Here is a 72,089-nt window from a genome sequence, read left to right on the forward strand (position 1 = left end):
GACACCTAAAGCACCCGATGTCACAGGAAGGCCAAAAAGATCATCAAGGACAACAACCACCCGAGCCACTGCTTGTTCATCCCGCTATCATCCAGAAGGCGAGGTCAGTACTGGTGCATCAAAGCTGGGACCGAGAGACTGAAAATCAGCTTCCATATCAAGGCTACCAAGGCTTTTTGTGTATTGTTGTGAATTGTTAGATACTACTGCACTGTTGGAGCTCGGGACACAAGCATTTCATTACACCCACAATAACATCTGCTAAATATGTGTACATGAACAATACAATTTCTATTAATTTGATTTGATATAGGCTCTTCATCTTGACCTTATCTTGGCCTACTCTCACCAAAAGAAGGGACATAGTGCTCTCCTGTGGCAAGATTTTAAATGTTTTTTAGATTTTTTAAAGGGAACTAGAAAAGAGTAGTCTTTTCAAGAACACCATAACTCTTGAAGAGCTTAATAAACTGATAATTAGCAGTTACATGTAATGACTCAATTTGTTTTGAAATATTTCAAATAGATAAATAGTGGGGGGGGACATTTTGATGTAGTAAGTGTATAGTAAACATAACAAAGGGAACTCAGTGCCTTGTCGAGGAAAAACAAACATAGCCTTCAGTATTATGATGATGGAGCCATACAGTCGGATTCACTACAATTAGCTTGGCCCGAAGCCAAGCGCAGGGTTCCTTGTAAAGTTACCAGGTCAACGACCGGATGTGTTACTAGTTAATAGCAATGGTGGAAAAAGTACCCAATTGTCATACTTCAGTAAAAGTAAAGATACCTTAATAGAAATAGTAAACGTGAAAGTCACCCAGTAAGATACTACTTGAGTAAAAGCCTGAAAGTATTTGGTTTTAAATATACTTATGTGTCAAAAGTAAATGTAATTGATAAAATATACCAAAGTATCAAAAGTAAAAAGTATAAATAATTTCAAATTCCTTATATAAAGCAAAGCAGACAGCATCATTTTCTTGTTTTTTTAAATATTTACGAATAGCCAGGTGCATGCTCCAACACTCAGACATCATTTACAAATGAAGCATGTGCTTAGTGAGTCCACCAGATCAGAGGCACTAGGGATGATCAAGAGCGTGAATTGGACAATTTTCCTGCCATGCTAAGCATTCAAAACGCAACAAGTACTTTTGGGTAACAGGGAAGTAAAAAGTAATATTTTTTTTAAGATTGTCAAAAATATAAATAGTAAAGTACAGATACCCAGAAAATCTACTTAAGTAGTATTTTCAAGTATTGTTACTTAAGTACTTTACGCCACTGGGTAATAGAAAGCCTCTCCCTTCCTCACACACACAAATAAGCAGCCAACAGACCTTTTCAGTTGTCTGAGCTGCATTGTAGCCTGCATTCTCAGAACCAAAAGAAACACGCACACACATGCTTTAACACCCAAGCTATGGCCTTTTAAGACAGTGTTTGGATATTCAGAGAGTAAGAACTATAGTATGCTCTATCAAGATGTAGTGGTGCAGAGATAATTTCACCACCATGTGTTTTGTGTTACTATTATGCATCGCTTTGAATTTCAGAGTTGCGATATTTAGGGCCGGACACAGATTAAGCCCAGTCATGGACTAACAAACATGCTCAATGGAAAATCACCAGAACTAGCTTAAAAACTTGTTCTAGAGGATTGAAAATGACCTTGTTATTTGTTAAACCTCCCATTTTGGACTCTGTCTCAATATATGGCTCATACATGCATAATAAACCATCTGCAGTCCTCTCTTCCTACGGAGAAAGGCACAGAATTCTTCCATTCTTACTTGGCATCATTTAGTGCATGAGATATGCACTCTTTCCTGACGTGTAGTGAGCATGCGCTCTGAATCGAGTGGGATTGCCTGGCTACATGCGCTTACCGTTAGTTTTTCAATAACATTAAAAATACATTCAAATCCATAAGTTAGAAAACATTTGGCATTAGAAGTTAGATCTATTAGACCTCGGTATTAGTTTCATTTCTCTTTCAACAGCCTACATTTCTCGAGTAACTAAGTGTCATGGTTCCACCTGTCACCAGAGGGTGGCAGAGACCGTCCTAGAGACATTAATGACACTCAGGTTTGTCCTTAGCAGATGCGTAAATTGTTAACCGTGTGTGTTTGTTTTCTGAGTGAGTTTTCGAGACTTAGTGTTTGTTGTTTTTTCAAGTGTACTGTGATCCAGAGGCTGCCGTTTCTCAGTAAAGTATTATGTTTATCCTTAACCTCTCTGGGGTCAGCGGGACGAAATCGTCCCACCTACTCAACAGCCAGTTGAATCCCGTGGCGCGTTATTCAAATACCTTAGAAATGCTATTACTTCAATTTCTCAAACATATGACTATTTTACACCATTTTAAAGACAAGACTCTCGTTAATCTAACCACACTGTCCGATTTCAAAAAGGCTTTACAACGAAAGCAAAACATTAGATTATGTCAGCAGAGTACCAAGCCAGAAATAATCAGACACCCATTTTTCAAGCTAGCATATAATGTCACATAAACCCAAACCACAGCTAAATGCAGCACTAACCTTTGATGATCTTCATCAGATGACACTCCTAGGACATTATGTTATACAATACATGCATGTTTTGTTCAATCAAGTTCATATTTATATCAAAAACCAGCTTTTTACATTAGCATGTGACGTTCAGAACTAGCATACCCCCCGCAAACCTCCGGTGAATTTACTAAATTACTCACGATAAACGTTCACAAAAAACATAACAATTATTTAAAGAATTATAGATACAGAACTCCTTTGTGCAATCGAGGTGTCCGATTTTAAAATAGCTTTTCGGTGAAAGCACATTTTGCAATATTCTGAGTAGATAGCCCAGCCATCACGGCTAGCTATTTAGGCACCCACCAAGTTTAGCCCTGACCAAACTCCGATTTACTATTAGAAAAGTTTGATTACCTTTGGTGTTCTTCGTCAGAATGCACTCCCAGGACTGCTACTTCAATACCAAATGTTGGTTTGGTTCAAAATAATCCATTGTTATATCCAAATAGCGGCGTTTTGTTCGTGTGTTCAAGACACTATCCGAAGTGTAAATAAGGGGCACGAGCATGGCGCATTTCGTGACAAAAGATTTCTAAATATTCCATTACCGTAATTCGAAGCATGTCAACCGCTGTTTAAAATCAATTTTTATGCCATTTTTCTCGTAAAAAAGCGATAATATTTCGACCGGGAGCGGTGGTTTTCGTTCAAAGATTAAACATGGAGTCCACTCGTGCACGCGCCTGAGTCTCACAGTACTGTGACCAGCCACTATCCAAACGCGCTACTTTTTTTCAGCCAGAGCCTGCAAAGCCACGATTCAGCTTTTTGCCGCCTTCTGAGAGCCCATGGGAGCTGTAGGAAGTGTCACGTAACAGCAGAGATCCCCTGTAATGGATAGAGATAATCAAGAAGGCCAAGAAATTATCAGACAGGGCACTTCCTGCATGGAATCTTCTCAGGTTTTGGCCTGCTAAATGAGTTCTGTTATACTCACAGACACCATTCAAACAGTTTTAGAAACTGTGGAGTGTTTTCTATCCAAAGCTAATAATTATATGCATATTCTAGTTTGTGGGCAGGAGTAATAATCAGATTAAATCGGGTACGTTTTTTATCCGGCCGTGAAAATACTGCCCCCTAGCCATAACAGGTTAATGGCCTCGCTCATGCTCCTAGACCTTAGTGCTGCTTTTGATACCATTGATCACCACATTCTTTTGGAGAGATAGGAAACCCAAATTGGACTACATGGACAAGTTTTGGCCTGGTTTAGATCTTATCTGTCGGAAAGATATCAGTCTGTCTCTGTGGATGGTTTGTCCTCTGACAAATCAACTATACATTTCGGTGTTCCTCAAGGTTACATTTTAGGACCACTATTGTTTTCACTATATATCTTACCTCTTGGTGATGTCATTTGAAAACATAATGTTAACTTTCACTGCTATGCGGATGACACACAGCTGTACATTTCGATGAAACATGGTGAAGCCCCAAAATTGCCCTCCCTGGAAGCGTGTGTTTCAGACATAAGGAAGTGGATGGCTGCAAATGTTCTATTTTTAAACTCGGACAAAACAGAGATGCTTGTTCCAGGACCCAAGAAACAAAGAGATCTTCAGTTGAATCTGACAATTAATGTTGATGGTTGTTCAACTACAATCATCTCAAATAAAACTGTGAAGGACCTCGGCGTTACTCTGGACCCTGATCTCTCTTTTGACGAACATATCAAGACTGTTTCAAGGACAGCTTTTTTCCATCTACGTAACATTGCAGAAATTAGAAACTTTCTGGCCAAAAATGATGCTGAAAAATTAATCCATGCTTTTGTCACTTCTAGGTTAGACTACTGCAATGTTCTACTTTCCGGCTACCCGGATAAAGCACTAAATACACTTCAGTTAGTGCTAAACACAGCTGCTAGAATCTTGACTAGAACCAAAAAATGTGGTCATGTTACTCCAGTGCTTGCCTCTTGTAACGGCCATCGTTAAAATGACACCAAGGTGCAACGGAGTTAGTGTTCATCTTTGAATTTTAATAAACGCAAGAGAACACTTTACAAAAATGACAGCCAAACAGTCCTGTCAGGAAAAACTCTAAACAGAAACAATCCCCCACAAAACCCAAAGGAAAAACAGGCTCCTTATGTGTGACTCCCAATCAGCAACAACGAACTACAGCTGTGCCTGATTGGGAGCCACACACGGCCCAAAACAAAGAAATACAAAAACATAGAAAAATGAACATAGAACGCCCACCCAATGTAACACCCTGGCCTAACCAAAATAAAGAACAAAAACCCCTCTCTATGGCCAGGGCGTTACACCTCTCTACACTGGCTTCCTGTTAAGGTACGAGCTGATTTCAGGGTTTTACTGCTAACCTACAAAGCATTACATGGGCTTGCTCCTACCTATCTTTTCGATTTGGTCCTGCCGTACATACCTACACGTACGCTACGGTCACAAGACGTAGGCCTCCTTACTGTCCCTAGAATTTCTAAGCAAACAGCTGGAGACAGGGCTTTCTCCTATAGAGCTCCATTTTTATGGAATGGTCTGCCTACCCATGTGAGAGACGCAGACTCGGTTTCAACCTTTAAGTCTTTATTGAAGACTCATCTCTTCAGTAGGTCCTATGATTGAGTGTAGTCTGGCCCAGGAGTGTGAAGGTGAACGGAAAGGCACTGGAGCGACGAACCGCCCTTGCTTTCTCTGCCTGACCGGTTCCCCTCTCTCCACTGGGATTCTCTGCCCTATTCTCTAACCCTATTACAGGGGCTGAGTCACTGGCTTACTGATGCTCTTCCATGCCGTCCCTAGGAGGGGTGCGTCACTTGAGTGGGTTGAGTCACTGACATGATCTTCCTTTCCGGGTTGGCGCCCCCCCCCCTTGGGTTGTGCCGTGGTGGAGATCTTTGTGGGCTATACTCGGCCTTGTCTCAGGATGGTAAGTTGGTGGTTGAAGGTATCCCTCTAGTGGTGTGGGGGCTGTGCTTTGGCAAAGTGGGTGGGGTTATATCCTGCCTGTTTGGCCATGTCCGGGGGTATCGTCGGATGGGGCCAGTGTCTCCCAACCCCTCCTGTCTCAGCCTCCAGTATTTATTCTGCAGTACTTTATGTGTCGGGGGGCTAGGGTCAGTCTGTTATATCTGGAGTATTTCTCTTGTCTTATCCAGTGTCCTATGTGAATTTAAGTATGCCGCTCCAGTTTCAACTGTTCTGCCTGCGGCTATGGAACCCTGACCTGTTCACCGGACGTACTACCTGTCCCAGACCTTCTGTTTTCAACTCTCTAGAGACAGCAGGAGCGGTAGAGATACTCTGAATGATCGGCAACAGAGCCCGGGATCAAACCCGAATCTGTAGTGACGCCTTTCGCACTGCGAGTCAGTGCCTTAGACCGCTGAGCCACTCGGGAGGCCACTATAAATAATTATTTTTAACACTCTTGAATCATTATACTCATGTAGGCTAACATGAAAGTGAGATTTTCACGTGGAGATTTCTTACATGTGAATCTGCAAAAAAGGTGTTCACATATGAATGTTTTTCACATGGGAACTTTCAATTCCAAATGTGAAAGGGAGATTTTCACATGTGAACATTTTGAACATGTCAAACCACAAATTTCACATGTAACTGCATTTCAGATATGAGGTGAAAACACGTTTTTCTAAAAATGCAGTAGGTGGAAATTGCTACACCCTTTCCTGGTTGCTAATATTATAATAGTTTGCCTAATATCACTTTAAGTGACAAAACAAGCAAGTATAGTGAAAAGAATCATTGTACCATCTAAACCGCTGTGAAATATATTTTCCAAAACTAAAAATATTGTATTTTCAGCTGTTTGAAACTGTTGTACAAAACCGAAAGTAAAAGACGCAAAAACTAAAAAACGCACAGAAACAACGTACATAGAACAGATCCACTGCTTCTTAGACTTGTTTTCAATAAGAATGACATATCTATAACACACATTTCTATGTGAATTTGGTCAGGTCGCCCAAAAAGTTACACATTGCAGCTTTAATACATGTGAAATTTAAGCTCAACATGTGAAAACAGCATGTTTTTTTGTAAGGGAGAGGATGATGTCATTGAAATACTCTTGCCAATTATACCGGACTCTCTCTCTATCCTCCTCTTTCTCTTCCTCTCTCTCCCTCTCTCTTCTCTTTCTTACCCACATCTCACTTTCTCTAATTTCAGTTCAATTGTCTTTATTCGCATGACAACTTATAAATGCCACATGGGCTTACTAAAACTGCATTACCCTATCATAACTCACAATATAACTTTGTAATGATGCATTGTTCATATTTTGTGGTCATGGATAACTTTTTGGAGTGCCCCTTTTCTTTAGCTGTTTATTTTAAGCTATTATTTTTCCATTTTCACTGTATAATGAATAAATAAAGTGATATTCTATTCTATTCTATTCTATTCTAATTGTATTATTTTTTATTCTATTCTAATACATTATATTATTTTATATTTAAAACTAAGTAGGCTATTTTATAGTTCAAATTCGAAACTTGACACACATCATCCTAATGATAGTTCCCAAATCTAAGTAACCGTATTGTTCCTCCAATAGATGAAAATTGGCTGAAATACATTACAGATCTAGGCCGTATATAAACATAAGGTTTATCGTTCCATGAAAACAAGATATGGCTTTAAGAAATAGGCAGTCACCCCTCCCTCTACAGAAAAAAACGACATCATTCGGTGGAGAAGCCAATGAAAAAGCCGGATCCATAACCGAGAGAATTAGTATGTCTGTTCTTGTAAACTAGCGTGCCATGTAGCCTACATTCGGCTGTGTGCGTGTCTAAATGTGAGCAAGTTCAGTAAAAGTAACCTACATAGTTTGCGCGCTGTTCTTACAATTATTTTTTGCAAAGCAGAGGAGAAAGTCGAAACTACTATCATGTATTAATTTGGGACCTGGGAAACCAGCTACCAGGACTGGCTACGTCGCTACCAAGCTAAATGAACGCACAAGAAGTCGGTTTTAGTTCAAATTCGTCCTAATCCAGCCTGTCACAAATAACGGATTTGGTCGCTATCATGTCAAGATTTTGACCTACACAGAGTTTATCTTCAACCTGATATCGGAGCTGATTCTTAGCTTCAACAGAAGTTGAGCGTGCCACCTTTGTGTATGGTGTGTGCGTTCATGTGTAAATGTGTGCGACTGATGTGCAAACTGCTGTACATTCGCAATGAATGCACTATAGTTGGCGCATGGCTTCACACCAGTGTACATTTAGCAACAAAAATAGTTTGTTGAAACCATAGTTGTAAAATTTCAGGATGTTGAAGACTCTAACCAAGAAGCTAAGAAGACACTCACTCAACGAGATACATCCCTTTCAGTTCAAGGTAAGCATAATAGGTTCACAGTATTGTCGAATTTACCCCTCCCTCCCCCTGCAGTAACATCGTCCCCATGTCGAATTTACTCCCCCCCTCCCCCCACAGTAACATCCCTCCCCACATCCAAAAATATACATTGTAACAGTGTTAAGTGCTATTATAATAGTATCATCTAACTAAAATAAAGAACACAACAACCACCAGTTGTGGGTTGATAGCCAATTGATTGCAGCTACATTTTGACCCTTCTATATTAATTAGTATGCATTATGCAGAGTGTTTTTGTTAGGGCCTGTGGTTTTAGGTGAATGACCTGGTTACTGCGAAAAACTACTGCAACTGCACACACCTGAAACAGCAAATCAGTTATGTGGGCTGTACAGTATTTTTGCGCCTACTTCAAATCGGGCATTTAACGTTCAAAGAATTTTGCTAGACACATACTATGCACACACAGGTGTGTGTGTGTGTGTGTGTGTGTGTGTGTGTGTGTGTGTGTGTGTGTGTGTGTGTGTGTGTGTGTACACAGTTGAAGTCGGAAGTTTACATACACTTTGTTTGGAGTCATTAAAACTCGTTTTTCAACCACTCCACAAATGTCTTGTTAACAAACTATAGTTTTGGAAAGTCTGTTAGGACATCTACTTTGTGCATGACACAAGTCATTTTTCCAACAATTGTTTACAAACATATTATTTCACTGTCTCAAAATTCCAGTGGGTCTGAAGTTTACATACACTAAGTTGACTGTGCCTTTAAACAGCTTGGAAAATTCCAGAAAATGATGTCATTGCTTTAGAAGCTTCTGATAGGCTAATTTACATTATTTGAGTCAATTGGAGGTGTACCTGTGGATGTATTTCAAGGCCTACCTTCAAACTCAGTGCTTCTTTGCTTGACATCATGGGAAAATCAAAACAAATCAGTGAAGACCTCAAAAGAAATTGCAGACCTCCACAAGTCTGGTTCATCCTTGGGAGCAATTTACAAAAGCCTGAAGGTACCACGTTCATCTATACAAACAATAGTACGCAACTATAAACACCATGGGACCACGCAGCTGTCATACCGCTCAGGAAGGAGACGCATTCTGTCTCCTGGAGATGAACGTACATTGGTGTGAAAAGTGCAAATCAATCCCAGAACAACAGCAAAGGACCTTGTGAAGATGCTGGAGGAAACGGCTACAAAAATATCTATATCCACAGTAAAACGAGTCCTATATCAACATAACCTGAACGGCCGCTCAGCAAGGAAGAAGCCACTGCTCCAAAACGGCCATTTAAAAAAAGCCAGACTACGGTTTGCAACTGCACATGGGGACAAAGATTATAGTTTTTGGAGAAATGTCCTCTGGTCTGATGAAACAAAAACAGAACTGTTTGGCCATAATGACCATTGTTATGTTTGGAGGAAAAAGGGGGACGCTTGCAAGCCGAAGAACACCATCCCAACCGTAAAGCACGGGGGTGGCAGCATCATGTTGTGGGGGTGCTTTGCTGCAGGAGGGACTGGTGCACTTCACAAAATAGATGGCTTCATGAGAAGGAAAATGATGTGGATATATTGAAGCAACATCTCAAGACATCAGTCAGGAAGTTAAATGTTGGTCGCAAATGGGTCTTCCAAATGGACAATGACCCCAAGCATACTTCCAAAGTTGTGGCAAAACGGCATAAGGACAACAAAGTCAAGGTATTGGAGTGGCCATCACAGAGCCTTGACCTCAATCCTATAGAACATTTGTGGGCAGATCTGAAAAAGTGTGTGCGAGCAAGGAGGCCTACAAACTTGATTCAGTTACACCAGCTCTGTCAGGAGGAATAGGATAAAATTCACCCAACTTATTGTGGGAAACTTTTGTAAGGCTACCAAAACGTTTGACCCAAGTTAAACAATTTAAAGGCAATGCTACCAAATACTAATTGAGTGTATGTAAACGTCTGACCCACTGGGAATGTGATGAAAGAAATAAAAGCTGAAATAAATCATTCTCTACTATTATTCTGACATTTCACATTCTTAAAATAAAGTGGTGATCCTAACTGACCTAAGAAAGGGACCTTTTACTAGGATTAAATGTCAGGAATTGTGAAACTGAGTTTTTAAATGTATTTGGCTAAGGTGTATGTAAACGTCTGACTTCGAATGTACACACACACACACACACACACACACACACTACCTCAACTGTTGCACACTGTCTCAACTGTTGCACACAAAATAGCTTACATATGTATAAACAATAACACACATTTGACATTTCAGTATAACATCAGTATTACACACACCATCGCCCTACTTCAATGTATTGCACATCTGGTTCTCCTCTGAAAGGGGAATCTGTCTTAGTAACGTGTGTGTGTGTGTATGCCCAGCAGTGTTTCCAACATAAACTGCCCAGAATGCTTTAACACACACATGCACCTGGCCTGCTTAAACTACACGTATGATTTGCCCATCCAAAAGCTGTTCAACTCTGCAGACAGTCTCCTCAGAGTCCAAGAGCTCTAGCAGTGTTTCCCTAGACTAGAGGTTATCTTAGGTGGAGCACTAAGGACTTTGCAGCAATATACAAAGCTGGTGTCACCACAGTCTTCAATAAAAACACTAACCGTTTGTTGGCAGGGGGCTGCATCATCACTTTTAATAAATGTAATATAATGATGGTGATTGAAGTCACCCTCTTTTACACTTGCTTTTCTTCAACCTTCAGTGGCAACCAATTCAAAGTTACACGGCAGTCATTTTTTGGACCATGATAATTTCTTATGTGCTCAGTCCTAGTAGGATTTTAAGTTGAATACGTCTCTATGCTACCTGCAGCATGATCTATTTTATAGCGGGCACAGTTGTTGGTCTGAGTACGCTGAGCCAGAGGCTCGTAAATCAATCATTATTTGTGATTCATTGCGGCCAGCAGTAAAAACAAAAAATAATGATGATTCTCGAGTCAGTAAAAAGTCTTTCAAAAATAACGAATCGTTCGCGAACTGCACTTCACTACCACAGATTTCCCTGCTGTTGCTTTGGTCACGGTGATCTGCCGCTGCTGTGGTGGCTGTTCGGACATTCTTTTCACATGCTTTGCTGGTTCGAAGTAACCTGGTGTTCCAGCACAACGTTGCATGGAGTGCATTACAATTTGCCCCCACTTTCATGTAAAATATTTGGAAATAGTTTTGCACTGTCTTTTTAGCTGTGATTTTTGTTGGTAATTGAGATTCCTGTTCATTGTTCCATCTGTAATAAACTGATGGTTGATGACTGACATTAACACGCTGACGGGGGAAGAAAGTTTGACGTGTGGTTTGATTGGGAAGTTTGAGGTAAGTGGTCGAAATTGCGAAACCTCATTTGTTTGGACCCATTTAATGCAGTAAATTGCAGTGATTGGTCAAAATTGTGAGCTCTCGCATAATATGCATGGATTGGTTGATTTTTTTTGCATTGAACTATGTATGCTATCGTGGAATCCTGGAGAGACTGTTTAATGTAGGGTGTAGAGGGACTTTATATTGTGAAAGGATCACTCGCCTCAACCATTGTATAGCAACCAGGTTTCAGATCAATTCAGAATTGAATTGAGATTCCTGAATTTGAATTTGAGGCAATTTGAATTGAAGTAGTTAACAGGATACAGACTTGCAATTTGAATGAAAGGAAATATAATTTAATTCAGTGAAATTGAATGAAAATAAATGCCTCTTGTATTCTATGTTAGATGTTGTACATAAAACAACAAACATGTTATAAACATGCATATAAAATATTGTTGAAACAATGGATTTTCAGGACAAACACTTAAATTATCAAGGAAAACAAAACATGTATGCAAATATTCTAAGTTATTATATTTTATCAATCACTTACATTTTGTTCAATATGGGGAAATACTACAATTTTCAGAATGTATTAATTTAACCTCTCTGGGCTAGGCGGGACGAATTCTTCCCACCTACGCAACAGCCAGTGTAATCCAGTGGCGCGATTTTCAAATACCTTAAAAATCCTATTACTTCAATTTCTGAAACATATGACTATTTTACAGCTATTTAAAGACAAGACTCTCGTTAATCTAACCACACTGTCCGATTTTCAAAAAGGCTTTACAACGAAAGCAAAACATTAGATTGTCAGCAGAGTACCCAGCCAGAAATAATCAGACACCCATTTTTCAAGCTAGCATATAATGTCACAAAAACCCAGAAGACAGCTAAATGCAGCACTAACCTTTGATCTTCATCAGATGACAACCCTAGGACATTATGTTATACAATACATGCATGTTTTGTTCAATCAAGTACATATTTATATCAAAAACCAGCTTTTTACATTAGCATGTGACGTTCAGAACTAGCATACCCCCCCGCAAACTTCCGGGGAATTTACTAACAATTTACTAAATTACTCACGATAAACGTTCACAAAAAGCAGAACAATTATTTTAAGAATTATAGATACAGAACTCCTCTATGCACTCGATATGTCCGATTTTAAAATAGCTTTTTGGTGAAAGCACATTTTGCAATATTCTAAGTACATAGCCCAGCCATCACGGGCTAGCTATTTAGACACCCGGCAAGTTTAGCCTTCACCAAAATCAGATTTACTATAACAAAAATGTTATTACCTTTGTCTTTGTCAGAATGCACTCCCAGAACTTCTACTTCAATAACAAATGTTGGTTTGGTCCCAAATAATCCATTGTTATATCAAAATAGCGGCGTTTTGTTTGTGCGTTCCAGACACTATCCGAAATGGTAAATCAGGGTTACGAGCATGGCACAACTCGTGACAAAAAAATTCTAAATATTCCATTACCGTACTTCGAGGCATGTCAACCGCTGTTTAAAATCAATTTTTATGCCATTTTTCTCATAAAAAAGAGATAATATTCCGACCGGGAATCTGCTTTTCGGTAAACAGAGGAAAAAACAGAAAGACGGGGGCGGCCAGTGCACGCGCCTAAGCCCACTGTCCCTTGATCGGCCACTTGAGAAAGGTGATAATGTGTTTCAGCCTGGGGCTGGAATGACGACATTCAGGTTTTTCCCGTGCTCTGAGAGCCTATTGGAGCCGTGGGAAGTGTCACGTTACCGCAGAGATCCTAAGTTTTGGAAAGAGATGTCAAAGAAAGCCAATAAATGGTCAGACAGGCCACTTCCTGTAAAGGAATCTCTCAGGTTTTTACCTGCCATTTGAGTTCTGTTATACTCACAGACACCATTCAAACAGTTTTAGAAACTTTGGAGTGTTTTCTATCCAAAGCCAATAATTATATGCATATTCTAGTTACTGGGCAGGAGTAGTAACCAGATTAAATCGGGTACGTTTTTTTATCCAGCCGTGTCAATACTGCTAGTTCTGAACGTCACATGCTAATGTAAAAAGCTGTTTTTTGATATAAATATGAACTTGATTGAACAAAACATGCATTTATTGTATAACATAATGTCCTAGGTGTGTCATCTGATGAAGATCATCAAAGGTTAGTGCTGCATTTAGCTGTCTTCTGGGTTTTTGTGACATATGCTAGCTTGAAAAATGGGTGTCTGATTATTTCTGGCTTGGTACTCTGCTGACATAATCTAATGTTTTGCTTTCGCTGTAAAGCCTTTTTGAAATCGGACAGTGTGGTTAGATAAAGGAGAGTCTTGTCTTTAAAATGCTGTGAAATAGTCATATGTTTGAAAAATTGAAGTTTTTGTATTTTTGAGGAATTTGTAATTCGCGCCACGCCTATCATTGGATATTGGAGCAGGTGTTCCGCTAGCGGAACGTCTAGATGTAAGAGGTTAACCCTCACAAGGCAGACGGCATCCCTAGCCGTATCCTCAGAGTATGCGCAGACCAGCTGGCTGGTGTGTTTACGGACATATTCAATCAATCCCTATCCTAGTCTGCTGTTCCCACATGCTTCAAGAGGGCCACCATTGTTCCTGTTCTCAAGAAAGCTAAGGTAACTGAGCTAAACGACTATCGCCCGTAGCACTCACTTCCGTCATCATGAAATGCTTTGAGAGACTAGTCAAGCATCATATCACCTCCACCCTACCTGACACCCTAGACCCACTCCAATTTGCTTACCGCCCCAATAGGTCCACAGATGACGCAATCACACTGCCCTAACCCATCTGGACAAGTGGAATACCTATGTAAGAATGCTGTTCATAGACTACAGCTCAGCATTTAACACCATAGTACCCTCCAAACTCATCATAAAGCTTGAGACCCTGGGTCTCGACCCCACCCTGTGCAACTGGATCCTGGACTTTCTGACGGGCCGCCCCCAGGTGGTGAAGGTAGGAAACAACATCTCCACCCCGCTGATCCTCAACACTGGGGCCCAACAAAGGTGCGTTCTCAGCCCTCTCCTGTACTCCCTGTTCACCCATGACTGGGTGGCCATGCACGCCTCCAACTCAATCATCAAGTTTGCAGACACTACAGTGGTAGGCTTGATTACCAACAACGACGAGACAGCCTACAGGGAGGAGGTGAGGGCCCTCGGAGTGTGGTGTCAGGAAAATAACCTCACACTCAACGTCAACAAAACAAAGGAGATGATTGTGGACTTCAGGAAACAGCAGAGGGAGCACCACCCTATCCACATCGATGGGACAGTAGTGGAGAAGGTGGGAAGCGTCAAGTTCCTCGGCGTACACATCACTGACAATCTGAAATGGTCCACCCACACAGACAGTGTGGTGAAGGCACAACAGCGCCTCTTCAACCTCAGGAGGCTGAAGAAATTTTGTCTTGTCACCAAAAACAATCACACATTTTTACAGATGCACAATCAAGAGCATCCTGTCGGGCTGTATCACCACCTGGTACGGCAACTGCTCCGCCCACAACCGTAAGGCTCACCAGAGGGTAGTGAGTTCTGCATAACGCATCACCGGGTGCAAACTACCTGCCCTCCAGGACACCTACACCACCCGATGTTACAGGACGGCCAAAATGATCATCAAGGACAACAACCACCCGAGCCACTGCCTGTTCACCCCGCTATCATCCAGAAGGCGAGGTCAGTACAGGTGCATCAAAGCGGGGACCGAGAGACTGAAAAACAGCTTCTATCTCAAGGCCATCAGACTGTTAAACAGCCATCACTAACATTGAGTGGCTGCTGCCAACATACTGACTCAAATCTCTAGCAACTTTAATTATAAAAAATTTGATGTAATAAATGTGTCACTTTAAACAATGCCACTTTATATAATGTTTACATACCCTACATTACTCATCTTATTTGTATATACTGTACTCTATACCATCTACTATATCTTGCCTATGCTGTTCGGCCATCGCTCATCCATATATTTAATGTACATATTCTTATTCATTCTTTTATCCTGTTAGTGCTAGGGGGCAGTATTGGCACGGCAGGATAAAAAACGTACCCGGTTTAAATCTGGTTACTACTCCTGCCCAGTAACTAGAATATGCATATAATTATTGGCTTTGGATAGAAAACACTCCAAAGTTTCTAAAACTGTTTGAATGGTGTCTGTGAGTATAACAGAAATCAAATGGCAGGTCAAAACCTGAGAAGATTCTGTACAGGAAGTGGCCTGTCTGACAATTTCTTCCCCTTCTTGATTATCTCTATCCATTACAAAGGATCTCTGCTGTTACGTGACACTTCCTACGGCTCACATGGGCTCTCAGAAGGCGGCAAAAAGCTGAATTGTGGCTTTGCAGGCTCTGGCTGAAACAAAGTAGCACGTTTGGGTAGTGGCTGGTTACAGTACTGTGAGACTCAGGCTCGTGCCCGCGTCGACCGAAAGCTTTGTTTTCTTTCCTCTGTTTACCTAAAAGGAGATTCCGGGTCGGAATATTATCGCTTTTTTACGAGAAAAATGGCATAAAAATGGATTTTAAACAGCGGTTGACATGCTTCGAAGTACGGTAATGGAATATTTAGAATTTTTTTTGTCACGAATTGCGCCATGCTCGCGACCCTGATTTACCATTTCGGATAGTGTCTGGAACGCACGAACAAAACGCCGCTATTCGGATATAACGATGGATTATTTTGGACCAAACCAACATTTTGTTATTGAGGTAGCAGTCCTGGGAGTGCATTCTGGCGAAGACAACAAAGGTAATCAAACTTTTGTAATAGTAAATCGGAGTTTGGTCAGGGCTAAACTTGGTCGGTGTCTAAATGGCTAGCCGTGATGGCTGGGCTATCTACTGAGAATATTGCAAAATGTGCTTTCACCGAAAAGCTATTTTAAAATCGGACACCTCGATTGCACAAAGGAGTTCTGTATCTATAATTCTTAAAATAATTATGTTTTTTGTGAACGTTTATCGTGAGTAATTTAGTAAATTCACCGGAGGTTTGCGGGGGGTATGCTAGTTCTGAACGTCACATGCTAATGTGAAAAGCTGGTTTTTGATATAAATATGAACTTGATTGAACAAAACATGCATGTATTGTATAACATAATGTCCTAGGGTTGTCATCTGATGAAGATCATCAAAGGTTAGTGCTACATTTAGCTGTGGTTTGGGTTTATGTGACATTATATGCTAGCTTGAAAAATGGGTGTCTGATTATTTCTGGCTGGGTACTCTGCTGACATAATCTAATGTTTTGCTTTCGTTGTAAAGCCTTTTTGAAATCGGACAGTGTGGTTAGATTAACGAGAGTCTTGTCTTTAAAATGGTGTAAAATAGTCATATTGTTTGAGAAATTGAAGTAATAGCATTTCTAAGGTATTTGAATAACGCGCCACAGGATTCCACTGGCTGTTACGTAGGTGGGACGATTTGGTGCCACCTACCCTAGAGAGGTTAATATTTCCGTTAATTTGCATATTTCCATTAATTCCCACGGAAAGTTTCCACCTCTAAATATTCCCCAAAATGTGCAGCACTAGATTTGAAGGCAAGTGTGCTGTGTGCCACATAAGGCAAGGTGTTGCTGTATCTAATATCCTAATGGTCCCCTGCTCACACAGTAAGCAAATCAGTTCAGCTCCATTGCACAGCATATGCACATCTCAAGAGTTAGTTTCTCTCTTGTGCAGAATCTCATCAGAAATACAGACACACAGTTCCCTCAACTGTTGAATACATACATGCATGAACTATATCATATTTTATGTTTAACATGCATTTGCAAAATTAATCTTTCACACGCATACACACTTCACTGTGCATAACATTGATGTCCTTTACAAGAGTACCCTCTGATACTAGGCTACAGGCTCAACACAAGAGTATCATGGCTCCCAAGTACATTAGTCATGAAAACCCCATAGACGTTTGCATTTTTCATGGTCCAATTATTTGAACCCTGTTTGAGTTCCTCAGATAAAACAAATGTCCCCTGTTTTTCGAATGTGGGGTGGATGTATGTAACATAGATAAGGAGACTAACTGGGACTGCGAAGAAGAAATGTAGCAGAAAATGTAAGGATATTTGGTGTGATAAATAGCCTAGTTCTTGTACCCGTACCCAAGTCGTACACACACTGAAGAACTTTGGCTTTACTGTGCGTGCATGTATGTCCTTCTAAGTGCAAGGTTAATGTATGTGTGTTTTGACTGTTGTGTGTGTATGTTTATTTTTTTTATTTAACCTTTGTGTGTATGAATGTGTGTTTGTGTTCCCTCTTAGTCACCTGGTGTCCTTCATAAACAGTTAATACCAGGTTCCCTGAAATACCGGCAAATAGTTAAGTTTACATGCAACGTCACTGTTATGTTGGCTCATCCTGTTGCCACAGACAATAGTGTCTGACTTGCTCCAAGATGGGGCACACCCTTGACATTTAACCTGGACTTGAGCCCTTAACCCCTTGCTTGAGGTAGAAGTTGCCCTTAAAAAGTGATCTTGGATCAGATTACCTGATCCTGTATCAGTGGTTAGGGGGAAAGTTTCATATCACTGTCAGGAAATGCAAGCTCCCTCCAGCCCTAGCGCAGACCAGTATCCTGACCCACAGAGGTTACAGAAAGCCCATATAAAGACGAGCAGGATGAGAACTATGGTAAGCATCCACGATTTGGAATTCAGTCTGAACTGATAATATCCCATCTCTCGTGAAGCTTTGGTGTTTGTGAATGTGATGTTGGGCCCCACAGCGAAACCCCCCCCAGTCCCATGCGGTGCTAGTGGGTGATGTCATGGAGATGGCAGTAAAGCTCTCAATGCACACCTGTTGTATGTAGAAGAAGTAAAGTTCAAGTTTTACAGATATACACATGGCAGTCAATATCACTGAAATGCATGGATATTACACTACATACAAAAAACAATTCATGACTATGTATACTGAACAAAAATATAAATGCAAAATGCAACTTTATATCATATAAGGAACTCAGTAAATTGAGATGAATTCATTAGGACCTAATCTGTGGATTTCACATGACTGGACAGGGGGACAGGCCGACCCACTTGGAAGCCATGCTCAGACAATTCATTTAGACAGAAGTACTCAGTTTCATCAGCTGTCCGGGTGGCTGGTCTCAGACGATCACTCAGGTGAAGAAACCAGATTTGGAGGTCCTGGGCTGGTGTGGTTACACGTGGTCTGCGGTTGTGAGGCCAGTAGGATGTACTGCCAAATTCTCTAAAACGACATTGGCTTATTGTAGAGAAATGAACATTAAATTATCTGTGAACACCTCTGGCGGACATTCCTCCAGTCAGCATGCTAATTGCACGCTCCCTTAACTTGAGACATCTGTGGCATTGGGTTATGTGCCAAAACTGCACATTTTAGAGTGGCCTTTTATTGTCCCCAGCAGAAGGTTCACCTGTGTAATGATCATGCTGTTTAATCAGCTTCTTGCTATGCACACCTGTCAAGTGGGTGGATTATCTTGGCAAAGGAGAAATGCTCACTAACAGGGATGTAAACAAATTTGTGATTTCTGTGATCTTTTATTTCAGCTCATGAAACATGAGACCAACTTTACATGTTCCGTTTATAGTTTTGTTCAGTTTACATTTAGGAGACTGAGTTGTTGATTTAGTTTGCATAGGTAGCTTATGGACAACTTTTTATATATCTGTCTTGGCCTGTTGGATAGAGAAGAGGGCACTTTGGGTGGATCTTCCTGACACGTGTCCTTAACAGGCAGTGGGTAACCAGTCCCTGAAATGGGACTAAAACAGGGATATAGCAAAGTCTAGGCACTGTTTCTCTCTTCTCTCATGAAGTGAGGGTAGTGATAATGAAGTCAGAGCATCCGTCTATTCAGGATATGCTGTGCTGAGGATGATTCTGCAAGCATACTTCTGGATACTCTCCAGTTGATCGGAGAGGGCTTGAGTTAAGGAGCAATGCGAAGCTGGTGCTGCGTATTCCAGGCAGGTGTGAATGTAGCCTGTGTATATAGATACCAGGTCAGCCTTTGGCACATTGTTATTCCTAAGCAAACTAAAAAGGTTCAATGTCTTGTTTCTCTTTCTAACCATGAATGTTACTTATTCGTCCCACTGCAGATTCTTTTGTACAATGACTAAGAAGTTTGACTGATTCACAGACTTGCAGGTCTTTACCGTTGATTGTAAAGGTACTTGGAGGGTGCGGGTTTATCACAAGTAGTGTATGTGGCTTGCTCGAGGAGCACTGCTTCCTTTCTCTTTCTCTCCTTGTCACTTTTTGAAGTGCTTCAGTAGGAAGGGGAGGTGTTGAGTCTGTGTGTGCATGTGAGCACAGATGGCAGCTGCTCGGCCTGGCCTCACTCAGTGTGGTGCGTTACTTAACTCTTAGCGCTGCCGTCTGCTGGTTCTCTCTCCTTTTGTTGTCGTAGACTACTCAAAAGTAGAATGCTCTTAAAGCACAACTGAAGGCAAAATACCTATCTGATAAAATATATAATGTGGCATCAACATTAGTCAAACATTTATTCTAGTGTCAGAATTTACTATAGGCCTCCCGGGTGGCGCAGTGGTCTAAGGCACTGCATCGCAGTGCTAGCTGTGCCACCAGAGATTCTGGGTTCGAGCCCAGGCTCTGTCGCAGTCGGCCGCGACCGGGAGGTCCATGGGGCGACGCACAATTGGCGAAGGGTTAGAGAGGGTTTGGCTCTCAACCTTCGCCTCAACCGAGTCCCTGCGGGAGTTGCAGTGATGAGACAAGACTAACTACTACCAATTGGATACCATGAAATTGGGGAGGGATAAAGGGGGTACATTGTTTTTTTGTTTTTTTTTTAAATGTACTACAAAATGTAAATAGGATAATTTTGTTCATAAAGTCAGTCTCGTCCAAAACGTAGTTTTGTGAGTTCATGACTTACTTGAGGGTTGTTTTTGATTTTTGACAATGCTCACTTGCCCACTAATATGGGATACACAGCTGCTGGGATTGTGTTCTTTCCAATCTTACCGCAGGACACAGAGTGAGACAGACCTGCCCATCAGATCTAACTTTGTTAACATAAGATGACACGTGCAGTATTTCTCAAGTAAAAAAAATACAAACACCTTAGCTAGATGTAAAATTGCTCTACTAAAACGTCAATTACAGATTTCTTGAATTATCTTAGATTCAATCTGACAGTTTGAGGAAGAGATACTGATTTTGTTCTCATGGGGGACTAACATCACTAACTGCCACATCGAACCACAAGACTGAAATCTCATTTTTTTCTTAAAGAGCAACACTGATGCAGAATTGGTGTGTTCAGTTGCTCTTTAAAGGGACAGTCGGGGACATGGAAATGGCAGCATCAAGCGCTGCCAAGGGTTTACATTGAACTGAAGAGACTGTCTTGTAGAGAGCAGACGTGGCCTAGATTGAAGCTTTTTGTAACTTCATCCATCTTCCAAATTCCAACTTCAATAAGGCATTTTTCAGGAAGAATTGGCCATTTGACCAAGTTTAGGTGTTAGCGTGACATGCACGCTACATGTGAAACAGAGTTGTGCTAATTTTGACCTTTTTTACAATGCACAATTCCTTTAGATAAATCATGTTGATTGAGCTTTGGGTCAGTGGGCCACCATGTTGCTTAAAACCCCAAAGAGTGGCTTGTACTGATGCTAACTCATTTAACTAGTTGAGAGCCATATTGTTGCCTGATGTCATAGTTAACCTTTAACCCTTTCCTTCTAGATTTCCTACCATTGCAGTGGGGGGGGAGTGGAGAGCGACGATTCCGAGGGGGAGAACCAGGAGCTTGCACAGATTGACAGAGGTATGTGGCCCGCTCGCTCAAACCAACCCAAGTTGTCTATGGTCTTCATTGTTACGTGGATGTGTACAAGATGGTCATTTAACAGATAAAGCAACTTCTAGGTAACACAGTATAGAAGAAGACAATAAGCTTATCGCTATCTCTGCCTCTTTAACTTTGACCTATACTCTTGGTCGCCCCCCTCAGAGAGGTGGCGGAACTGCGGCCTCAGCCCTCTGGCCACCAGCCAACAGCACAACCAGGGTCCCCTCTCCCCGGCATGCCTCTGTCGCCTACGCCTCCTTCTAGACCCAACTCTGGACTACCACTCGTCCGAAGAAGAGCTGGAGCGAATCAGCCGCGGCGTTGGAGATGGCAAGAAGTGGATGCTGCACCATCACCACGTCGAGCACCACAGCAGTGCCTCCAGCGACGAGGAGGTGCGGGACCTGTTCGGCTGTGGTCCGGTGGCGGCGGCCTTGGAGCCTGGGACTTGCCTGGAGGCCTCCCCCAGCCCAGTGCTTTTAAGCTCCAGCCCGCCTCGCAGCCTCAAGCCCCCGCCCCCCATTCGGCATCAGTTCCAGGTGGTGCAGCCTGCTGCCAGGCCCATTATCTTGACCCACTTTGACCAGTCAGCGGTTCCCTATACGAAGCACAGGCACAGCTACGGGGGAGAGGTTGGGAGGCCGAGTCTGGACCTGGAGAAAATGCAACAGGTTAGTGTTACTACGCAGTGTCTACAATTCTAAAATAGCAACCGTTAGTATAGCATTGTTCATTCTCCAATCAGCCTAGTATTCTGTGGTTTGGATAGAATCTCACATAAGGATTTGGCAATCATAGAATCACATAGCTGGGTCATGCTATGAATAGAGTGCCTTTTTGGTAGTGTAATTTAAATTAAGAATTGTTTTTATATAAAAGTGAAAGGGTTGATGATTTCAACTTTAATCGGCTTGTTGTGTGGAAAACGGGGAAGGGAGATTGAATGCAGTCCTCACAACAATGTTTGAACTTTTAAGAACATTTGTAGCCTATACATTTATGGGTAACAGGGTTCATGTGTTATGTTCAGTTTTCCACCACAAAACACCAGATAATTACTAAAAAGAGTAGAACCAGGGCCTCCCGGGTGGCACAGCGATCTGCATTGCAGGGCTTGCGCCATCACTACAGATCAATAGCGGGCTGTATCGCAGCTGCCCCCGCGACTGGGAGACCCATGAAGGGCGGCAGGTAGCCTAGTGATAAGAGCATTGGCTAGTAACCGAAAGGTCAGCTCGGGGATTCGATCTAGCAACAAGGTAAAATTCTGTCGTTCTGCCCCTGAACAAGGCAGTTAACCCACTATTCTTAGGCCATCATTGTAAATAAGAGTTTGTTTTTAACTGACTTGCCTAGTTAACCTCTCTAGGGTATGTGGGACGAAATCGTCCCACCTATGTAACAGCCAGTGTAATCCCGTGGCGCGTTATTCAAAAACCTCAAATGCAAAAACTTCAATTTTTCAAACATATGACTATTTTACACCATTTTAAAGACAAGACTCTCGTTAATCTAACCACACTGTCCGATTTCAAAAAGGCTTTACAACGAAAGCAAAACATTAGATTATGTCAGCAGAGTACCCAGCCAGAAATAATCAGACACCCATTTTTTCAAGCTAGCATATAATGTCACATAAACCCAAACCACAGCTAAATGCAGCACTAACCTTTGATGATCTTCATCAGATGACGGTTGTCATTATGTTATACAATACATGCATGTTTTGTTCAATCAAGTTCATATTTATATCAAAAACCAGCTTTTTACATTAGCATGTGACTAGCATGTGACTAGCATTCCCACCGAACACTGCCGGTGAATTTACTAAATTACTCACGATAAACGTTCACAAAAAGCATAACAATTATTTTAAGAATTATAGATACAGAACTCCTCTATGCACTCGATATGTCCGATTTTAAAATAGCTTTTCGGTGAAAGCACATTTTGCAATATTCTCAGTAGATAGCCCGGCATCACAGGGCTAGCTATTTAGACACCCAGCAAGTTTAGCACTCACCAAAGTCAGATTTACTATAAGAAAAATGTTATTACCTTTGCTGTCTTCGTCAGAATGCACTCCCAGGACTTCTACTTCAATAACAAATGTTGGTTTGGTTCAAAATAATCCATAGTTATATCCAAATAGCGGCGTTTTGTTCGTGCGTTCAAGACACTATCCGAACGGGTAAATAAGGGTGACGAGCATGGCGCAATTCGTGACAAAAAAATTCTAAATATTCCATTATCGTACTTCGAAGCATGTCAACCGCTGTTTAAAATCAATTTTTATGCAATTTATCTCATAAAAAAAACGATAATATTCCGACCGGGAATCTCCTTTTCGGCAAACAGAGTAAAAATCACAAAGACGGGGGCGGCCAGGGCACGCGCCTAAGCCCACAGTCCCTTGATCGGCCACCTGAGAAAGGCGATAATGTGTTTCAGCCTGGGGCTGGGATGACGACATTCAGGTTTTTCCCGGGCTCTGAGCGCCCATGGAAGATGTAGGAAGTGTCAGGTTAGAGCAGAGATCCTTTGTAAAAGATAGAGATGGCAAAGAAGGTCAAGAAATGGTCAGACAGGCCACTTCCTGTAAAGGAATCTCTCAGGTTTTGACCTGCCATTTGAGTTCTGTTATACACAGACGCCATTCAAACAGTTTTAGAGACTTTGGAGTGTTTTCTATCCAAAGCCAATAATTATATGCATATTCTAGTTACTGGGCAGGAGTAGTAAGCAGATTAAATCGGGTACGTTTTTTTATCCAGCCGTGAAAATACTGCCCCCTAGCCATAACAGGTTAAGTGCTTTATCAAAACTTACACACAATGTTTGAGAGACATAAAAGGCACTCGTGGAACAACCAATTTCCCTTTGGGATTTTTATATATTTATTATTTTTGGTATGCTAGTTTTCAATGCGAATTGAGGCCTCGCGCAATTAGCCATGCTAACTACAGCTCCCTTTTTACTCCCAAAAAGTTAGGTATAAAACCTATTGTGGATTGCCATCTGATCCCTGTAGACTACATCCAATCTTATAAAGCAAACAGGAAAGTATCATATTTGGATGGACTAACCATTTAAGGTTCATCGAAGTGGCATTCTTTATCTATGTTGGCCGATGATGCCATGTTTACAGTTCTTGTTTGGGTATGGAGTCTGTGGACCATACCTCAGATCTTCCAAGATCACTCAAGTGTATCTTTTTATATTTTTCTCAACCACATCTGTTATGGGTTCAAGTAAAGCATTACCTAAATTTAACTGATGAAGGTTTTCACGAAGGACAAATTGCCATGAAAGTTGTGTATGTTATATCACTCAAACTGTATTAAGTACACTGAAGAACTAGGCTTTACTTTAGGGTAGCCTTGTACCACCAGCCAGAATGTAGACTATGCTTCATTACATTGAGTTTGGGATTAGGTAAAGGGACACAATAGCGTTGCTCTCGTGCACACACACACACACATAATCCATGGCCGGGCGCTTGCCACCTCGGTGGTCCGGAGAGATGAGGGAGGCACGGACGGCAGATGTCTGCCCTCGTTTCTCACAAAAGCCAGCAAGGCAGAAGGAGAGGATTAAATAAAGAACAGAAAACGACAATGACTAATGAGTCACAGAGAAGCTGGTCCAGTGATCGTTAAAATCCAATAGCCACATTGGCACAGACTATGATATTGGAAGTGTGTGTATGTGTCTGTGTGTAGGGGAGGATTTGAGGGGTACATATGTCCATGGGTGTTTTTGGAAAAAGGGAACAGATGAGATAGCGGGCAGCAGTGACAGGGGCTAGGGGAAATAAAAGGAAAGGATGAGGTTGTGTGTGTTTCTGTCTGATCGGCATCTGAGTGTGTGTCCGTGTGTGTTTCTACATCTTTATGTGTGTATGTGAGCTCAGTCAAGTGGAATGGGAGGTGCTGGAGGAAAAACAATAGGGGGGTCTTCAGAGGTAGCTGCCAGACAATACTCTCCCATTAACCCTTTTTCTGGACGCTCCAAGTGTGCGTCCCTATGGATCCTGGTCAGAAGTAACGTACTGTAAGGAATGGGGTGCCATTTGGGATGCATTCTTGGAGTCCAAATTATCAATCTAAACACATGTCTAGACTTCTCCATCCTTCATATCAAATGTTCTCTACCTCTGTATTGCCTTTCATGTCTGAACTGTCTAAAAAGTAATTTCCTGCATCTCAACCCTTCTCTGTTCTTTCTCACAAACTATTTTAGTGGACAGCACTTTCTCTCCATTAAAAGAACCTAGAGTACATTTTTATTTTGCTAAAATAAAAGGAGAAGCAATTTAGAGGGTTTGGGATTAGAGGGTTTGTCAAGGATACAGTTCAGTAGTTGTGCAAGAAGGAAACGTGATAGTCTAAAATCAACATACAACCTAAGTGTGACAATGTACAGTCATTTACCTGACAAGGTAAAAATCTGTTGTTCTGCCCCTGACCAAGGCAGTTAATCCACTGTTCCTAGGCCGTCATTGTAAATAATATTTTGTTCTTAACTGACTTGCCTAGTTAAAGGTTAAATTTAAAAAATCTTGTAATATTCTCAAAAGGGTCACACGGCTGTTTTTGTCTCTACTACTAATCCACCGTGCTCACGGTAATCCGAACCCAATTGCTCAGATGTGACACGGCCCATTGTCTGTAGGAAACGATTGACAAAGCAAACAGTTTATGTGGCAGATGTCTTTTTTGCCTGGCTAGCCACAAATTATTGGTCTGTCAGATATGCATTAAATTCATAACTGTGCGCCTCGAAAAAAATCGGAGTATCCTTTATGGTCCTCAAATGACAGAAATGCATATACGGTTTCAGGGATGATACAGAGCACATTTAAGAGCTATTAAATGATCGCCAAATTTGAACTACTAAACGGACTGTACAAACGTTGTTGGGAAGGTTAGGGGGGGTTGGGCATGTGAGGTCCATACAGTACCTTGCAAAAGTATTCATCCCCCTTGGTGTTTTTTTTGTTCTTTTTTTTTTGCGTTACAACCTGTAATTTAAATGGATTTTTATTTGGATTTCATGTAATGGACATACACAAAATAGTCCAAATTGGTGAAGTGAAATGAAAAAAATTACTTGTTTAAAAACAAAAAGTGCTGCACATGTATTCACCCACTTTGCTATGAGGCCCCTAAATAAGATCTGGTGCAACCAGTTACCTTCAGAAGTCACATAATTAGTTAGATTGCACACAGGTGGACTTTATTGAAGTGTCACATGATCTCAGTGTATATATACACCTGTTCCGAAAGGCAACACCACTAAGCAAAGGGCACCACCAAGCAAGTGGCACCATGAAGACCAAGGAGCTCTCCAAACAGGTCAGGGACAAAGTTGTGGAGAAGTAAAGATCAGGGTTGGGTTATAAAAAAATATCCCAAACTTTGAACATCCCACGAAGCACTTTTAAATCCATTATTAAAAAATGGAAAGAATATGGCACCACAACAAACCTGCCAAGAGAGGGCCACCCACCAAAACTCACGGACCAGGCAAGGAGGACATTAATCAGAGAGGCAACAAAGAGATCAAAGATAACCCTGAAGGAGCTGCAAAGCTCCACAGCGGAGATTGGAGTATCTGTCCATAGGACCACTTTAAGCTGTACACTCCACAGAGCTGGGCTTTACAGAAGAGTGGCCAGGCAAAAGTAATTGCTTAAAACCTGTTGGGGCTAGGGGGCAGTATTGAGAATTTTGAAAAAAATATGTGCCCATTTTTAACTGCCTCCTACACCAACTCAGAAGCTAGGATATGCATATTATTAACAGATTTGGATAGAAAACACTCTGAATTTTCTAAAACTGTTTGAATAGTGTCTGTAAGTATAACAAAACTCATATGGCAGGCAAAAACCTGAGAAAAATACAAGCAGGAAATGAGAATTTTGTGGCTGTACTATTTGAGTCATTCCTAATAGATCACACAGTGACAAAGGATTCATTTCGCACTTCCTACGGCTTCCACTAGATGTCAACGATCTTTATAAAGTTGTTTGACGTCTATGATGAACAGAGAACGAATGACAGGGAAGGGAAGTTGACGTCCCTGGGATGTCGTCACTTCATTATTGCGCGCACCTGCGCGTTCATGTGAGGCGAGACATTTTTCAAAACGTTTTTCAAGACACAGGAGAGGTCGGGTTGAAATATTACTGATGGTTTCACGTTAAAAATGGCCCTAAAGATTGATGCTAAACAATGTTTGACATGTTTGAACGAACGTAAATAGATTTTTTTTAAACTTTTCGTTGTGACTTTTCCACCCCCGCCCTACATTTTGAGGAGCCTACTGAACGCGCTAACAACATGGAACAACTTGGAGTTATTTGGACATAAATTATGAACTTTGTCGAAAGAAACCACATTTGTTGTGGACCTGGGATCCCTGGAAGTGCCTTCTGATGAAGATAATCAAAGGTAAGGGATTATTTACAATAGAATTATTGATATTAGATGGTTCCAAGATGGTGCTAACCTGTATATCCTAGCCTATTGTTCTTAGCATAGCACTCCGTTTATTGTTAGTGTCATCTGATGAAGATTGTCAAAGGTTAGTGCATAATTTTAGCTGGTTTTCTGCTTTTGGTGACGCCTGTCTTTGAATTGACAAAACATTACACACAGCTATTTTCAATGCACTCTCCTAACATAACCTAACTTTATGCTTTCGCCGTAAATCCTCTTTGAAATCGGACAATGTGGTTGGATTTAGGAAATGCTTATCTTTCAAATGGTAAAAAATTGTTGATTGTTTGAGAAATTGAAATTATTAGATTCTTGCAGTTTTGAATTTCCCGCCATGGTATCTTGTCAATAAATCCCGGTACCGGGATCAGAGCGGGAAGGGGTCCTCTAGAGGTTAAAAAAAATAAGCAAACACGTTTGGAGTTCGCCAAAAGGCATGTGGGAGACTCCCCAAACATATGGAAGAAGGTACTCTGGTCAGATGAGACAAAAATTGAGCTTTTTGGCCATCAAGGAAAATGTCTGGCACAAACCCAACACCGCTCATCACCCCGAGAATACCATCTCCACAGTGAAGCATGGTGGTAGCGGCATCATGCTGTGGGGATGTTTTTCATCGGCAGGGACTGGGAAACTGGTCAGAATTGAAGAAATGATGGATGGCGCTAAATACAGGGAAATTCTTCCAGAGATTTGAGACTGTAACAGAGGTTTATCTTCCAGCAGGACAATGACCCTAAGCATACTGCTAAAGCAACACTTGAGTGGTTTAAGGGGAAACATTTCATTTAAATGTCTTGGAATGGCCTAGTCAGAGCCCAGACCTTCATATAATTGAGAATCTGTGGTATGACTTAAAGATTGCTGTACACCAGTGGAACCCATCCAACTTGAAGGAGCTGGAGCAGTTTTGCCTTGAAGAATGGGCAAAAGTCCCAGTGGCTAGATGTGCCAAGCTTATAGAGACATACCCCAAGAGACTTGCAGCTGTAATTGCTGCAAATGGTGGCTCTACAAAGTATTGACTTTGGGTGTGTTGAATAGTTATGCACGCTCAAGTTCTGTTTTTTTGTCTTTGTTTCACAAAAATATTTTGCAGTGGTAGGCATGTTTAAATCAAATGATATACAAACCCCCCAAAATCAAATTTAATTCCAGTTGTAAGGCAACAAAATAGGAAAAATGCCAAGGGGGTGAATACTTTCGCAAGCCACTGTAGCAAATCTCCCTCCCTCCACAACAGCAGGAGTCTTGCGTTTACATTCTAATTTGGACTGGGAAGTAGTCTTTGACAGGATATTATAAGCTTTGTTGACTGCCTTATTTGGTTTAGCAACTGCTGCACTTTTGTCACTTTCTTGATTTATAATTCTTAATTGACACTGGTCAGTTGCTGTCACATCATCGAATATATGAATTTACTTCTAATTGTCAATGAAACCCATTGGCTGCTCTCGGAGGAATACAGTGGCTTGCGAAAGTATTCATCCCCCTTGGCTTTTTTCCTATTTGGAAAAACGCCAGTGGGGGTGAATACTTTTGCAAGGCACTGTAAACTGCACTGTAAGTGTGCAGTTTAAGGTGCATTCTTTGTATGAAATGGGGTATACAAATCAATTCATTATTTATTATAGTTATTATTATTCAGGTGTGTTTTGAAATGTTTCAGTAAGACATGGGACAGTATGCTGAGGGATAAAGTTGGTTTAAAGAGGGATGTTTGCTGATCATTTTTTCTCATTTCTTCCCCTCAGAAAATGCTCCTTAAAAAGAACTGTGGTGGGAAAACACGGACCATAAAGATTCGGGTGAGTTTAGATTAGATTAATCTTCTGGTCCCCACAACGATAGTAAAATTTGGGCTCCAGAGTGGTGCAGTGGTCTAAGGCAATACATCTCAGTGCTAGAGGCGTCACTACAGACCCTGGTTCGATTCCAGGCTGTATAACAATCGGCCATGATTCGGAGTCCCATAAGTGGCGGTGCACAATTGGTCATTGTAAATAAGAATTTGTTCTTATTTTTAGTTAAATAAAGGATGTAAAATAAAAAAATTCAAACACAAACACAGAGTCCTTATCCTTTCAAACCGAGCGACAATACCCAGTCAAGATGGCCGTGTCCATTAAAGTCGCGATAAGACTGTTCACGGGGCTGCATGACCTCTGTCTCGCTACCAACACCTGGATGCCCCTCCAAATGCATGCTGGGATAGAATCTGATACTAGTGTCATGTAAAAATACTCAGTGTGAAATAGCTTATTATTGTGAGCATTTTTACACTTATGATTGCCTGTGATTTGTGACATGAAAGCGTGAAAAAGCTCACGGCTTGAGAATTCTCGCTGGTCAATTGCTTCTACTTCAATTTTGCTTCTGTTTTATCTTGTTGCTTAGGTGGATAACATCAGTGCCTGATTTGAAATTGACACTTAACTTGAATAAACAAGTAATCATTTTTTAAATATATTATTGATTATTTTGCGCTTCTGTCGGGGCTGGCTAGCTAGCTAGCTAGCGTCGGGTAACTTTAGCAACTGGTTGGAATGGTGAGAGTTTATGCGTTAGCATAGCGATTTAGCCACAAACCTGTTAGCTTGTTGTGAAAACTGTGTTGATTGCTGAGCTCGTGGCTGTGCCACTGCGCTTGGGCGGATCGCTCTCCTCTCACCCACATCTCCACTACAGTCACTTTGATATGACATTGTTCAAATATGTTATTTTGATAACCAAATGTATTGATCTAGCTAGTTGCCATTCTGTCCATAATATTATACACCAGCTCGCTATTTGCATGACCACAACTAGCCCTGACGTTCCTTATGCAGTCAAGAGTATGTGACCGCAACCCACCGTCTTTCAGACTTAACAACTGTGGTTGCCTCTGCTGGAGCAATCCTTGAATGGAAAGTAAATACATTTGTGGTAAAGCCAAGTAATCATCTGTCAACCACTGAGGTATATAGCTTGCTATGGATCAACACTACTATGATTGCCATGGTAGTACAATTTCACCAAAATCATCTGTTAAATTAGAGGAATTTATGTTACGAATGACCTCTACTGGCGTAATGTGGAACTGAAGACTCAACTTTGTTGTTTCTTCCAGGTTAGTCTCGATAATGCCATGGAGAAAACAAGACCTTCCTTGGTGTCCTTTGTTTGTCCATGGCCATATGCTTAATTAGTAGGTTGATTTTATTTCAGGTTATGAGGAACACATTACAGGCTATCTGGAAGAAAGCTATTCATCCTGGCAGGTATCAGACCAAAAGCAAAAATGTACATGAACAATTCCCATGTCTCATAATGATCTGCTGTCTTATAGCTGTTATTGATGACACTAGATAGGACAAAGTGTATTCTTGCTACCTAGGCAAACTGTCTAGCTACAACAGCCCACCCCAATACAATGTGTCATGCTCTTACTGTTACACTTACCCACTGGACCAGCTTAATGTTAGGTTAATGATAGCAAACAACACTGAAATATGTGACCGGTTTTTATTTCAAGGGTGGTGGGGGGAGGAAGAGAATACATTCCCCAAGTCAAGACAAAACAATAACAACAAAGCCAAAAGACATGAATAATACAATTCAAAAGTTTTTATTTACATCTGCTTTCCTTATGTCTTCAGACAAATTATTAAATCCCTCTGCTCATACTAAGACATATTAGTCAGGCTTGAAGCTGTGACTTCCAAGAAATGTGTAAAATTTCAACTTAGTATTGCTTGTGAAGAATATCAGGAAAAATTAACAATCCGATTTTAAACCTAGATATTACTAATAAAGCAAGAGGTAGAATGTGGTGAGACCATATGGTGAACAGAAAGTATATAAAAATGCGATTGCGAAGGAGGCAAAAGTATGATGAAAGTAATGACACAGTGAGGATGAATGAAGTAAATGACCAGGGATGCAGCAAGGACACTTAACACCCAGGGGAGGCAGAGCCGTTGGGCACAGGATCAGGCTGCTCCTCCGAATGGACTGTGGGGTGGTCTGAGAAGAGGACAAGACCTAACGCTGCCAGGGCTTGTGCACGCTAGGACAAACAACGATGCAAACAGTGAGTGGGATTCTAAAACAATTGCATTTAAACACAACTAATCTGCCACACCTGATTGAGAAGAGCAGGGCAAATGCCAGCTTGCCACACGTTTGCCAGCGTCCCTGGCTTCTACACTATTTTGCTATCTACAGTGGTGCTGCCGTGTCAACAACCCCTCTAAAAATTGTCTCCAGTTTACATTTTACCATTTGTGAAGCACACCCATGCATATCCAATATGATGCACCCTATGTGTGGCTTACCTTGACTTCCTCCTTGAAGTCATGGTGATGAGGGGATCCACAAGAGACAAACCTAGAAATAGGTAGTTATTTTTATTTATTTATATATTTATTTATATATTTATTTATATATATATATATATATATATATTTATATTAATATATATTTTTATTTATTAATATACACTGCTCAAAAAAATAAAGGGAACACTTAAACAACACAATGTAACTCCAAGTCAATCACACTTCTGTGAAATCAAACTGTCCACTTAGGAAGCAACACTGATTGACAATAAATTTCACATGCTGTTGTGCAAATGGAATAGACAACAGGTGGAAATTATAGGCAATTAGCAAGACACCCCCAATAAAGGAGTGGTTCTGCAGGTGGGGACCACAGACCACTTCTCAGTTCCTATGCTTCCTGGCTGATGTTTTGGTCACTTTTGAATGCTGGCGGTGCTTTCACTCTAGTGGTAGCATGAGACGGAGTCTACAACCCACACAAGTGGCTCAGGTAGTGCAGCTCATCCAGGATGGCACATCAATGCGAGCTGTGGATAGAAGGTTTGCTGTGTCTGTCAGCGTAGTGTCCAGAGCATGGAGGCGCTACCAAGAGACAGGCCAGTACATCAGGAGACGTGGAGGAGGCCGTAGGAGGGCAACAACCCAGCAGCAGGACCGCTACCTCCGCCTTTGTGCAAGGAGGAGCAGGAGAAGCACTGCCAGAGCCCTGCAAAATGACCTCCAGCAGGCCACAAATGTGCATGTGTCTGCTCAAACTGCTACAAGACCATGGTGATTGCCTACGGAGCTGTGAAGGGAACGGCACCTCCATACCTTCAGGCTCTGATCAGGCCCTACACCCAAACAAGGGCACTGCGTTCATCCACCTCTGGCCTGCTGGCCCCCCTACCTCTGAGGAAGCACAGTTCCCGCTCAGCCCAGTCAAAACTGTTCGCTGCTCTGGCACCCCAATGGTGGAACAAGCTCCCTCACGACGCCAGGACAGCGGAGTCAATCACCACCTTCCGGAGACACCTGAAACCCCACCTCTTTAAGGAATACCTAGGATAGGATAAAGTAATCCTTCTAACCCCCCCCCCCCCCCCCCCCCTTGAAAGATTTAGATGCACTATTGTAAAGTGGTTGTTCCACTGGATATCATAAGGTGAATGCACCAATTTGTAAGTCGCTCTGGATAAGAGCGTCTGCTAAATGACTTAAATGTAATGTAATGTAAACGGTCAGAAACAGACTCCATGAGGGTGGTATGAGGGCCCGACGTCCACAGGTGGGGGTTGTGCTTATAGCCCAACACCGTGCAGGACGTTTGGCATTTGCCAGAGAACACCAACATTGGCAAATTCGCCACTGGCGCCCTGTGCTCTTCACAGATGAAAGCAGGTTCACACTGAGCACGTGACAGAGTCTGGAGACGCCGTGGAGAATGTTCTACTGCCTGCAACATCCTCCAGCATGACCGGTTTGGCGGTGGGTCAGTCATGGTGTGGGGTGGTATTTCTTTGGGGGGCCGCACAGCCCTCCATGTGCTCGCCAGAGGTAGCCTGACTGCCATTAGGTACCGAGATGAGATCCTCAGACCCCTTGTGAGACCATATGCTGGTGTGGTTCGCCCTGGGTTCCTCCTAATGCAAGACAATGCTAGACCTCATGTGGCTGGAGTGTGTCAGCAGTTCCTGCAAGAGGAAGGCATTGATACTATGGACTGGCCCGCCCGTTCCCCAGACCTGAATCCAATTGAGCACATCTGGGACATCATGTCTCGCTCCATCCACCAACGCCACGTTGCACCACAGACTGTCCAGGAGTTGATGGATGCTTTAGTCCAGGTCTGGGAGGAGATCCCTCAGGAGACCATCCGCCACCTCATCAGGAGCATGCCCAGGCGTTGTAGGGAGGTCATACAGGCACGTGGAGGCCACACACACTACTGAGCCTCATTTTGACTTGTTTTAAGGACATTACATCAAAGTTGGATCAGCCTGTAGTGTGGTTTTCCACTTTAATTTTGAGTGTGACTCCAAATCCAGACCTCCATGGGTTGATACATTGGATTTCCATTGATTTATTTTTGTGTGATTTTGTTGTCAGCACATTGAACTATGTAAAGAAAAAAGTATTTAATAAGATTATTTCTTTCATTCAGATCTAGGATGTGTTGTTTAAGTGTTCCCTTTATTTTTTTTTGCAGTATATATTTATTTATATTAATATTTATTTATATTAATATTTATTTATATTCATATTTATATTTATTTATATTTATTTCTATATTTATTTATTTATATTAATATATATATATATTTGTAAGTACCATTTTGCTGTACTGTTTAAACTCGATGAAAGGAACATTGACACTTTTCAGTCATATTTATATTAATATATATACATTTTAATATAAATATATTTATTTTAATATAAATATATTTATTTTAATATAAATATATTTATATTAATATATATAAAATAAATATATTTAAATTAAAATAAATATTTTTATATTAATATAAATGTATATATTAATATATATTAATATATATACATACATTTATATTAATATATATAAATATATATATTATAAAGATATATATATATTTATATAAGATATATATATATATATATCTTAATATATATATTATATTAAGATATATATTATATTAAGATATATATTAATATAAATTTATGTAAATATATTTATATTAATATATATATTTATATTAATATAAAAACATTTATTTTAATATAAATATTTATTTTAAATATTAATAATAATTTTTAAACTAGCACTGGGGACATTTTAGTTTTTGACCTGGCACTACACAGCTGACACAAATTATCAATTTATTATGGTTAGAACGTTGGGCCAGTAACCGAAAGGTTGCTGGATCAAGTCCCAGAGCTGACAAGGTAAAAAAATCGGTCGTTCTGCCCCCGAGCAAGGCCGTCAACCCACTGTTCCCCTGGCACCGAAGACGTGGATGTCGATTATGGCAGCCCCCCGCACCTCTCGGATTCAGAGGGGTTGTGTTAAATGCAGAAGACACATTTCAGTTGTACAACTGACTTTCCCATTATCAAGCTTTGATGATTTCGAACAGGTGTGCAACGCTAAATTAAAAACAAATGTGCACCCCTTTGGATCCCCAGGAACAGAGTTAAGAAATACTGATGTAAATATTCTTGACAAGTTCTACAGATGGGTGTTTACCTTCTGGGTATCTCTGCCTGTCGCACCTCCAACAGTGCTCTTATGTCAGCTACAGGATAAACAAAAACATGGGTAGAGTTTAAGACATGCAACTTTCATGAGACATGCTACATGTATAATGGCAACATGAAGAACAATAAGTTTGGCAGTGATGACAAAGATTGGGGCGGAGCGATTCCCCTTGCTTTCCTATAAGGAAGGAACAGGGATTTGAATTTCATGCACACTGCTGATTTGAGCCAGTGAAGGGAGTTTTACACAGTTTGGTAGGGGTTGTTGTTATCTGTGACAGAGCCTTGGAGCAGGCAGGCCTTTCCAGGCAGGAAGAGCAACTTCTCTTGTCAATGTTGAGCTTGACGTGGTAGGCTAACATCCAATCTGCTAGACATGCAAAGTTGGGTGTCTTCGTCTGGAGGGAGAGGACAGAGAGACACAATAAGGGTAACTTAGTGTGATTGGTAAAGTCTCAACACTTACGTCCGGTCCCAAATCGCTCCCTCCCCTTGGCCCTAACCATTTTGTTTCTGTAGCTCTGTAAGGTGTTTGATCCATAATTGCACTGCTTATAGCCTACCTGCCAAGATCCTACAGATCTGCAAACATCGAGGGGATAGGACCAAGGGGGAGGGAGCAATTTAGGCCTGGCTTTACATTTACACAGTACCTAGCTGCCAGTTGGTAGATGCAAAGATGATATTTAGCTGACCAGCAATCCTGCCTTGTGTAGGGTTTCTGGAGGTATAGCTATTAGCTGGCTATAAGCCTAAAAAGTGTCTCCATTTTAGGAAATCTCCCACTGACAACTATGGCTAGCTAGGATCATTATATTAGCTTAGCTGACATTGCATTAATGAAATAAGCATTACTAGCTAGCAAGCTAGGTGAAAGTTGTTTATACTTTTGTCTGAAAACCAGCTTTACATTTGTTCATTTAGCTATGCAAGCAAGATACAACTGCACACCTGAAAACAAGTCACCTCGACCAGCTGACAGCTTATTAAGCTAGATAGCCAACACTAGCTTGTCGGGTAACTTTGTTATAAGTGTGAAAAAGATCACAGTCAATCATAAACATTGATTGTGAGCTTTTTTACGTGTTAACCGGCACTGGTTTCTATGACCCTCTGCTACAGCCACTATATCTACTCTAACAAGAAAGCAGAAACTCTATATTAAACAGCAAGCAATTATCCTTTCATCACAGCTTAGAACTTACAATTTACTTTCCTTTAGGTCCAAAATTACTATATACTGTCATTGCTGGGCATTGTTTATTTCTGAACCAAGGGTTTATTTAAGGCAAGTGACACTAGTTAAAGGATATGTTATTGCAATGGCTCAGCGAAGATGCAAGCTATATATACACTAGCTCTAAAAAAAAGTATCTCAGTGCTGAGACCACTCTAGGATGTTTTTGGAGCTCCATCTGTCACCAGCAGGGTAAGTGTGTGTAGGCCATGGGTTGTGTAAGTTGTGGGGGGAGGCAGGCTAGGCAGCTCGAGTTGAGTCAATGGCACCTGGGCATTTTGGCACAAACCAGCACAGTCCAGAAGGATGTATAGAGTGTGGCGGGAAAATGACCGGATTCTCTGTGTGGGTTGCAAACACACGTTTATGACACACCATTGGTGTCAGCACAGACACACTTGGGTTACAATTTTGCACTCATAGGCTAACCCGTTCTATGTGGTTGAATGCAACTTTTGCTGTGTCTAAGCGCTGACTGAAATAAATAATTGAGGCTCATCTTTCAAAGTGGTAGAAGAAGAGGAGAGATGGAGGAGTGTGTATGTGGTTACCCTGTGGTGTATCACCAGGGATGAAGTCACTTTCCATTTTTAGCCTTGACGGGCTGCTCTGTGTTGGGTTCCTCTGCTACAGAGATGATGTTCATGATCTCCTCCTCTCATTGTTGTTTTTGTTGTTAATGGTGACTCTTGGTAATGGTTATTTTCCAGACACAGCATTTTCTAGTACAGTAGATCTTTGGAGCGATTTTGGCGCTGCACGATGCTTTCTTTCTCTCTCCATCTCTTGTTACTTATGTTCTTCCTCTTCACCACTCTCACCATCCTTCCTCCCCCCGCTTGCTCTCCTTGTTACTCTCCTCTTTAACTCCCCCTACACGTCTCTTTTCCCTTTCTCTCTTGCTCTTTCGCCCTCTCCCTTTTTCTCCATTAACCTAATTCTCTCTCTTTCTCCTGGCATGGGACCAGGAGAGACACTAGATTTCAGGATGCTGTGTATCCCTGGAAATAATGAAAATGAATGTCAACATAATAGTTTTGAAAACAGCTTGTCCCAAAAAAGTGCTCTCTTGGCAAAACGAATAGGGACAGGGTAAGTTGAGCAGCCTTGAGATAACTGGGTGATTGTGACTGTGGGTGATGGTAGATAAAAGTTTTTGTTCGTCGCAGAGGAGGCTGGTGGGAGGAGCCATTACAATGAGCCCGTCCTATAGGTCCTCCCACCAGCCTCCTCTGATTCATGGAATGGGGGTGTGGTATATTGTATATCTTAAATGTATTCCTTCATGCAGATATAGATCTCTGTTGAATATCACTTACCCTTCATTTCTTGACCAGTTGTCTGGGACAGGGATGATGTGCCAATTCATAGGCAACTTCTCTGCATTTGAGGCTGCTAAGTCCATGAAACTGGTTCGTGTGATTCTTAATATGTTTAGCAAGCTCAGACTCCATGTCATCAGAGCCTCTCTTTCGCACAGGTACAGTGCATTCGGAAAGTATTCAGACCCCTTGACTTTTTCCACATTTTGTTACGTTACAGCCTTATTCTAAAATGAGGAAAAAACTATTTCATCCAATCTACACACAATACCCCATAAAGTGAAAATGGATAAGACTTTTTGCAAATTTATTAAAAAAAATAAACATACCTTATTTACATAAGTATTCCGACTCTTTGCTATGAGACTCAAAATTAATCTCAGGTGCATCCTGTTTCGATTGATTGTCCTTGATGTTTCTTCAACTTGATTGGAGTCCACCTGTGGTAAATTCAGGTGATTGCCATGATTTGAAAGGCACACACCTGTCTATATAAGGTCCTACAGTTGATCGTTCAAGTCAGAGCAAAAACCAAGACATGAGGTCAAAGGAATTGTCTGTAGAACTCCGTGACAGGATTGTGTTGAGGCACAGATCTGGGGAAGGGTACCAAAACAATTCTGCAGCATTGAAGGTCCCCAAAAACACAGTGGCCTCCAAAGAAGTTTAGAACCACCAAGACTCTTCCTAGAGCTGGCAGCCTGGCCAAACTGAGCAATTGGGGGAGAAGGCCCTTGGCCAGTGAGGTGACCAAGAACCTGATGGTCACTCTGACCGAGCCAGAGTTCCTCTGTGGAGATGGGAGAACCTTCCAGAAGGACAACCATCTCAGCAGCACCCCACCAATCAAGCCTTTATGGTAGTGGCCAGACGGAAGCAACTCCTCAGTAAAAGGCACATGACAGCCCGCTTGGAGTTTGCCAAAAGGCAACTAAAGGACTCAGTCCATGTGAAACAAGATTATCTGGTCTTTGATGAAACCAAGATTGATCTCTTTGGCCTGAATGCCAAACGTCACGTCGAGAGGAAACCTGGCACCATCCCTACGGTGAAGCATGGTGTTGGCAGCATCATGCTGTGGGGATGTTTTTCAGCTGCAGGGACTGGGAGACTAGTCAGGATCGAGGGAAAGATGAACGAGAGATTCTTGATGAAAATCTGCTCAGGACCTCAGACTGGGGCCATGGTTTACCTTTTGGAGAAACCTGAAAATAGCTGTGCAGCGACATTGCCATTCCAACCTGAGAGAGCTTGAGAGGATCTGCAGAGAAGAATGGAAGAAACTCCCCAAATACAGGTGTGCCAAGCTTGTAGCGTCATACCCAAAAAGACTCGGCTGTAGTCGCTGCCAAAGGTACTTAAACAAAGTATTGAATAAAGGGACTAAAAACCTGTTTTTGCTTTGTCATTATGGGGTATTGTGTGTAGATTGTTTTTATCCATTTTAGAATGAGGCTGCAACATAACAAAATGTGGAAAAAGTCAAGGTCTGAATACTTTCCCAATGCACTGTACATGTTCATTTTATTTTTTGTCAATGTACCTCGTCAGTATCATTCAGTCTTTTTCATCCCTTGCTGCTGCTCAAATGGACTCTCTCAAGAACCTCAAGGGGAGCTAGACCCATGATTGTTTTACGTTTCAATATACGGGGCATGATGTCTGCTCTGTAACAATAAAAATCTTGAGTTCAAATGCATGAGCTATTGCAAAAATACTATGCATATTATCACAAAAACTGACTATGTAATCATTTGTATTGGGTATGGTGGCCATTGGATCAACTTACCCCAAGGCAAACAATTTGACTATTAGCCGACAACTACAAGGATGCACTTTCATGCTAGGTTTAGGATTTCATTTTGAAGCTTGTCGAGACACCAACTGATGAACAAAACAATCTTACAACGATCTACTTTGGTTTAGACTTTTGACTTTGTGAAAGTCTGATTTTTTTTTTTGACAACTTGCTTACCACTTTTTCCATGTGGTTTCTTCCTTCGCAGACTCCATTTTGTTTATGCTTTCCTAGTAACAAGGGCTGGCTTAACTAACCCTTCATCTCAACTTACCCCACTCTCCCCTACTCATGAACTTCAACTCTGGGGTGGGAGAGAGTAGTGGGAGGTGGAGAGAGCTCTTTCCCAGTGATGGAGCCACTATGAGCACTGTTTGGTTTCAGCCCCCAAAGAGGAGGTGGAAGAGAGAGGGGGGAGATTGAGTGGAAGAGCAAGTTCGAGACAGAGGGATGCAGAGCTGGATGAAAGACTCCTGTTAAGAGACGTGAGACTGGCAGCACCTCAATGTGTCCATTTAAAGTTAGTGTTATCGTGCTAGCTGGCAATATTTGTGTGCTTTGATCCAGGGTCAGGATACGGGAGTGAAGAGGAGACATAAATGACATCTTATTATAGCTGCTGGTCAGAAATTTACCCCAAGGTATTGTAGAGCAGAGCTTTATTTAACTTTTAATGCACTTTACACTTGATGTGGAAGTCAGCACATTACAGTAACAGCATGTGCAGTATATTGAGGTGATGGAGAAGGCAGAGAAATATGATACTGAAGGGATGTGGGGTGGAGAAACGGGTCCAGGTTGAGGGAGGGATTAAAAGAGGAGGAGGATGATGAAATGATCGAATGAATCGCACAAACCCCAGACTCTCTCACTCTCCTCTGTTTGCCCTCTATCCACGGAGGCCAGTTCCTGATTACAGTGTGTGGGGCCTTGTGAAACTGTAGGTCAATCTTTCACCCTAGAACTTCCACTACCCCCCTGAGTAGGCCGGAAAAAGTGCTGCCTCACTGCCAAATGACACACAGCCATTTCCTGTCGAGGGGAAAATGACTGGGGCTAATTTTAGACACCCTGCAGTCCTTCACAACAGAGAAGAGTGAGAGTCCTGCCCAAGGCTCTGTACAGTATGCAGTTGAACAGTCTTATGTCACTAGCCCTGTTATGAATATAAAGTCTTATTGAAAATGTAGAAATTAAATATCATACTTTTCCATTCAGTCCTCTTCCTGCATGTCTGTGGTTTTGGTTACATTTGTCATTCACTTGCAGAAATATCAGATATACTTAACGGGAATGTTTCAGTTCTTGGCATCACTATTCAAAGTCACTAAAGTAATTATTCTAAGCTCAGTTGAAGCAGAATTTAGTGAGAAATTGAGTTTCAATTATTGCTTTATGTACCCTATCTGCAGTTATTCTTGATGCAAAGGAATGATTACCAAAGTCGTTCTAGGGTAACTCCGTGGCATAGGGACAACTCGGTGTAAATGGTTGCCTTAGTTTCTACTCCATCCAGACTAGTGAATGAAAGGGCTCCATCCCATAAATAGTTATCTTCTGCCTACTGTGAATCTTGTCTCTGTAAGAGGGCACCAGCTAGCATCACATTAGCCTCTAACTCTGACCTAGCTACAGTAGGGGTGACTGACCAGTATATTACCACTAACTAATGCCTAGAGAAGCAGGGTAAGCCCTGCTCTTTCCATCTACCCAGATTCATAGAGGATTAAAAAAAAAAAACAGGTTAGCCAAAACACTAACCATTCCTTCCGTTGGTTAACCATACTCTCTATTTTTCTGTCCACAGAACTTGACTGGCACTCGCCCTCTACCCAGGTATGCCTACGATCCCTCCATTTTTGCCTTCCGGTCCCTCAGCACGGTCCCTCCTTGCAGTCCACTGACTCCGTCCGAAGACCGCCCATGTGTGTGAGAGGATAACGCCAACAAACCCCCAACACACTTATTGACTCTATAGGAGACCCCCAGACTATAACTTGTCTCAGCTTTGAAGATGAGACTGCGCTAAATAATGAGTAATAATGACCGATAGGACAATTTGACAAAGCCAATGTTTGAAATGTCAATATTGTACTCTCAGGTAATCCCACTCTGTCAAGTCTTGCCCTTGCGCGGACAACTGCTCAACTGACAGAAGCATTTAAGACACCAAGAATGGGGTGATCTTAACCCTGATATTGAATGATGATGTGAGACATGCAGATTGTATCTACTGGGGAATGACAAGGCTGCAATAGAGGTCTCTTTGAAAATACACTGCTCCACTCAAGCTCTTAGTTCCAAGGACACTTCAGATATTTCATACATTAACAGCTGTCTTTTGGATGTCTGTTCAGAAAATGGACTTCACTATCAAATATATTTTCAAAGGACAACACAAGCATTGGAAAGCATTCAAAGACTACTCCGATGCATTTGACAAGAGAAATGTATCATATTCACAAGAGAAATGTATCTTGATGACAATCGAGGGTAAATCAAACTCAAGACAGGTTCATTGTCTAGACTGGAAAAAGCTCATTAGGACCACTCATTAACAGAGGGTTTCTTGATACATTGCAAGGTGTATGTAGAGTCTACAATATATGTAGAGTCTATTTCTTTTTATGTATCAACCAGTTCGAGGGAAACTGGCCTGACAATCTGTCCTAATACACATGAATAGGTTGTGGTGACAGAAGGCACCCCTGACACATGCAGTCATTTGAAAGTAAAGTAGATGTCTGTCTGCATTACTATTTTGTGGATGTTATTTGAATTGTCCAGGTAATAAGCTGCTACAGCATGCATGATCGTAGTTCGCGGTAACCTTAAAACATTTTGTTTTGCCTCAACCTGTCTGAGTTTGATTTTCACTGTAGAGGAAAACCATTGTCCTCTTTTCCTGCATGCATTTGACTTTGCTGAGGTGTAGAAAAGAACAGTATGTGAGCATTTAAGGGAAGTATAAGAAATCTACTAGAATGACATGAAATTTCTAACCCGTACCTTCTTTTCTTGTATGAGACAACCAACATTATGCTTCTGAATGACATTCCTGATGGATTGAATGTAAAACTGAAAGTAGTCTTAACTGTAGAGTCGATATGCTAGGGTAATCGGAGGACAGATATCAAAAACCTTCTCAAGTGACATGACAACCTATTTATGAATGTATACTTTGATGGACATGTTGAGATCAAAACAGTGTTGTCACCATAACCAAGCTCTTCTAAAGTGACTGCTGTGATGTTTCTGTGTCCCTCGCACAACTTCTGAACAAATAAACGCCCTGTGGCCTCTTGATTCTTAGGAGTGATTTTTATTTTTACATTTCTACATTTGCGTCAATATACAGTGCAGTCGGAAAGTATTTAGACTCCTTCCCATTTTCCACATTGTTACAGCTCTATTCTAAAATGCATTCAAAATGTTCCCTCATCTACACACAATACACCATAATGACAAAGCAAAAATAACCCGATGGTCGCTGACAGTGCTCCTCTGTGTAGATGGGAGAACCTTCCAGAAGGACAACCATCTCTGCAACACCCCACAAATCAGGCCTTTATGGACTGGTCCATTTTTTTATCCCTATGGTGGTGGCAGCATCATGCTGTGGGGAGACTAGTCAGGATTGAGGGAAAGATGAACAGTGCAATGTACAGAGAGAGATCCTTGATGAAAACCTGCTCAGGACCTCAGACTTAGGGCAAAGGTTCACCTTCCAAAAGAGACAATGACTCTAAGCACACAACCAAGACTCTGGAGAGACCTGAAAATAGCTGGGCAGGGACACTCCCCTCCAACCTGACAGAGCTTGAGAGGATCTGCACAAGAATGGGAGAAACTCCCCAAATACAGGTGTGCCAAGCTTGTAGCGTCATACCCAAGAAGACTTGTAATCGCTGCCAAAGGTGCTTCAACAATGTACTGAGTAAAGGGTCTGAATACTTATGTAAATGCTATATTTCAGGTTATTTTTTTTTAAATAAATTTGCTGACATTTCTAACAACTTAGTGTCTGAGTACTTTCCAAATGCACTGTACAGTGCTGTCATCAAGTAATTGTCCTCACAATTTCCATTTTAGAGCAGAGCACATTACAGGGACTAATTCTACATGCATGCATTGACACATATTACCATTTTGTATTACTGTAGCTGTGTACCAGGGTTGGTGTCAATTCCATTTCAATGCAGGAGGTGAATCCAAAAACAAGTGTAATTTATTTTCAATGAGGACAATCTCCCATGCAATCTCTTCCGTGTCTCTATACTCTGTGTGGCCGTCCTCATTGCCCTGGCCCACCCAGCTCCTGATCCATGACCCTGGCCTACTGCATCTCTAGCCCCAGTACTGGTGGAGCTCTGGGAGTTGAATCCTGGGTCACTGAAATTGACTGCATAAAGCCCAAACAGATATTTGATTAAAACAATCATTTCAAATCGTGCTTACATTTGTATACGATCACGTGTCTCTATTATTCGTGGGAATAGAACAGATTTCCAAAATTATAATTTTCTGAAAACTTGGGGGGCCAAATAAGACCACCCGGGGGCCAAATTCGGTCCACGGGCTGCCAGTTGAGGAACCCTGATATAGAAGGTCAGGCAGCATGGTTCAACTGTGCTGGGCCAGGAGCTTAGAGCTCCGGAGTGGTGTGGTGGTCTAAGGCACTGCATCTCAGTGCTAGAGGTGTCACTACAGGCCCTGGTTTGATTCCAGGCTGTATCACAATTTAAAATAAAACAGAGGTGGATCTGGAGCCAGGGGCAGACTGGTCCATTTTTAGCCTAGTGGGCCTATTTAACTTTGATTTTTTACACAAAATTATAATTTTCAGGCTAATAATGTGGGCCTCAAGGAATAAAATGGGGTGGTGTGTTAGAAATGCCAGGACCAATTTTTGGTTGAAATTCGCCCATCTGGAGCTAAAGCCCAGGGCCAAAGCTGTCTGGAGGTCCAGCAGGACACTTCCCAATACACCTGGGGAACTGGTATTTGAATGTATGTGATTACAGCATGTGCTTGCATACAGTATTTGTTTATGCAACTGTGTGTATTTGCAGAGTGTGTGTGTGCAGCTTGTGCACCTGGTATGTGGGTTATATGCTGCTAAGGCATCTGCAGATATATATTAATATTAAGAATCAAGATTAACATACAGTATATGAGTATTTAACAGCAGTGTGTGTCTCTGTATGTGCAGAGGTTGAGTGGTGGCGTAGTAGACCGAGGCAGGACTTGTGTTGTATCACATCAAAGCTTGCCAAGACTGCAAGGTTCACAACCCTTCTCACTGGGTCACAATAGAACATCTCACCAAAGGGTGCAAGCCAATCCTGCAAGCTTTTTACCGTCAGTGTGTGTGTGTGAGAGCCACTGACGTCAGCACCACTCTACTGGGTTGGCTGTGAGAAAAGGGCCTGTAGTGAGGCAGATGGGGAGGGTGGAAGCTTTGGGAGAGAGGGAGTGTGAAAATGGAGTGGTAGATATGGATGGAGTGGTTGAACTGGAGATGAGACGGCACGAATGGCTACAAACATGTAGCTATTTCTGAGGGGAAATGAGTATTCACTGCAAACCTTCAAAGATGAAATCCGAACAATCTGTGGGCTAAGTACTGTGTGGTCAACTTTATTGTACAGATAAAAAGTAACAAAATATGTGACTTTTGGAAAGGGTAATACTTTTAACCTTCGAGGTTTAAGTCTCAGTTGAAGGAGGGGATAGGATAGAATAGTAGTGAGGTGGAGGAGGAGAAAGAGGGAGAGAATGGAGAGCACAGGAACAAATGCCGTGTGGTATTTCTGAGGCAGAATAATCCTACTCTAGGCAGCTTGCCACACACACACAAAACCCTATTTCACACACAAACCAGCCTGCCAAACGCTGAATCACTCACTCGTAATGAAGATCTGGTTAAAAAGAGACTTTGGAGGGGGAGGACACACACACACACAAACTACTGTTGACGACTCATTATCATCTTGCGTTTTATCTGGTAATGCCACACAAGTGTCCAGATGGCCTGCAAAGCTGCTTCAATGCTCTCACTCCCTCTCCGCCCCGCTCACTCTCCTTTGAAAGAGGGTTATGCCAGCAATCGACAGAGTGAAACGCAGCAGGAAACCCATACTGTTCGGACGTCAGGTGGGCTTAGCTGCAAGAGAGCAGCCAAAGTAACAAAGCTGACCTCAGATGAGTGAATATCTGCGCTAAAGCTAAATGTTTCACTATATTATGTACAGTCATCAGACATACGATAGGGCCAAATCAAATTTCAGTTAGAGACTAGGTTTAAGTGCAGGCTATCTTTGTTACGTACAAGGGGGTGAGCCTAACCAGAATCTGAGGACTGATATCTAAACCATAATGGGACCTGTCCTTATTCACACTGTTCAAGGATAAGTAATGCAAAACATTCACCAAGTCATTTCAATTTCATGATTATCATGAAAAAAGGAGGCAATGGTTACAACGAGTCAACTGCAAACTGGCTACCACATAAACATCCAATTGTCATAATTTTCACAATGAGGAAAACATGGAATGTTTTACCAGTTTCAGTCTGTTTCAGCCTCTACAATGATGCCATTTACTCCAAAAAATGAATTAAAATATGGTAAAACATATGTTCTATGCAATATGGAGAGGGGGTAAACACTGAGGCGACAGTTACCGGTGTGTGTGTTGCTGCTAAGTTTGCTGCTAAGTTTGCAGGTGGGTGGAGTCGACAGAAGGGTCAAACATTTATGCCTTGTGTTCAGAAGCCGTTGAGGTGGGTATGGCCATCCCCAGACTGACCTGTAGACTTGGAGGACAACGTTTTAGGCATATTAGTCTGAACACGAACATGTACAATAAGAAAGAAGTGGCAGGGCGGTGACCAAAGAATCTTAAGTTCCTGCTTGAATACTTAGTGGCCTCGCAAGATCACACATTTAGTATGTTGGCCTGTTTTGGCATTTTGCTATATGAAGTTTCTGGCCATCTGCTCCATGAACAAAACCCTATGTAATCACGTGTAAAAGCTATGGGGGAAAATAAATTATTCCATCTAACCATGCCAACCTTTCTCATGTCACAGTGTCTGCCAATGACATACGTTTCTCTGTAGGCACTCGGATGCAAATGTATCCCTCTAATCGTCCAAGAAACAAATTGTGGGTTTCTTGCTAGTTGCTACATACAGTGAGTTTTGGCAATGAATCATGCCAGTGTTTATAGCTAATTTGCAGAGAAACAACCCTCCCCCAAACATTAAAACCTTATCTTATGGTAACAGAGTGGCTTTGATCTACATTCCTTGGCCATCCAATGAAAATGCGGTCTAAACTCTCTCTTTTCACAAATTGGCCATAGCCCGTTTTACTTCCCTTTTCTCTATCTCCCTCGCCCAGTCATCCCAGGGAGGTCAGGGTCAGTCTTATTTCTCTAATTTAGGAGCGTCAGAACACACAATAAAGTCCATGATGAGGGAACACGGTGCAGTGAACAACACTAGGTTGACAAAAATCTTGCTTTGTACTGTACATTTCCTTAGCCTTGTATTGCGTGAGAGAAACTCTTGCTGTAACTCTACAGTAAATGTCACCTCTACAGTAAAAGTCTTATGTCTTGGGGAAGGTTCTTCAGCAACAACAAAAACTCGACAGAAATTACATTTCTGTTAAATGGATGAACTACAGTTGAGAAGGTTAAGGTCCTTGCTTATTAGACAAAGCCGAGCCAAATTGAGTTGTATTTGACCCCTACCTACAGTAGAGTTCACCTCACGACATGGCCGCACCAAGTCAAGGGGCCAGGTGTTCTGTAATTTAACTCACAAGATGAAAGAAATATAAACTAAGAACTAACAGAAGAATAAACAAGTGAATATAAATAAGATGATTAGTTGGCCCCAGACACAAAAGTCGGGGCCATCCTCAGGGTACTGTCCTGATAGGGCGGCTGGAAGACAAAAGCACATGACACAACATGAAACAGAATTTCTCTAACGAGTGTCAGAAAATGCAACAACACTACAAAGTAGCGCTCTTTACGCAAGGTACAATTCAGGTAGCAATTTGAATATATACTGAATATAATACAGAGACTAAGAGTGTGAATGTCAACATGGTACAATAGAAATCACAGAGTAGCTTAGTCTGTATGTTGCAACACTGTTTCTTAGTAAATAAATTCTGCTCAAGTGTATTGCAGTATCAGCCCAGTTTCTTTGTATACCTCATGTTGATCTAACAGTGAACTGGATTTAGGGGGAATTGTGTAGAAAGCCAGCATACTTGAGTAACAGTAACATAGAATTAGAAAATTCTCCATCAAGTTTTGGCTTGTTATTGGCTAGTGTGCATTGTGCATAGTCTGAGTGTGAGTGAGAGAGAAAGAGAGAGGGGGGCACTGAGCTATAAGTTCTTACTCTGCTGGGGTCCCTCTTTTTTAAAACTTCTTTGGGTTAGGGGTCAGTATGAAAAACGTGCCCAAAGTAAACTGCCTGCTACTCAGGCCCAGAAGCTAGGATATGCATATAATTGGTAGATTTGGATAGACAACACTCTAACGTTTCTAAAACTGTAAAAATGATGTCTGTAAGTATAACAGCACTTATTTGGTGGGCAAAACCCCGAGGACAAACCATCCAGGAATTGTTGTTGTTGTTGAGGTGACAGTGGGTTTCTTTGTGTATCTAGATTTATAAGGCACTTGCTTGCAGTTCCTATCGCTTCCACTGGATGTCAACAGTCTTTAGAAATTGGTTGCTGTTTTTCTTTAGAGAAATTAAGAAGTACGACAGTTCAGAACGAGGCTCCAGCCTAGTGCACTCTAATGTTTTTATGCGCGCTCCAGGTCTAGGCGCTTCACGCTGTTTTTATCCGGTATTGAACACCGTTTATCCTGTCTTAAATTTTATTGATTATTTACGTTAAAAATACCTCAAGTTGTATTAGGAAAGTTGTTTCAAATGTTTGGACAGCGTTTACAGGTAACTTATTAGATATTTGTAGTCACGCTGGGCGAGTTGGAACTGGTGTTTTTCTGAATCAAACGCACCAAATAAATTGACATTTTGGAGATATAACGACGGAATTAATCGAACAAAAGGACCATTTGTGATGTTTATGGGACGTTTATTGGAGTGCCAACAGAAGAAGTTCTTCAAAGGTAAGGCATGAATTAAATCATTATTTCTGACTTTTGTGTTGCGCTTGGCGGGTTGAAATCTAATTTTCATGTGTTGGTATGCTGGGCACTGTCCTGAGATAATCGCATGGTTTGCTTTCGCCGTAAGCCTTTTTGAAATCTGACACGGTGGCTAGATTAATGAGAAGTTAAGCTTTAATTTGGTGTGTTTTACTTGTATGAAAGTTCAATATTTGTAATATATTTTTTGAATTTGGCGCTCTGCCATTTCACCGGATGTTGTCAAATCGATCCCGTTAATGGGATTTGAGCCCAAAGAAGTTAACCTCTTACATCTAGACGTTCCGCTAGCAGAACACCTGCTCCAATATCCAATGATGGGCGTGGCGCGAAATACAAATTCCTCTAAAATCCGAAAACTTCCATTTTTCAAACATATGACTATTTTACAGCATTTTAAAGACAAGACTCTCGTTAATCTAACCACACTGTCCGATTTCAAAAAGGCTTTACAACGAAAGCAAAACATTAGATTATGTCAGCAGAGTACCCAGCCAGAAATAATCAGACACCCATTTTTCAAGCTAGCATATAATGTCACAAAAAACAAAACCACAGCTAAATGCAGCACTAACCTTTGATGATCTTCATCAGATGACAACCCTAGGACATTATGTTATACAATGCATGCATGTTTTGTTCAATCAAGTTCATATTTATATCAAAAACCAGCTTTTTTACATTAGCATGTGACGTTCAGAACTAGCATACCCCCCGCAAACATCCGGTGAATTTACTAAATTACTCACAATAAACGTTCACAAAAAACATAACAATTATTTTATTTTATTTTATCACACAACATACATAACATCTATGTCTTTAAATACAGTCAAGTATTTTAGTTATAAAACTAAATAACAAAGGGAGCCTTGATTAATTTTACAATCACGGCTAAAGCGATTTAATTAGGGGTTTCAGTTAGGAAAATATGGTTCTGTACAACGTGAGCGGTCGGGAGAAGACCTAGGCCACTAAGTGACTGAGAGTGAAGAGCAAAATAATCCTTACATTTCCACATAAAAATGTGATGGATTTATAAAGACCAGTCCCCATCCCCATGATTCAGGGATATTTATTCCCTATTGTCCTGTTGATAGTTGAAATAAACTTTACAGATCTTCATTGTAAAGGGTTTAAACACTGTTTTCCATGCATGTTCAATGAACCATAAACAATTAATGAACATGCACCTGTGGAACGGTCGTTAAGACACTAACAGCTTACAGACGGTAGGCAATTAAGGTCACAGTTATAAAAACTTAGGACACTAAAGAGGCCTTCCACTGACTCTGACAAACACCAAAAGAAAGATGCCCAGGGACCCTGCTCATCTGCGTGAACGTGCCTTAGGCATGCTGCAAGGAGGCATGAGGACTGCAAATGTGGCCAGGGCAATAAATTGCAATGTCCGTACTGTGAGACGCCTAAGACAGCACTACAGGGAGACAGGACGGACAGCTGATCGTCCGAACATCACACCTGCGGGACAGGTACAGGATGGCAACAACAACTGCCCGAGTTACACCAGGAATGCACAATCCCTCCATCAGTGCTCAGACTGTCCGCAATAGGCTGAGAGAGGCTGGACTGAGGGCTTGTAGGCCTGTTGTAAGGCAGGTCCTCACCAGACATCACCGGCAACAAAGTCGCCGATGGGCACAAACTCACCGTCGCTGGACCAGACAGGACTGGCAAAACGTGCTCTTCACTGACGAGTCGCGGTTTTGTCTCACTAGGGGTGATGGTCGGATTCACATTTATCGTTGAAGGAATGAGTGTTACATCGAGGCCTGTACTCTGGAGCGGGATCGATTTGGAGGTGGAGGGTCCATCATGTTCTGGGGCGGTGTGTCACATCATCATCGGACTGAGCTTGTTGTCATTGCAGGCAATCTCAACGCTGTGCGTTACAGGGAAGAAATCCTCCTCCCTCATGGTACCCTTCCTGCAGGCTAAGAGCAAACATGACCCTCCAGCATGACAATGCCACCAGCCATACTGCTCGTTCAGTGCGTGATTTCCTGCAAGACAGGAATGTCAGTGTTCTGCCATGGCCAGCGAAGATCCTGGATCTCAATCCCATTGAGCAGGTCTGGGACCTGTTGGATTGGAGGGTGAGGGCTAGGGCCATTCCCACCAGAAATGTCCGGGAACTTGCAGGTGCCTTGGTGGAAGAGTGGGGTAACATCTCACAGCAAGAACTGTTTCTTTTTTGCTGAGTTTTGTATTTTTATCACTATTTTATTGACGAAAGCATAAAAATGTTGATGAACAAATACTGTACAGTATATGCTTGATCCGACATTTTGCGGTTGCATGTGATTTGGAGTTGGAAATGTCAAACTTTAGAGTACTTAATACATTGCAAATTGGGGGGATTTTTTCGTCACAGCCGAGCTATTAGACTATCATTTTGTAAATTAATATCTAAGGGGCATTTTTAATTAGTCAAATCTGGTCTGTGATATTGATTTAGAAATGTAAAACCTTACAGAGAATATCTAAGGTGCTTTTATATAATTGGAAAGGTGTGACTCCAGGTTACAATAGGCCATAAGTATACAGCAGATCGCCGATTGTCCTCACGTTGATTATGCTGTAACAACATACTGTAGCACCATGACCAGGATCTCTATTCATTTATGGTGAGCAGATTAGGGCTTTCAGGAGGAACGGAAAATTGCGTGTCAATTCATAAACCATGTGCCATGGATTCGGTACGTTGAAAATCTCTTCCCAACTATTTTGCAATCCATATTTTTTGGTCTTAAATTAAACTGGTATATATTTTTATTTATCCCAAATTTCTTTAACCAATTTTGGTCTTTAATGCAGGGCCAACAGACAAGTTCCTTACTTTTTCCTGTTCCACTTGATAACGGTTCCAATATATAACTTCTTTTTTTTAATCAGTTAGTATATTTGAGTTTAACCACAATATTTGTTGTATTATTTGTTCTGTCTTTTCTGGTGGATTAAGCTGAATTTGCAACCAACTTTCTATGGCTTGTTTAAAAAAATAACGATATCTTCTTCACATCAGCAAAGAAGGACTCTGTGATTCAGAAACTCACTTTATATAGGGGCTATCACACTTTCACACTGTGGTAAATAAAACCAGTTTGTTATTTAGAATGATGTATTTCTGCTTTTAGAGGGAGCGAAACCAAAAGCCCACCGTGGCTATTTTTCAAAAATCGTCAGTCCACATGTCAAGTGTAATTCACCATTGTATTTACCCAAGTTCTCTCTTAACTCCAGGACCACTGATAGTTTTTTGTTGTTGTTGCCTGATGCAGGACTCTAGTGCCAGAGAAGAGAGACTCTGACTGAAAACACCTCCATTAATTTATAAAAAGATAGTCAATTTGTGCCACAGTTTAGACTACCGATAGATCAGCGTTCTAACTACCCCTTGTGATAGTGTGGTGCAATGACAGAATGCCACCATCTACCACTAACGATTGTGACATAAGCTCAAAACTTTTAAAGGAAGAACCACTGAGAGAGAAAGACAACATACCGTCAGAAGAGCAAACAGACACAAAACGTGTGTCCCTGTACCTGGTAAGAGCTTTAAAAATGACCAAGAGGCATTTTTGGTTTCCATGGTTCTATCAGACTCCTTTACATCTTTGCTTTTCTGGGAGGGCTTTTTCCCAACGCAAACCAAATAAAAACACTGTTGAATAATCAAATGAAATTGTATTTGTCACATGCTTACTTACAAGCCCTTAACCAACAATGCAGTTTTAAGAAAATACCTAAATAATGTAACAGATAAGAATAAAACATTTATTAAGACGAGCCGGTGTAGTGTCAATGTGCGGAGGGACCGGTGTCAAGGTAATTGAGGTAATATGTACATGTAGGTAGAGTTATTAAAACTTCTTCAGGATCAGTGGGAACCCTGCGGGACGGTTGAGCAAACGTAGGCTAATGCGGTTAGCATGAGATTGTTACATTTTTACATTTTACATTTAAGTCATTTAGCAGACGCTCTTATCCAGAGCGACTTACAAATTGGTGCATTCACCTTATGATATCCAGTGGAACAACCACTTTACAATAGTGCATCTAAATCTTTTAAGGGGGGGGGGGGGGGGGTTAGAAGGATTACTTTATCCTATCCTAGGTATTCCTTAAAGAGGTGGGGTTTCAGGTGTCTCCGGAAGGTGGTGATTGACTCCGCTGTCCTGGCGTCGTGAGGGAGCTTGTTCCACCATTGGGGTGCCAGAGCAGCGAACAGTTTTGACTGGGCTGAGCGGGAACTGTGCTTCCTCAGAGGTAGGGGGGCCAGCAGTCCAGAGGTGGATGAACGCAGTGCCCTTGTTTGGGTGTAGGGCCTGATCAGAGCCTGAAGGTATGGAGGTGCCGTTCCCTTCACAGCTCTGTAGGCAATCACCATGGTCTTGTAGCGGATGCGAGCTTCAACTGGAAGCCAGTGGAGAGAGCGGAGGAGCGGGGTGACGTGAGAGAATTTGGGAAGGTTGAACACCAGACGGGCTGCGGCGTTCTGGATGAGTTGTAGGGGTTTAATGGCACAGGCAGGGAGCCCAGCCAACAGCGAGTTGCAGTAATCCAGACGGGAGATGACAAGTGCCTGGATTAGGACCTGCACCGCTTCCTGTGTGAGGCAGGGTCGTACTCTGCGAATGTTGTAGAGCATGAACCTACAGGATCGGGTCACCGCCTTGATGTTAGTGGAGAACGACAGGGTGTTGTCCAGGATCACGCCAAGGTTCTTAGCACTCTGGGAGGAGGACACAAGGGAGTTGTCAACCGTGATGGCGAGATCATGGAACGGGCAGTCCTTCCCTGGGAGGAAGAGCAGCTCCGTCTTGCCGAGGTTCAGCTTGAGGTGGTGATCCGTCATCCACACTGATATGTCTGACAGACATGCAGAGATGCGATTCGCCGCCTGGTTATCAGAAGGGGGAAAGGAGAAGATTAATTGTGTGTTGTCTGCATAGCAATGATAGGAGAGACCATGTGAGGATATGACAGAGCCAAGTGACTTGGTGTATAGCGAGAATAGGAGAGGGCCTAGAACAGAGTCCTGGGGGACACCAGTGGTGAGAGCGCATGGTGCGGAGACAGATTCTCGCCACGCCACCTGGTAGGAGCGACCTGTCAGGTAGGACGCAATCCAAGCGTGGGCCGCGCCGGAGATGCCCAACTCGGAGAGGGTGGAGAGGAGGATCTGATGGTTCACAGTATCAAAGGCAGCAGATAGGTCTAGAAGGATGAGAGCAGAGGAGAGAGAGTTAGCTTTAGCAGTGCGGAGAGCCTCCGTGACACAGAGAAGAGCAGTCTCAGTTGAATGCCCAGTCTTGAAACCTGACTGATTAGGATCAAGAAGGTCATTCTGAGAGAGATAGCAGGAGAGCTGGCCAAGGACGGCACGTTCAAGAGTTTTGGAGAGAAAAGAAAGAAGGGATACTGGTCTGTAGTTGTTGACATCGGAGGGATCGAGTGTAGGTTTTTTCAGAAGGGGTGCAACTCTCGCTCTCTTGAAGACGGAAGGGACGTAGCCAGCGGTCAAGGATGAGTTGATGAGCGAGGTGAGGAAGGGGAGAAGGTCTCCGGAAATGGTCTGGAGAAGAGAGGAGGGGATAGGGTCAAGGGGGCAGGTTGTTGGGCGGCCGGCCGTCACAAGACGCGAGATTTCATCTGGAGAGAGAGGGGAGAAAGAGGTCAAAGCACAGGGTAGGGCAGTGTGAGCAGGACCAGCGGTGTCGTTTGACTTAGCAAACGAGGATCGGATATCGTCAACCTTCTTTTCAAAATGGTTGACGAAGTCATCCGCAGAGAGGGAGGAGGGGGGGGGGAGGAGGATTCAGGAGGGAGGAGAAGGTAGCAAAGAGCTTCCTAGGGTTAGAGGCAGATGCTTGGAATTTAGAGTGGTAGAAAGTGGCTTTAGCAGCAGAGACAGAAGAGGAGAATGTAGAGAGGAGGGAGTGAAAGGATGCCAGGTCCGCAGGGAGGCGAGTTTTCCTCCATTTCCGCTCGGCTGCCCGGAGCCCTGTTCTGTGAGCTCGTAGTGAGTCGTCGAGCCACGGAGCAGGAGGGGAGGACCGAGCCGGCCTGGAGGATAGGGGACAGAGAAAATCAAAGGATGCAGAAAGGGAGGAGAGGAGGGTTGAGGAGGCAGAATCAGGAGATAGGTTGGAGAAGGTTTGAGCAGAGGGAAGAGATGATAGGATGGAAGAGGAGAGAGTAGCGGGAGAGAGAGAGCGAAGGTTGGGACGGCGCAATACCATCCGAGTAGGGGCAGAGTGAGAAGTGTTGGATGAGAGCGAGAGGGAAAAGGATACAAGGTAGTGGTCGGAGACTTGGAGGGGAGTTGCAATGAGATTATTGGAAGAACAGCATCTAGTAAAGATGAGGTCAAGCATATTGCCTGCCTTGTGAGTAGGGGGGGAAGGTGAGAGGGTGAGGTCAAAAGAGGAGAGGAGTGGTTAGAAGGAGGCAGAGAGGAATGAGTCAAAGGTAGACGTGGGGAGGTTAACTTCTCTAGGCTAGGCGGGACGAATTCGTCCTCTGAGCGCCTATGGACGACGTGGGAAGTGTCACGTTAGAGCAGAGATCCTTAGTAAATGATAGAGATGGAAAACAAGTTCAAGAAATGGTCAGACAGGCCACTTCCTGTAAAGGAATCTCTCAGGTTTTGACCTGCCATTTGAGTTCTGTTATACTCACAGACACCATTCAAACAGTTTTAGAAAATTTAGGGTGTTTTCTATCCATATGTAATACGTATATGCATATTCTAGTTACTGGGTAGGAGTGGTAACCAGATTAAATCGGGTATGTTTTTTATCCAGCCGTGTCAATACTGCCCCCTATCCTAAACAGGTTAAAGTCACCCAGAACTGTGAGAGGTGAGCCATCCTCAGGAAAGGAACTTATCAAGGCGTCAAGCTCATTGATGAACTCTCCAAGGGAACCTGGAGGGCGATAAATGATAAGGATGTTAAGCTTGAAAGGGCTGGTAACTGTGACAGCATGGAATTCAAATGAGGAGATAGACAGATGGGTCAGGGGAGAAAGAGAGAATGTCCACTTGATTGTAAGTAACAAGAACATTTTCCAGGACATAGACATATCTGATTCTGGCAGAAAACTTAAATTCTTGTTAATCTAACTGCACTGTCCAATTTACAGTAGCTATTACAGTGAAAGAATACCATGCTGTTGTTTAAGGAGAGTACACAGTTTTGAACAGGAAAAGTTATTACTAAACAAAGTAGGCACATTTGGGCAGTCTTGATACAAAATTTTGAACAGAAATGCAATGGTTCACTGGATCTGTTTAAAACTTTGCACATACACTGCTGCCATCTAGTGGCCAAAATCTATGGGATTAAGGTCTGGAGACTGGCTAGGCCACTCCAGGACCTTAATGTGCTTCTTCTTGAGCCACTCCTTTGTTGCCTTGGCCGTGTGTTTTTGGTCGTCATGCTGGAATACCCATCCACGACCCATTTTCAATGCCCTGGCTGAGGGAAGGAGGTTCTCACCCAAGATTTGACGGTACATGGCCCCGTCCATCATCCCTCTGATGCGGTGAAGTTGTCCTGTCCCCTTATCAGAAAAACACCCCCAAAGCATAATGTTTGTATTTGACCCCCTCTCAATCAGAAAGGGCAAGAAATTGTCAGACAGGCCACTTCCTGCATGGAATCTTCTCAGGTTTTGGCCTGCCAAATGAGTTCTGTTATACTCACAGACACCATTCAAACAGTTTTAGAAACTTTGGAGTGTTTTCTATCCAAAGCTAATAATTATATGCATATTCTAGTTTCTGGGCAGGAGTAATAATCAGATTAAATCGGGTACGTTTTTTATCCGGCTGTGAAAATACTGCCCCCTAGCCATAACAGGTTAAACAGGTTACTACTCTGGCCCAGAAACTAGAATATGCATATTATTAGTAGATTTGGATAGAAAACACTCTGACGTTTCTAAAACTGTTGGAATGGTGTCTGTGAGTATAACAGAACTCATATGGCAGGCAAAAACCTGAGAAAAAATTTGGAGAATTGTAGTTCTTCTTTTGATTCTCTATCAAAGCTACAGTGTCTGTGGGGTGACGTTGCACTTCCTAAGGCTTCCATTGGCTGTCTAAAGCCTTCAGAAAGTGGTTTGAGCATTTTCCTGTCACTGGGCAGATAATAGGAGCTCAGTTACTGAGTGGTCTGCCTGGCAACAAAGGGATTGGATTTGCTCGGTCCCGGGAGCGCGCCCCTCCTTTTTCTTCTTGAATGAATATGCTATTGTCCGGTTGGAATATTATCACAATTTTACATTAAAAATACCATCAAGATTGATTTTAAACAGCATTTGACATGCCTCTAAGTACGGTAATGGAACATTTTTACTTTTCGTCTCTCGTTCCGCACTCGCGCGTTATGCCTTTGGATAAGTGATCTGAATGCACGAACAAAACGGAGGTATTTGTACATAAATATGGATTATTTCAAACAAAAACAACATTTCTTGTGGAAGTAGCAGTCTTGGGAGTGCATTCTGACGAAGATCAGCAAAGGTAAGATCATATTTCTAATACTAATTCTGAGTTTAGTTTGCCCCGAACTTGGCGGGTGTCTGAATAGCTCACCGTGATGGCTGAGCTATGTACTCAGAATATTGAAAAATGTGCTTTCTCTGTAAAGCTATTTTAAAATCTGACACAGCGGTTGCATCCAGGGGTAGTCTATCTATAATTCTTTAACTTCTCTAGGGCCAGTGGGACGATTTCGTCCCACCTACGTAAACCAGTGGAATCCTGTGGCGCGTTATTCAAATACCTTAGAAATGCTATTACTTCAATTTCTCAAACATATGACTATTTTACACCATTTTAAAGACAAGACTCTCGTTAATCTAACCACACTGTCCGATTTCAAAAAGGCTTTACAACGAAAGCAAAACATTAGATTATGTCAGCAGAGTACCCAGCCAGAAATAATCAGACACCCATTTTTCAAGCTAGCATATAATGTCACATAAACCCAAACCACAGCAAATGCAGCACTAACCTTTGATGATCTTCATCAGATGACAACCCTAGGACATTATGTTATACAATACATGCATGTTTTGTTCAATCAAGTTCATATTTATATAAAAAACCAGCTTTTTACATTAGCATGTGACGTTCAGAACTAGCATACCCCCCGCAAACCTCCGGTGAATGTACTAAATTACTCACGATAAACGTTCACAAAAAACATAACAATTATTTTAAGAATTATAGATACAGAACTCCTCTATGCACTCGCTATGTCCGATTTTAAATAATTGTTATATATTTTGTCAACGTTTATGATGAGTATTTTTGTAAATTGATGTGCACATTCACCGTATGTTTTGGTGGGAATACATTTTCTGAACATCACGCGCCAATGTAAAATGCTGTTTTTGGATATAAATATGAACTTTATCGAACAAAACATACATGTATTGTGTAACATGATGTCCTAGGAGTGTCATCTGATGAAGATCGTCAAAGGTTAGTGCTTCATTTAGCTGTGTTTTGGGTTTTATTGACACATGTCCTTGCTTGGAAAATTGCTGTGTGATTATTTTTGTCTATGTACTCTCTTAAAACCTCTTGGGGCTAGGTGGGACGCTAGCGTGCCACCCGTGGTGCACTCCATCAACAGCAGGTGCATTTCAAGAGCGGCAAATTTGAATCCAAATAAATGTCAAAATTCAAATTTTTCAAAAATACAACTATTTTACACCATTTGAAAGATAAACATCTCCTTAATCTAACCACGTTTTACGATTTCAAAAAGGTTTTACGGCGAAAGCATAAATTTAGAGTATGTTAGGACAGTACATTTACAAGAGTTGTGTGTAATGTTTTGTCAAGTCAAAGACAGGGTCACCAAAACCATAAAACCAGCTAAAATGATGCACTAACCTTTTACAATCTCCATCAGATGACACTCCTAGGACATTATGTTAGACAATGCATGCATTTTTAGTTCTATCAAGTTCATATTTATATCCAAAAACAGCGTTTTACTATGGCATTGATGTTGAGGAAATCGTTTCCCTCCAATAACCGGCAGTCAAGTCAGCGTCACAAATTAAATAATTAAAATTAGAAAACATTGGTAAAATATTATATTGTCATTTAAAGAATTATAGATTTACATCTCTTGAACGCAATCAACTTGACAGATTTAAAAATAACCTTACTGGGAAATCACACTTTGCAATAATCTGAGCACTGCGCCCAGAAAAATACGCGTTGCGATACAGACTAGACGTCATGTTGGGGAGATCTAAAATCGAAAATACTATGTAAATAATCCATTACCTTTGATTCTCTTCATCAGATGTCACTTCCAGGTATCACAGATCCATAACGAATGTAGTTTTGTTCAAAAAAGCTCATCATTTATGTCCAAAAATCTCCGTCTTGTTAGCACATGATCTAAGCCAGCCGGACTTCTCGTCATGAACGAGGGGAAAAAATATATTTCCGTTCGTTCAAACATGTCAAACGTTGTATAGCCTAAATCATTAGGGCCTTTTTTAACCAGAACATGAATAATATTCAAGGTGGACGAATGCATACTCTTTTATAACGTATTGGAACGAGGGTACCCAACATGAACTCGCGCGCCAGGTGTCTAATGGGACATCATCGTTCCATGGCTCTTGTTCGGTCAGATCTCCCTCCAGAAGACTCAAAACACTTTGTAAAGGCTGGTGACATCAAGTGGAAGCAATAGGAAGTGCCAAAATATTCCTAAGCCCCTGTGTTTTTCAATGGGATAGGTTTAAAGTCAATACAACACATCAGGTATCCACTTCCTGTCAGAAAATGTCTCAGGGTTTTGCCTGCCAAATGAGTTCTGTTATACTCACAGACACCATTCAAACAGTTTTAGAAACTTTAGAGTGTTTTCTATCCATATATAATAAGTATATGCATATTCTAGTTACTGGGTAGGATTAGTAACCAGATTAAATCGGGTACATTTTTTTTATCCAGACGTGCAAATGCTGCCCCCTAGCCCTAACAGGTTAAAACATTTCCCTTAGGCGATATACCCAGGAGCTGGCTCCTGTCTACAGTGTCTACAAACCTCCCCTCAGCTCCACCTAGCCAAGAAGGAAGCTTCATGAATGGGTTCCCTCAGTACCTTCCCCAGCCGCAGCATTCACCTCAACCTCTAGAGAATCATCTGTATCCCCAGCAGCAACATCTTCAGGCTCGGCCACAGCAGCATGTCCGGCAGTATAATGGACAGGTTGACTGTACCAATCCACAGGAGCAACGCCTCGCTTTGCAATGCACCACCAAACAGTTATATCCAGCTCTGACTGAGCACCAAGCTAGTGAATCCTCCCATACGAAGCCCATGAGGGGTCCAAGTACTAAGCCTAAACCAAAGAATCTGTTTAGCAATGGGTGTTATGACTCAAACGTTGACAGTGAGGAGGAGTATTGAGTGTGTGAGTGTGAGTAGACCACGTAACCATAGTACCGGTCCTTAGTGTATATATACCTTTATGACACAACGCAGCCTTTACAAGGCACTGAATGTAATAGCAAATATTGTATAATATCACTCCCTGAGCTAACCTGGTTGAATAAACAGTCATTGTTATATGTAAGGACAGAATCTGACTTGCCTTACTTTTGTTGATGCACTCTGTACCATTTTTGCTGTACTGCTTAATCAGGATGATAGGAACACTGTTGACACTTTTTAGCAAGTTGCAATCATGTAATACAGAAATAAACAGTTTTTCAAAAACAAGGTCTAAGTCATGTTTGAGTCACTCTGTAAGTAACATTTTGCTGTACTGTTTAAACTCGATGAAAGGAACATTGTTGACACTTTTCAGAAAGTTGCAATCATGTAATACAGAAATAAACCGTTTTTCAAAAACAAGGTCTAAGTCATGTTTGAGTCACTCTGTAAGTACTATTTTGCTGTACTGTTTAAACTCGATGAAAGGAACATTGTTGACACTTTTCAGCAAGTTGCAATCATGAAATACAGAAATAAACAGTTTTTCAAAAACAAGGTCTAAGGCATGTTTGAGTCACTCTGTAAGTACCATTTTGCTGTACTGTTTAAACTCATTGAAATTAACATTGTTAACACTTTTCATCAAGTTGCAATCATGAAATACAGAAATAAACAGGTTTTCAAAAACAAGGTCTAAGTCATGTTTAAGTCACTCTGTAAGTACCATTTTACTGTACTGTTTAAACTCGATGAAATTAACATTGTTAACACTTTTCAGCAAGTTACAATCATGAAATACAGAAATAAACTGTTTTTCAAAAACAATGTCTAAGTCATGTTTGAGTCACTCTGTAAGTACTGTATAAACTCGATGAAAGGAACATTGTTGACACTTTTCAGCAAGTTGCAATCATGAAATACAGAAATAAACAGTTTTTCAAAAACAAGGTCTAAGGCATGTTTGAGTCTTTCTGTAAGTACCATTTTGCTGTACTGTTTAACCTCGATGAAATGAACATTGTTGACAGTTTCAGCAAGTTGCAATCATGAAATAAAGAAATAAACAGTTTTTCACAAACAAGGTCTAAGGCATGTTTGAGTCACTCTGTAAGTACCATTTTGCTGTACTGTTTAAACTCGATGAAATTAACATTGTTAACACTTTTCAGCAAGTTACAATCATGAAATACAGAAATAAACCGTTTTTCAAAAACAATGTCTAAAACATGTTTGAGTCACTCTGTAAGTACTGTATAAACTCGATGAAAGGAACATTGTTGACACTTTTCAGCAAGTTGCAATCATGAAATACAGAAATAAACAGTTTTTCAAAAACAATGTCTAAGTCATGTTTGAGTCACTCAGTAAGTACCATTTTGCAGTACTGTTTAAACTCGATGAAAGGAAGATTGTTGACACTTTTCAGCAAGTTGCAATCATGAAATACAGAAATAAATAGTTTTTCACAAACAAGGTCTAAATCATGTTTGATGCACTCTGTAAGTACCATTTTTGCTGTACTGCTTAATCAGGATGATAGGAACATTGTTGACACTTTTCTGCAAGTTGCAATCATGTAATACAGAAATAAAACGTTTTTCAAAAACAAGGTCTAAGTCATGTTTGAGTCACTCTGTAAGTACCATTTTGCTGTACTGTTTAAACTCGATGTAAGGACCATGTTGCTGTACTTTTTAAACTCGATGAAAGGAACATTGTTAACACTTTTCACCAAGTTTCAATCATGAAATACAGAAATAAACAGTTTTTCAAAAACAAGGTCTAAGTCATGTTTAAGTCACTCTGTAAGTACCATTTTGCTGTACTGTTTAAACTCGATGAAAGGAACATTGTTGACACTTTTCAGCAAGTTGCAATCATGAAATACAGGAATAAACAGTTTTTCAAAAACAAGGTCTAAGTCATGTTTGAGTCACTCTGTAAGTACCAATTTGCTGTACTGTTTAAACTCGATGAAAGGAACATTGTTGACACTTTTCAGCAAGTTGCAATCATGAAATACAGAAATAAAGAGTTTTTCACAAACAATGTCTAAGTCATGTTTGAGTCACTCAGTAAGTACCATTTTGCAGTACTGTTTAAACTCGATGAAAGGAAGATTGTTGACACTTTTCAGCAAGTTGCAATCATGAAATACAGAAATAAATAGTTTTTCACAAACAAGGTCTAAATCATGTTTGATGCACTCTGTAAGTACCATTTTTGCTGTACTGCTTAATCAGGATGATAGGAACATTGTTGACACTTTTCTGCAAGTTGCAATCATGTAATACAGAAATAAAACGTTTTTCAAAAACAAGGTCTAAGTCATGTTTGAGTCACTCTGTAAGTACCATTTTGCTGTACTGTTTAAACTCGATGTAAGGACCATGTTGCTGTACTTTTTAAACTCGATGAAAGGAACATTGTTAACACTTTTCACCAAGTTTCAATCATGAAATACAGAAATAAACAGTTTTTCAAAAACAAGGTCTAAGTCATGTTTAAGTCACTCTGTAAGTACCATTTTGCTGTACTGTTTAAACTCGATGAAAGGAACATTGTTGACACTTTTCAGCAAGTTGCAATCATGAAATACAGGAATAAACAGTTTTTCAAAAACAAGGTCTAAGTCATGTTTGAGTCACTCTGTAAGTACCAATTTGCTGTACTGTTTAAACTCGATGAAAGGAACATTGTTGACACTTTTCAGCAAGTTGCAATCATGAAATACAGAAATAAAGAGTTTTTCACAAACAAGGTCTAAGGCATGTTTGAGTCACTCAGTAAGTACCATTTTGCTGTACTGTTTAAACTCGATGAAAGGAACATTGTTGACACTTTTCAGCAAGTTGCAATCATGAAATAAATAAATAGTTTTTCACAAACAAGGTCTAAATCATGTTTGATGCACTCTGTAAGTACCATTTTGCTGTACTGCTTAATCAGGATGATAGGAACACTATTGACACTTTTCTGCAAGTTGCAATCATGTAATACAGAAATAAAGAGTTTTTCACAAACAAGGTCTAAGGCATGTTTGAGTCACTCTGTAAGTACCATTTTGCTGTACTGTTTAAACTCGATAAAAGGAACATGGTTGACACTTTTCAGCAAGTTGCAATCATGAAATACAGAAATAAACAGTTTTTCAAAAACAATGTCTAAGTCATGTTTGAGTCACTCTGTAAGTACTATTTTGCTGTTCTGTATAAACTCGATGAAATGAACATTGTTGACACTTTTCAGCAAGTTGCAATCATGAAATACAGAAATAAACAGTTTTTCAAAAACAATGTCTAAGTCATGTTTGAGTCACTCAGTAAGTACCATTTTGCTGTACTGTTTAAACTCGATGAAAGGAACATTGTTGACACTTTTCAGCAAGTTGCAATCATGAAATACAAAAATAAACAGTTTTTCAAAAACAAGGTCTAAGGCATGTTTGAGTCACTCTGTAAGAACCATTTTGCTGTACTGTTTGAACTCGATGAAAGGAACATTGTTGACACTTTTCAGCAAGTTGCAATCATGAAATACAGAAATAAACAGTTTTTCACAAACAAGGTCTAAGGCATGTTTGAGTCACTCTGTAAGTACCATTTTGCTGTACTGTTTAAACTCGATGAAAGGAACATTGTTGACACTTTTCAGCAAGTTGCAATCATGAAATAAAGAAATAAACAGTTTTTCACAAACAAGGTCTAAGGCATGTTTGAGTCACTCTGTAAGTACCATTTTGCTGTACTGTTTAAACTCGATGAAATTAACATTGTTAACACTTTTCAGCAAGTTACAATCATGAAATACAGAAATAAACAGTTTTTCAAAAACAATGTCTAAAACATGTTTGAGTCACTCTGTAAGTACTGTATAAACTCGATGAAAGGAACATTGTTGACACTTTTCAGCAAGTTGCAATCATGAAATACAGAAATAAACAGTTTTTCAAAAACAATATCTAAGGCATGTTTGAGTCACTCTGTAAGTACCATTTTGCTGTACTGTTTAAACTCGATGAAAGGAACAGTGTTGACAGTTTTCAGCAAGTTGCAATCATGAAATAAAGAAATAAATATTTTTTCACAAACAAGGTCTACATCATGTTTGATGATCTGTAAGTACCATTTTTGCTGTACTGCTTAATCGGGATTATTTGAACACTGTTGACACTTTTCTGCAAGTTGCAATCATGTAATACAGAAATAAAAAGTTTTTCAAAAACAAGGTCTAAGTCATGTTTGAGTCACTCTGTAAGTACCATTTTGCTGTACTGTTTAAAATCGATGTAAGTACCATGTTGCTGTACTTTTTAAACTCGATGAAAGGAACATTGTTGACACTTTTCAGCAAGTTGCAATCATGAAATAAAGAAATAAACAGTTTTTGAAAAACAATGTCTAAGTCATGTTTGAGTCACTCTGTAAGTACTATTTTGCCGTACTTTTTAAACTCGATGAGAGGAACATTGTTAACACTTTTCACCAAGTTGCAATCATGAAATACAGAAATAAACAGTGTTTCAAAAACAAGGTCTAAGTCATGTTTAAGTCACTATGTAAGTACCATTTTGCTGTACTGTTTAAACTCGATAAAAGGAACATTGTTGACACTTTTCAGCAAGTTGCAATCATGAAATACAGAAATAAACAGTTTTTCAAAAACAATGTCTAAGTCATGTTTGAGTCACTCTGTAAGTACTATTTTGCTGTTCTGTATAAACTCGATGAAATGAACATTGTTGACACTTTTCAGCAAGTTGCAATCATGAAATACAGAAATAAACTGTTTTTCACAAACAAGGTCTAAGGCATGTTTGAGTCACTCTGTAAGTACCATTTTGCTGTACTGTTTAAACTCGATGAAAGGAACATTGTTGACACTTTTCAGCAAGTTGCAATCATGAAATAAAGAAATAAACAGTTTTTCACAAACAAGGTCTAAGGCATGTTTGAGTCACTCTGTAAGTACCATTTTGCTGTACTGTTTAAACTCGATGTAACTACCATGTTGCTGTACTTTTTAAACTCGATGAAAGGAACATTGTTAACACTTTTCACCAAGTTGCAATCATGTAATACAGAAATAAACAGTGTTTCAAAAACAAGGTCTAAGTCATGTTTAAGTCACTATGTAAGTACCATTTTGCTGTACTGTTTAAACTCGATAAAAGGAACATTGTTGACACTTTTCAGCAAGTTGCAATCATGAAATACAGAAATAAACAGTTTTTCAAAAACAATGTCTAAGTCATGTTTGAGTCACTCTGTAAGTACTATTTTGCTGTTCTGTATAAACTCGATGAAATGAACATTGTTGACACTTTTCAGCAAGTTGCAATCATGAAATACAGAAATAAACAGTTTTTCAAAAACAATGTCTAAGTCATGTTTGAGTCACTCAGTAAGTACCATTTTGCTGTACTGTTTAAACTCGATGAAAGGAACATTGTTGACACTTTTCAGCAAGTTGCAATCATGAAATACAAAAATAAACAGTTTTTCAAAAACAAGGTCTAAGGCATGTTTGAGTCACTCTGTAAGAACCATTTTGCTGTACTGTTTGAACTCGATGAAAGGAACATTGTTGACACTTTTCAGCAAGTTGCAATCATGAAATAAAGAAATAAATATTTTTTCACAAACAAGGTCTACATCATGTTTGATGATCTGTAAGTACCATTTTTGCTGTACTGCTTAATCGGGATTATTTGAACACTGTTGACACTTTTCTGCAAGTTGCAATCATGTAATACAGAAATAAAAAGTTTTTCAAAAACAAGGTCTAAGTCATGTTTGAGTCACTCTGTAAGTACCATTTTGCTGTACTGTTTAAAATCGATGTAAGTACCATGTTGCTGTACTTTTTAAACTCGATGAAAGGAACATTGTTGACACTTTTCAGCAAGTTGCAATCATGAAATAAAGAAATAAACAGTTTTTGAAAAACAATGTCTAAGTCATGTTTGAGTCACTCTGTAAGTACTATTTTGCCGTACTTTTTAAACTCGATGAGAGGAACATTGTTAACACTTTTCACCAAGTTGCAATCATGAAATACAGAAATAAACAGTGTTTCAAAAACAAGGTCTAAGTCATGTTTAAGTCACTATGTAAGTACCATTTTGCTGTACTGTTTAAACTCGATAAAAGGAACATTGTTGACACTTTTCAGCAAGTTGCAATCATGAAATACAGAAATAAACAGTTTTTCAAAAACAATGTCTAAGTCATGTTTGAGTCACTCTGTAAGTACTATTTTGCTGTTCTGTATAAACTCGATGAAATGAACATTGTTGACACTTTTCAGCAAGTTGCAATCATGAAATACAGAAATAAACAGTTTTTCAAAAACAATGTCTAAGTCATGTTTGAGTCACTCAGTAAGTACCATTTTGCTGTACTGTTTAAACTCGATGAAAGGAACATTGTTGACACTTTTCAGCAAGTTGCAATCATGAAATACAAAAATAAACAGTTTTTCAAAAACAAGGTCTAAGGCATGTTTGAGTCACTCTGTAAGAACCATTTTGCTGTACTGTTTGAACTCGATGAAAGGAACATTGTTGACACTTTTCAGCAAGTTGCAATCATGAAATAAAGAAATAAACAGTTTTTCACAAACAAGGTCTAAGGCATGTTTGAGTCACTCTGTAAGTACCATTTTGCTGTACTGTTTAAACTCGATGAAATTAACATTGTTAACACTTTTCAGCAAGTTACAATCATGAAATACAGAAATAAACCGTTTTTCAAAAACAATGTCTAAAACATGTTTGAGTCACTCTGTAAGTTCTGTATAAACTCGATGAAAGGAACATTGTTGACACTTTTCAGCAAGTTGCAATCATGAAATACAGAAATAAACAGTTTTTCAAAAACAATGTCTAAGTCATGTTTGAGTCACTCAGTAAGTACCATTTTCCTGTACTGTTTAAACTCGATGAAAGGAACATTGTTGACACTTTTCAGCAAGTTGCAATCATGAAATACAGAAATAAACAGTTTTTCAAAAACAATATCTAAGGCATGTTTGAGTCACTCTGTAAGTACCATTTTGCTGTACTGTTTAAACTCGATGAAAGGAACAGTGTTGACAGTTTTCAGCAAGTTGCAATCATGAAATAAAGAAATAAATATTTTTTCACAAACAAGGTCTACATCATGTTTGATGATCTGTAAGTACCATTTTTGCTGTACTGCTTAATCGGGATTATTTGAACACTGTTGACACTTTTCTGCAAGTTGCAATCATGTAATACAGAAATAAAAAGTTTTTCAAAAACAAGGTCTAAGTCATGTTTGAGTCACTCTGTAAGTACCATTTTGCTGTACTGTTTAAAATCGATGTAAGTACCATGTTGCTGTACTTTTTAAACTCGATGAAAGGAACATTGTTGACACTTTTCAGCAAGTTGCAATCATGAAATAAAGAAATAAACAGTTTTTGAAAAACAATGTCTAAGTCATGTTTGAGTCACTCTGTAAGTACTATTTTGCCGTACTTTTTAAACTCGATGAGAGGAACATTGTTAACACTTTTCACCAAGTTGCAATCATGAAATACAGAAATAAACAGTGTTTCAAAAACAAGGTCTAAGTCATGTTTAAGTCACTATGTAAGTACCATTTTGCTGTACTGTTTAAACTCGATAAAAGGAACATTGTTGACACTTTTCAGCAAGTTGCAATCATGAAATACAGAAATAAACAGTTTTTCAAAAACAATGTCTAAGTCATGTTTGAGTCACTCTGTAAGTACCATTTTGCTGTACTGTTTAAACTCGATGAAATTAACATTGTTAACACTTTTCAGCAAGTTACAATCATGAAATACAGAAATAAACAGTTTTTCAAAAACAATGTCTAAAACATGTTTGAGTCACTCTGTAAGTACTGTATAAACTCGATTAAATTAACATTGTTAACACTTTTCAGCAAGTTACAATCATGAAATACAGAAATAAACAGTTTTTCAAAAACAATGTCTAAGTCATGTTTGAGTCACTCAGTAAGTACCATTTTCCTGTACTGTTTAAACTCGATGAAAGGAACATTGTTGACACTTTTCAGCAAGTTGCAATCATGAAATACAGAAATAAACAGTTTTTCAAAAACAAGGTCTAAGTCATGTTTGAGTCACTCTGTAAGTACCATTTTGCTGTACTGTTTAAACTCGATGTAACTACCATGTTGCTGTACTTTTTAAACTCGATGAAAGGAACATTGTTAACACTTTTCACCAAGTTGCAATCATGTAATACAGAAATAAACAGTGTTTCAAAAACAAGGTCTAAGTCATGTTTAAGTCACTATGTAAGTACCATTTTGCTGTACTGTTTAAACTCGATAAAAGGAACATTGTTGACACTTTTCAGCAAGTTGCAATCATGAAATACAGAAATAAACAGTTTTTCAAAAACAATGTCTAAGTCATGTTTGAGTCACTCTGTAAGTACTATTTTGCTGTTCTGTATAAACTCGATGAAATGAACATTGTTGACACTTTTCAGCAAGTTGCAATCATGAAATACAGAAATAAACAGTTTTTCAAAAACAATGTCTAAGTCATGTTTGAGTCACTCAGTAAGTACCATTTTGCTGTACTGTTTAAACTCGATGAAAGGAACATTGTTGACACTTTTCAGCAAGTTGCAATCATGAAATACAAAAATAAACAGTTTTTCAAAAACAAGGTCTAAGGCATGTTTGAGTCACTCTGTAAGAACCATTTTGCTGTACTGTTTGAACTCGATGAAAGGAACATTGTTGACACTTTTCAGCAAGTTGCAATCATGAAATAAAGAAATAAACAGTTTTTCACAAACAAGGTCTAAGGCATGTTTGAGTCACTCTGTAAGTACCATTTTGCTGTACTGTTTAAACTCGATGAAATTAACATTGTTAACACTTTTCAGCAAGTTACAATCATGAAATACAGAAATAAACCGTTTTTCAAAAACAATGTCTAAAACATGTTTGAGTCACTCTGTAAGTTCTGTATAAACTCGATGAAAGGAACATTGTTGACACTTTTCAGCAAGTTGCAATCATGAAATACAGAAATAAACAGTTTTTCAAAAACAATGTCTAAGTCATGTTTGAGTCACTCAGTAAGTACCATTTTCCTGTACTGTTTAAACTCGATGAAAGGAACATTGTTGACACTTTTCAGCAAGTTGCAATCATGAAATACAGAAATAAACAGTTTTTCAAAAACAATATCTAAGGCATGTTTGAGTCAATCTGTAAGTACCATTTTGCTGTACTGTTTAAACTCGATGAAAGGAACAGTGTTGACAGTTTTAAGCAAGTTGCAATCATGAAATAAAGAAATAAATATTTTTTCACAAACAAGGTCTGCATCATGTTTGATGCACTCTGTAAGTACCATTTTTGCTGTACTGCTTAATCGGGATTATTTGAACACTGTTGACACTTTTCTGCAAGTTGCAATCATGTAATACAGAAATAAAAAGTTTTTCAAAAACAAGGTCTAAGTCATGTTTGAGTCACTCTGTAAGTACCATTTTGCTGTACTGTTTAAAATCGATGTAAGTACCATGTTGCTGTACTTTTTAAACTCGATGAAAGGAACATTGCTGACACTTTTCAGCAAGTTGCAATCATGAAATAAAGAAATAAACAGTTTTTCACAAACAAGGTCTAAGGCATGTTTGAGTCACTCTGTAAGTACCATTTTGCAGTACTTTTTAAACTCGATGAAATTAACATTGTTAACACTTTTCAGCAAGTTACAATCATGAAATACAGAAATAAACAGTTTTTCAAAAACAATGTCTAAAACATGTTTCAGTCACTCTGTAAGTACTGTATAAACTCGATGAAAGGAACATTGTTGACACTTTTCAGCAAGTTGCAATCATGAAATACAGAAATAAACAGTTTTTCAAAAACAATGTCTAAGTCATGTTTGAGTCACTCAGTAAGTACCATTTTCCTGTACTGTTTAACCTCGATGAAAGGAACATTGTTGACAGTTTCAGCAAGTTGCAATCATGAAATAAAGAAATAAACAGTTTTTCACAAACAAGGTCTAAGGCATGTTTGAGTCACTCTGTAAGTACTATTTTGCTGTACTGTATAAACTCGATGAAAGGAACATTGTTGACACTTTTCAGCAAGTTGCAATCATGAAATACAGAAATAAACAGTTTTTCAAAAACAATGTCTAAGTCATGTTTGAGTCACTCAGTAAGTACCATTTTGCAGTACTGTTTAAAATCGATGAAAGGAACAGTGTTGACAGTTTTCAGCAAGTTGCAATCATGAAATAAAGAAATAAATATTTTTTCACAAACAAGGTCTAAATCATGTTTGAGTCACTCTGTAAGTACCATTTTGCTGCACTGTTTAAAATCGATGTAAGTACCATGTTGCTGTACTTTTTAAACTCGATGAAAGGAACATTGTTGACACTTTTCAGCAAGTTGCAATCATGAAATAAATAAATAGTTTTTCACAAACAAGGTCTAAGTCATGTTTGAGTCACTCTGTAAGTACCATTTTGCTGTACTGTTTAAAATCGATGAAAGAAACATTGTTGACACTTTTCAGCAAGTTACAATCATGAAATACAGAAATAAACAGTTTTTCAAAAACAATGTCTCAGGCATGTTTGAGTCACTCTGTAAGTACCATTTTGCTGTACTGTTTAAAATCGATGTAAGGAACATTGTTGACACTTTTCAGCAAGTTGCAATCATGAAATACAGAAATAAACAGTTTTTCAAAAACAAGGTCTAAGGCATGTTTGAGTCACTCTGAAAGTACCGTTTTGCTGTACTGTTTAAACTCGATGAAAGGAACATTGTTGACACTTTTCAGCAAGTTGCAATCATGAAATACAGAAATAACCAGTTTTTCACAAACAAGGTCTAAGGCATGTTTGCGTCACTCTGTAAGTACCATTTTGCTGTACTGTTTAAACTCTATGAAATTAACATTGTTAACACTTTTCAGCAAGTTACAATGATGAAATACAGAAATAAACAGTTTTTCAAAAACAATGTCTAAAACATGTTTGAGTCACTCTGTAAGTACTGTATAAACTCGATGAAAGGAACATTGTTGACACTTTTCAGCAAGTTGCAATCATGAAATACAGAAATAAACAGTTTTTCAAAAACAAGGTCTAAGTCATGTTTGAGTCACTCTGTAAGTACCATTTTGCTGTACTGTTTAAACTCGATGTAAGGACCATGTTGCTGTACTTTTTAAACTCGATGAAAGGAACATTGTTAACACTTTTCACCAAGTTGCAATCATGAAATACAGAAATAAACAGTTTTTCAAAAACAATGTCTAAGTCATGTTTGAGTCACTCAGTAAGTACCATTTTCCTGTACTGTTTAAACTCGATGAAAGGAACATTGTTGACACTTTTCAGCAAGTTGCAATCATGAAATACAGAAATAAACAGTTTTTCAAAAACAATATCTAAGGCATGTTTGAGTCACTCTGTAAGTACCATTTTGCTGTACTGTTTAAACTCGATGAAAGGAACAGTGTTGACAGTTTTCAGCAAGTTGCAATCATGAAATAAAGAAATAAATATTTTTTCACAAACAAGGTCTAAATCATGTTTGATGCACTCTGTAAGTACCATTTTTGCTGTACTGCTTAATCGGGATGATAGGAACACTGTTGACACTTTTCTGCAAGTTGCAATCATGTAATACAGAAATAAAACGTTTTTCAAAAACAAGGTCTAAGTCATGTTTGAGTCACTCTGTAAGTACCATTTTGCTGTACTGTTTAAAATCGATGTAAGTACCATGTTGCTGTACTTTTTAAACTCGATGAAAGGAACATTGTTGACACTTTTCAGCAA

General features: G+C 40.3%; 1 protein-coding gene across 2 annotated transcripts; it reads left to right on the top strand.

Moving 5' to 3' along the window:
- The first annotated feature begins 7,285 nt into the window (after positions 1-7,285).
- On the top strand, positions 7,286-42,828 carry LOC106602886 (uncharacterized). 2 transcript variants are annotated; one of them, XM_014195862.3, is made up of 5 exons: positions 7,288-7,930; positions 21,019-21,100; positions 21,287-21,795; positions 29,382-29,435; positions 41,330-42,828. In XM_014195862.3, exons 1-5 carry the CDS (start codon positions 7,862-7,864, stop codon positions 41,453-41,455), a joined length of 840 nt encoding a protein of 279 aa, XP_014051337.1. In that variant the 5' UTR covers positions 7,288-7,861; the 3' UTR covers positions 41,456-42,828. The 2 variants fall into 2 exon arrangements, with proteins under 2 accessions (XP_014051345.1, XP_014051337.1); XM_014195870.3 differs by lacking the exon at positions 29,382-29,435 and having other exon boundaries at positions 7,286-7,930.
- Positions 42,829-72,089: the final 29,261 nt, after the last annotated feature.

The sequence above is a fragment of the Salmo salar genome, chromosome 01 (assembly GCF_965601325.2).
Source record: "Salmo salar chromosome 01, fSalSal1, whole genome shotgun sequence".
Classification (NCBI taxonomy): Eukaryota; Metazoa; Chordata; class Actinopteri; order Salmoniformes; family Salmonidae; genus Salmo; species Salmo salar.

Coding starts and splice junctions, on each gene's coding strand:
- LOC106602886 (XM_014195862.3), top strand. CDS start 7,862: ATGTTGAAGACTCTAACCAAGAAGCTAAGAAGACACTCACTCAACGAG. Junction 21,101..21,286: donor GCTTGCACAGATTGACAGAG/GTATGTGGCCCG, acceptor CGCCCCCCTCAG/AGAGGTGGCGGAACTGCGGC. Junction 29,436..41,329: donor CACGGACCATAAAGATTCGG/GTGAGTTTAGAT, acceptor TTCTGTCCACAG/AACTTGACTGGCACTCGCCC.